The sequence below is a fragment of the Pagrus major genome, chromosome 5 (genome assembly GCF_040436345.1).
Source record: "Pagrus major chromosome 5, Pma_NU_1.0".
NCBI lineage: Eukaryota > Metazoa > Chordata > Actinopteri > Spariformes > Sparidae > Pagrus > Pagrus major.
Genome location: NC_133219.1, coordinates 23,217,620 through 23,276,069, shown reverse-complemented (window position 1 = coordinate 23,276,069; position 58,450 = coordinate 23,217,620). Strand labels below are relative to the sequence as shown.

The 58,450-nt window shown below is 42.7% G+C and overlaps 2 protein-coding genes across 2 annotated transcripts; one reads left to right on the top strand and one right to left on the bottom strand.

Annotated features, from left to right (window-relative positions):
• Window positions 1-36,502: 36,502 nt before the first annotated feature.
• Window positions 36,503-41,975, bottom strand: lipg (lipase, endothelial). Its single transcript, XM_073466188.1, has 10 exons — window positions 41,660-41,975; window positions 40,377-40,567; window positions 39,975-40,154; window positions 38,988-39,099; window positions 38,673-38,891; window positions 38,336-38,578; window positions 38,015-38,135; window positions 37,597-37,824; window positions 37,395-37,499; window positions 36,503-37,279 (listed from the first exon to the last, which is right to left on the bottom strand). Exons 1-10 carry the CDS (start codon window positions 41,748-41,750, stop codon window positions 37,267-37,269), a joined length of 1,503 nt encoding a protein of 500 aa, XP_073322289.1. The 5' UTR covers window positions 41,751-41,975; the 3' UTR covers window positions 36,503-37,266.
• A 2,952-nt stretch (window positions 41,976-44,927) lies between these two features.
• LOC140996572 (E3 ubiquitin-protein ligase KCMF1-like) lies at window positions 44,928-57,372 on the top strand. Its single transcript, XM_073467007.1, has 7 exons — window positions 44,928-45,074; window positions 47,449-47,616; window positions 49,727-49,866; window positions 51,564-51,665; window positions 53,949-54,129; window positions 55,242-55,560; window positions 55,671-57,372. The coding sequence occupies exons 1-7, from the start codon at window positions 45,059-45,061 to the stop codon at window positions 55,996-55,998; spliced, it is 1,254 nt and encodes a 417-aa protein (XP_073323108.1). The 5' UTR covers window positions 44,928-45,058; the 3' UTR covers window positions 55,999-57,372.
• Window positions 57,373-58,450: the final 1,078 nt, after the last annotated feature.

Below are 58,450 nucleotides of genomic sequence, written 5' to 3'. Positions count from 1 at the left end.
TTCGAAGTTCTCCTCGATGATCATAGATAACACATGCTGATTTCATGTATATGAGATGCCAGTTGGAACAAAACCATGATTTGATGAACACAGCAGATTTGTCACGTAAGCTTGCATGTCTAGGCGCATTATCAGTGCAGCCGTCAGACGTTTCATGACGTTATGCACTCTACTTCAGAGAAACACATCAGGATTATCCTTGTGCATTTTTAGCTAATCTTTAAACACTCAACACCTCAAGGTGAGGTCTTTAAGAAGATTGAATTTCCGGAATATCAAGAAAATAATCCTCCCTGAATAATAACGATGTGTGAGCAGCTTGTCACTGCGCCAGGTGACAAAACCAGCGCTCGATCAGAGGAGTTTGTGCACAAATAGAACTGGAAAGGCTGGTGGTACTGGTTGTCCCTTTGAAATCAGATCGGCGCTCGGGGAGAATTGCGCTTTTGTGATCCGCTGCTATTCAACAGTTAGAATTAAAAACCCTCAAAATAAAGTTCAAACATATCCTACTTCCTTTAAGTAGCAGAGTCACCGCAAAAGTTGATGTCTGATGTATTTCAGATTTCTCAAGGTTCACAAAAGACATCTCAGGCATGAAGTGGCTGGTTTCGTTGGAACCAAATATTTCACATAATTTCAGGAATCTCCGTGTTTTGTGTGTAATCTCTCTGCAGATGGCTTATCGTCCACGACTTCTGGTGACTCATTGTGGGTGTTTCACGTTAAACAGGAGCTTCCTAGTCTGTGTGTACAAATAAAGCAAAGGGAGTGCCAAAAGGATTTCCAATAGGTGACTCATATGTAAACACTACACAAAAAATACACATTTTGGATAGTTCTAAAATAGGAAAATATGTTTATATGAGGACTTTTTTGAATTGTGCAATCATTTTTGTGAAAACGATGACGATGATCCTTGATAGATTGCACATGGAAACTCTAAATTGCAGGAGGAACAGCATCACACGCGCATATTTTTGTAATTATTTGTATATATATTGGCTCGTGCCTATACAGTATCTCTGCAGTTGAGCCTGTGTTTGCTGGTGTAAATGTGTACACACTGGCCTGTTTACTTCCCCCCGCTGTGACCCAGTCCCCTGAGCCCCTAAGTGATGCGTGGCGCCGAGCCAGGACCCAAACATGCTGCTTCTGTGTTTTCTCCCCCCACTTTCCCTTCCATCCGCTGTGCTGCACAACCCCAACTCAGTCGGAGTCACAGAGGAATTCTGCCCACAGTGGGCTCGGGATCTCAGGACACAGAGCCATCTTTTCACGGGGACTTCACAAACACGCCAGGCCCAGAAAGAACCTCCCTTTGACGGAGGGGAACCATGGAAACTGGCACTGACCACAAGGCCCAGTTTCCTGGTATCTCTGTGCCCGGAATCACACCCGAGTCCCGCAGACGCCAGAGGAGCAGCGAAGACAGAGGTGTTGGCGTTCAGAGGGTGATGCGGTTTTTCAGGGGGGCCCTCTGATTGATTGGAGAGAAACAGAGCAGCCATTCTTGTCAGATGCACCGGATGAATGTTAACAAGCCTGTGAGGATGCTCAAGTGTGCATTCTTTAGAAAAAAGAAGGAGTGGAGAGGTTTGGCGAGATAAGGTAGTTGATGGGGAAACTGACTAAGCAAATAAATCAAAAGTAAGTGTGCACGTGTGTCCGCGTGAACAGGTTGAAGGGGTTCAGAGGTACCTTGCTGCAACAGATTGGTCTTTATATAGTTCAAGCTCTTTGCAGAGAGCGAGGAGTCAAGTTTCAGTGCGTCATGTCTCTTTCCAGCTCTGACTGAGTCAACAGAAGGTAAGAGCTTCCCCCCAACTTGCAGCCCTGAAAAACTCTCGATAATTCAAAACCTGACATGACTGATCACCTTACAGAGCAGTGCGTGTTAAAAAAAAACACACATGCATGCGCGGGGGTATGTTACCTAACAGCTTACTTAGCAGCTAATGCTGCATGTCATAATTACATGAAAACATCCCGTCTCCGCACATACAGTGTCTGTCACGAGTAAAGCTGATATCTTGATTTAACAGTCTTTTAAGAAGAAAAACACTCTGAACCATTATCATTATGGGATGTGATGGTCCACTTCTCATGAAACCTGTCTCATCTGTTAATTAGTGAACTTAAATATATAAATATATATAATATATTATTAGTAACATGTTCTACTATTGAAAATGCTCAAACTGCTAAGGCCAGTTAATTTTTATCCTCTGTGAGAGACATGAGTCTGAGACCTCTTTGTCAAGCACCATTCATGCAATCTATTTGAGTCCTACTGTACTTTCTAGAGGACATCCTGGGCTTTCTAGTGATACCACACTTGTGGGCAAGTGGCAAACGGAGCAGATGGACTTTCTTTTTCAAAATGGCTGCCATCGCAGCTTCCACATTTTATAGCAACAAGAGAGGAGAGTGGTCAATTGTTTTGCAGATATGATGTTTCTGTTGCTAATAATCAACTTGTTTCCTCAATGTAAGCGTCTTGACTTCAATTTAGTAAGATGTCAGAAATGTACAGTCATTTTAACCCTTTCAAAACACAACTTTTATGTAGTGTCCTTTGTAGTGGACAGCAGGACTTACTAACTCCAATTTTTAACCAGTTTCCATACTTCAGGAAACAGAGGGCTGAGCGGATTTTACTCAGAATTGTGGAAGGGGAGTCAGACTTAGAGCTGTCAGGAGATGGGGTGGAGGAGGTCCAGACAGTAGAGCAAGAAGGTGAGGTGATGAGGACTCATCAGTTTTGGAGGAGCCACCCAAGTGACGACACCCACCGTCCACTATTATGGATAAGAAGCATTGTGTAAGCTAGGCTTTTTAGTTACACACACACACAGTTAATTATCAGTTAAAAGCTTGATTTGACCCTGTTGATTTATATAATTAATAATACATTTGCTAAAAGTGCATTAAGCTATCCCTCTCCTTTTGCTACCAATCAAGCTTCAACCCTTTTGTGGAGGAGATTACTTCACAGGACAACCCTGGCCACAACCACCAAGACCGGGGGCCCTGATTACTTCAGACATTACATAGACGAGCAGGTTTTTGAAAACATCAGAACAGAGAACACAAACCAGCAGGAGGTGCTCATCTCTGGAGTAAAAACCACTCCAGAGGAGCTGAAAACCTTCTCTGGCATATCAATGTATGTCTCGTATACCCTAGGATCTGGATATAATGGGCGGCAAAGATGAGGGTCCCAGTTATAGTCAATTAAATGAGTCGAGACAGATTCTTCAAAATTAGGCAGTCCATCAAATTCATAACGATCTTGATGGTTCTGATGAGGCGATTTGTGCCAGGGAAACCACTGGACTGAAAGCATTTCTGTTTGCCAGTCCAAGTGGTCTGGTGCTGGATTTTGAAGTTTACAAGGGCTGGAACATGTTCACTGACCAGAAGCTGGGAATCAAGCTACAAAAACAAGGGAGAGATACATCCAAAATGGTTGTCAGAAAACCATCAGAGGTTGCCGTGACGAAGTGGCAGGACAATAAGGCACTTCTGATGGCCTGCTGTTGTGACTGAGTACAACATAAACATGTGTGTAGTTGATTTGTGCGACCACATGATCAGCTTATACCTGATGTCCACAGGAAAATGAATATAGTATCATTACATTACATCATTAAAATACAAGAGGCACATTTGTTTTTTCTTTCAACCACAATACTTAAATTATCTGGAAAAAATCCAAATATCAAGACCTTTTTTCTTCTGGGTCTCAGGAGGATCAAATCCACTGTGACTGCGTATAAATAGACTGACACCCTGACAGATCAGCTGTGTGTGTTACGTGTCTAAGATCACGGCTGTGCTCCTTTCTCAAACTGTAACATGCCTCGCAGCTGCATAACATTGTGTTCTACTGAGTCTTACGGAGGACACTGCTGATGTTTTAGATTACACTGGCCTATATTACACTTTACTGTAGCTGCACTTGAACCATCTTAACCTGCATTCGCGGACGGTCTCATTTCACATGTTGGGAAGTTCTTCCGACTTCAACGCGTTCGAGAGCTTTTATAGTAACGTGGAAACAACATGAACGCTTCGAAAAAGATGTGTTGTGTTGTGTCCCAGACTTGTTGCTGCACCAGTACATTCCCTGAAACCACTAAAACAGGATTAATGCTGATAAATTTCTTTCTCTAACTAATATAGGTCACTCCACATGGACAGCAACTAAATGTTACAACCTAAAACAATGTTACAAATTACATGTGAACAAAAATTGTAATTTACAAGCAAACATTAAAGGTGCTCTGTGTAGTTTTGGAGAAGAAATTCAAACTCAGAAAGGTCATGTATTTACTATACTAATAATTTGGTTATAATACAAACTCAGACATTTTAATTTGATTAATATTTTTCCATAACTGAATAAACAAGCTGTCCTCAGAGGGAAAAAGGTCCACAGAAGAGTGTTTAAAGCTTGAAAGGTGGCGACCTAGAGGGTCCTGCAAATATAAACACAGTGAATATGTATGAAATTGCGTTGTCCCCTTTTCACTTTTGTCGGCAGTGTTTCTGCATGTAGGACGTCAAAGTCGCTGCAAATTTGGCAAGTTGTGTACTGAACTTTTGGCTGACTTTCCCAGGAGGTGTTCCGACATAAAGGGCCGTTTGCAAGAGTTTTCTCATTATTATTATTACTCAGATTATTCCCACACCACACAATGCACAATATGCACAGCATATTCCTGAATTAGTAGGCTTTGTGTGCTTGGATGACATCACAGCAAATCAGAGGTGAGGTAGCATGAAAGCATTCACACAATATGCACAATGTTGGAGGACGAAGGAGTAAACGGGGACTCGGCAGCTAATTTCTGCCCTGGGCTCCTCTTGGCAGGTTAATCCAGTCCTACTCATAACAAGAAGGCTCTGGCTTTGATGTTGACATTTCCTCCAGCTGCAACAGATGTTCAGGGTTGGTGAGAGGCTCTGGAGACTCTGATGTGTTAAATCCAAATTAAAGATTGGTGATCTGTCCAGTGTGTCCCGCCTCTCCCTTAGTGCCTGCTGCGATTGGCTCCAGCCCCCTACTTTAAGTCCTTGGTTCCCAGAAACCCTCGCCAATCTTTCCAGTTGAATTTTCTTGTTTAAAAGCAAAAAAAAAAAAAAAAAAAAAAATCCAAACTGACGCTCTCACACAAAGGCTTTAACAGAAATGCTGGGTAGCAGCAGCCTGGTATGTTTTAATTCGGCACCTTTTGTTTGCTTTTCAGCTCCTTGCGTGCAGTGTCCACAGCTTAGATTCTTTCCACAGCTCGTACGAGTATCAATTACTGTGGATAAACATTCTTTTTGAATTGAGGTACGCTAATGTATTTTATAGATTTTTTACACAGAAACGTTGTATAATTCCAGCATAAATACTGGTGTTAGTTTCACCAAACTATTCCGGCTTGGCCTTCAAACTGCCTTGTACAGGATTATTTCAAACTGGACTCTTCATTTGTCCAGCGACCGGATTCCTCACAAAACCCCATGGGAACTAAAACCTCAGTGAAGTGTACAGGGTCAGCCAGCTAATGACTCCAGCACTGTTCTCTTTGATCTACATCGTCACGGAGCGATATCTGTAAAGGCTAACAATGAGAGACGGCACCGACACGTCAGACACTGAGCTCAGCCTCTGGCACGCTGACATTTAGGTGAGTGAAAGTAGCCCAGTGGAGAGAGAGGGACTCAGTCGGACTCAACATTCAACAAGCAAAATACTTGGCACTTTTATAGACCCACCCGGTGAAAACTAAAATACTGTAGTACAGCTAAACAACTTGGAAGTTACTTTAAATGATGTCTTTACATGTCATATGTATTTCTAGTATGGACCCAACCACTAAACCCAAATTTAACACAAATTAAAATGTAGCAGCCTCTGTGGTTTCACAATGAGCAGTGAGCAGAAGCAATCAGTAGGGTTCATCCACATGGAAATTTAAATGTCCATCTAAAATTTTCCGACAGCCCATGTAGTTGTTGAGGTATTCTGGTCCAAAGTGGTGGACCGTCTGACAGAGGTTCATTTGTAACTGGGGTACATGATCATGGAAACTTATGCTGCACACCTAACCTGCTCCGGAGCAGGTTATATTCGAGGTAAAACAGATCAACACATAGATCAGACCAGTCGATCTGTGTAAAAATAGCCCAATTTTAGGGTCCGTGCTGTTCATACGCCAAAGGCCAGTTTTGCATGCAGGTAACACATGCAATCCTTCTGTGGAAAACATGTGCATCCAAATATAGCCCTTCTCGACATGAGTTAATGGGAAGTATTGACACATCGTCTGCATGCGTGATTGGACTTCAAAATGTAAAGTCGTTATTTATAAACAGATTATTGACAAGATCCCATGGAGCACAGATCGTGAGATGTATCCGGGGCTGGAGTGTTCCTAGAAGTGCTTTGGCTTTTACCTTTTGTTGGTTATGTCATTTTCTTGATAGCTGCTGTAACACTAAACGTCCCCTTTGTTACAATACAAAGTACGCTGACAAAAGAGGGTGCTCATTGTTTGGTCACTACCTGCATGGACACAAAGTTAAGCTGCACAATTCTCAGTGGCCTGGATAATGAAAGGTCAGTCCTGTGGAGCTCATGTAGAAATAATCATACAGCACAGGCGGACCCTTTGATGCTACACTGGCTTTAATGCAGTCTTGTGAAGTATTGTTGACCACAAATGCTTTTGCACATGACTTGTGGCCATTAGGCTACTGCAGCACTGAATAAGGTCAGACTCCCAGTTCTTCACGGAAGGAAGGGGCTCATCCTGTTGACCGACAACCCCCTGATGCCTTAACCCCATCGTCCATCAGGCTTTGAGAGGAGCCATCACACAAAAGTATTTTGACTACATAACACACAAAGAACAGTGCTTTTTGTCTCTTCATTTAGAAGTCTGTATTCTATTATTGTATGTTCTCCCACTCCCGGGCAGTTAACCTGTAACAAGTAAGCACATAATACAATCGCTCGAACATTAAGCATTTAAGCTACATTGGGAAAAATCTGGATTGATTTGTCAGGTTGATAACCACCGTGTGTGACCCCTTTTTGTGATTGCAGTTCTCAGGTTAGATGAAGACACGTGTGTTGGACTCATACAGGTCCCGGGTCAGGTTTAAAACAAGATTTACTTGCTGAACAGGCAACATTCAAAAAATTGGCAGAGAACATGAATACGTCGAAGCCGGACAAGAACAATATGGCAGCACAATACACAATCTAGCTAAGGATTAGTGTTTGAGCCCAGTCAATGAGTGACAGGTGTGGCTCAGTGTGAGAATGAGGTGCAGGTGTGAAGGTGGGTGCGGAGATCTGGTTGAAGTTTGGAGAACAGGAGAGATAGCAGAAAGTGCCTCCGTCTCACCTGCATGAGTGCCTCACTTAACATCTGAACAGTCCAATGTTATGTGTACATTGAATGCACGAGCGCCAACTCAACACTCTTACCTCATCCGAGGATCACAAAGCCTCCTTTGCAAAACATACATGTGTTTAAAGAAAAAAATACTGGATTTTACACTTGAGGATGGAGATTAACATCCAACCCGATCCTGCATAAGAACATTGCAAAACCTTTAAAACACAGGTAACTATTTAATCCGGCACGTAAACTCATTGCAGCACATGTTCAGAAGGTTTCTCACAGCTTTGGAATTTAGGACCACATTCACACGAGGCCAAACATTGAGAATCATTGTGCATTTTCATAATCTTTCAGCCACGTCACACCTAACACTGAACACAGTGTTCCTCCTCTGCTGCTTTAAATATTTGAGTCTTTTGCAGGGAGATTGTTTAAAACTGTTATGAACAACTTTGCGGCTCACTCGCTGTTCTGTTCAGGGAGTTGGGAGAATAACATGAGCACGTACTGAGATATAACACCGTATGTGTGTGTATGTGTGTATCCACGCATGAGATTTTTTATTATCCCATCGCAGTTTCTCAAAATGTTTGTCTTGTTAGTGATATAAGGGATGTGGACTCTCAGTACAGTACAAGCAGGAACAAAGTGAGAGCACAAACTTCACAAAAGGCCCTGTGCTGAAATGTCAGAGTCTGCTGAGCTGAGGAAGTTTCACCTTCGTAGAACTCAATCTACTCTCCCCCTGATAGTTACCGTAAGTATCAACACTGGAATGAAACGATACCAAAATTTCCAAAGAGTGCATTTTTCCCATTACCTCAGTGAGCACGTCAAGGTCATTGATATCGAAACATAAACCTGCCCCATGAGCAGATACTGGTAAAATAACACTGCGTGGTTTATTATCAGAGACGCAGGGGTCACTGCAGTGTCTCATCGCATGTTGAGAAAGGTTACAAAAAGGCCAAAAGAGAATTAAACTGTCTACACTTGTCCTGTTTCCTGATGACTTCAGATCTGTCGCAACTGTGGCCACATTCATAAATAAACAGACAACTCTTTTTCCTGGTTTTCTCAGGCTTGGTTTGAGTGTTTGCGTGGTTTGTTGATGTCTTTTGGAGGTTGCGTGGTTGTTAGTGTTGTATGTTCTTGTATTTTATATGATAATATATGATAAATGTTCTAGTTTAATGCGCATATGTTTGGTTATTTTATACTTTATTCCTTGTATATCTTATTTTTACTTGTCTTATGTCTTATTTTGGGACCCACTGTAATATCTCTCTAGTGTGTTCTTGGTCTCATTCCAGTTGGATGTGGAGGCAATCTTATCCTGATCAGCTTCGATACGAAGGAGCTTCCTCCAGATATCCAAACTCCGGACCTTATTCATACAGATCAGCCCAGCCAGAGGAAACTCTTTTCAGCAGTCTCATTCTTCCGGTCACTATCCAAAGCTCATGACCATACCCGAAAGCTCTCTCTTCACCACAGTGGTCCGGTACAACACCTTCGTTCCTGATGACTGAAATGTGATATATTCATACGATTGCCTTGCTTCTACATGTTTCTCCATTAAAAGGTCCAATTTGTAAGAAAGTAGATTACTGAGTCTCATTCCCAACTCGTCAAATACTGACGCTTTGGGTTGGCTGGTCGGGCTGACCACCGACCCAAAGTACGAGATCTCTCACTTTATCTCTCTTGAACTACCTCACCTTCTGTCCTAAAGTTTCCATTTAATCAGAATTTAGAAGAAAACATTCAGACGAAAGGTAAAAGCCCCTGGCTGACAGAGTGCTGCTTAGACTTCCCAACATTTTTGGCTTGTGACCTTTTAAAACAATGGTGCAGTTACTACTTGCAATTTCTTATCACTAACTGGTCATAAGTTCACCACTTATGACCAGTTCAATCACAGTCATGTTTTCCTTTGATTTATTTTATTAGGATGTTAAGTTCAGAAGAAGTAAAACTTATCCGTCATTTACAAGAAAGGGCAACAATTGGAGGAAAGACTGTAGCGTGTTTTTCTGCCTTCCTCCTGCACTGAATCACCCCAATCCCCGGGTATAAAACCACTGACAGCTAATTCTGACCCAGACTTATTATAGTTCTGGGTTTTTCATTAGCTCTTATTTATTTTTATTGCGTTTTTATCATTTGTTTTCATTTCAGTTTAGTTTCAGTTAGTTTGCTCATTCGTGTTCGTGTTGTGTTTATGATTAAATATTTAGTGTCAAGTTTCATTTTTAGTTTTGTTTAATAATGGTGGAAATTACTCAAGGGGAAATCGACTGACTCACAGTCATGTAGACATCAGTCTCAATAAACATTTGCACCGGTGCCCCTCAGGCTAGCTGTGTGTCACCATATTGACGAGACAAAAAAGACATTTCCTGTATATTTTTTATATTATGTTAGTAGTTTTGTAAGTACACAATTATTTCCACTTCAGTTAAAGCTTGGATTTGTCAGAAATTTGATTTCTGAATCTCATTCCCAACTTGTCAGAGACGCTTTCGGACGGCGGACGACCTGACCTGCGATCCCAAAGTGTCAGTATTTGACGAGTTGGGAATGAGAATGGAATGAAAATCAAGTTTCTTACAAATTGGACCTTTAACTGAAATACAAATCAATGTTTTTTCACACCTAGCAACTCTAATAACCTTGGTCTGACCAGGTAGAGCTGAGCCTGACAAGCTGAGTCTCATTTATGCTCCCCTTATGTACAGAAATAAATACCTCCGTCCCAGACGATGTCACCAAGGCCTAAAAGTAAATGTAATATGATCTACTGTTTGACTATCTTAATAGAATAATGATGCTCCCAGGAGCATGAGCTCGTGAACACTGAGGTGATGCCCTCCAATGCTTGCTGATGTGGCCAACTGTGTTTCCTAAAGTGTGGCTTGAGTGTATCAACGCAGCCAAACTGCTCTCAGAAATCCACCACGAAGAGCTGCAGTTAATTTCATTAAATCAACGAAGCCTTCTCAAACTAATTAGCGAGTGTCCATTTTAAAAGAACTCGAAAGCGGCCCCCTTCACAGACAGAGAATGTATATTTTAAGACCAAACCCGTCAGATGAGAGATGGAAACTGAGAGCAGACACAGTGGTGGGTGGCACTGGTGTCACATGTCAGCACAGTTAAGAAAAAAGGTATATTGGGAGTACTCCTGAAGAAGCAAAGGATTGGAAAGACAATAAACCTGAGACTCCTTTTGACCTTTTTTCTTAGAAATAAAGAACTGAAACTGTAAAAGTGTCTTTCTTTTTCAAAGGTCGCATTGAAACAGACTAATTCAGTGAGCTCTCGCATCCCTTTAGTGGAAAACTCCCCGCAGGATTACACAGACAGGAAGAAGATGCCAGTCCCCGAGTCCCAAAACCAACAATACAATGCACAATGAAGGCGCTAAAAACTAAAGGGCCTGTTATGCAACTGTAATATATTTTCCATGTGAATCTGTGAATCACATTCAAAGTGGGTTTTTTTCTTCATATTTGTGTGAATTACACAGTGATATTACCTTTTAATGATAAAATTACAATACATTGTTATGTGTCACGAAATATATGTGGACTGCTTCCATATAATAATATGTAGTTTTAATAAATTACTATATATTTTTAATCATATGTCAATATATGCTTGTTCCGTAATCCTGAGGTGACCTTAACTTCAATCTTTGATAAAACATTTTTTATTGGTAGAGTCATCATGAAGTCACACTTGGTCATCAGCACATATTGCATCATTTTCATCATCGGTGTGAGGGCTCCCTCAGTGTGTTCACGCCTCAGCAGCACGTCACCTGATCCTGCTCCTCCCTGCACACCTGTCGCTCATTAAGCTTTAATGTGTATATACCAGCCTCCCTGCTCCTGTTTGCTCAGTGGCTCAGCTGTCATCACATGACATTCACGCCTCCCTAATGTTCAGTCCTGGAAGCTGTGGTCTTCTTTGACAGTCGCTCATTTGCCTGATGTATACAAATTCTGGCCCTTTTTTTGGGGGGCGTTTAATATGTTCACACTTTAATAATATCAAAATAAAGTAGGCTACACATGAAAATACCTGGACACTCACACAGATTGCTTGATGTTTGAGCTGACTGTAAAAAAATTTAATAAATGCAGAAGATAATGTGACGACTCTGGAGACATAAGTTCCACGTTCTCTATAATATTACCTTTTATTAAAACAGTAAAGAACATACATTTAAATTATACTGGCTGTTGATCAGTGCAAAAATGTAACTTTTAGGTAGAGGGGTTTAGTAGTAGGACTGAAATTGGGGTCCAAAAACATGAGCTGTGACATTCACTTGTTGAGCATAAATCATGTGGTCTACCAACCTTTACTCATACTTTGCCTCAGGCCACACTTAAACTGTTATGGTATCTCTGCCATTGCAACTATCTGTAAACTATACAGTATGTTGCATAAACATTGCAGACTGTGAGTCAGTCTGTAATGTCATTCCAGCTATTGTTTCATGATGCAGGTGTGTAATTTCATGTTGTAATATCCACTTTCTCTCAGTTGCTTTCCATATTTCAGAGATGGACTTTAAGGGTTTGAAAGCTTTCAATTAAAACTGTGGGTATCTTTTTTTATTTAAGTTTATCTGAGACTAAAATATTCTCCTGGATGTGTTAATGATCACAGATGAGGCCTTCACACAAAACACCTATGGGGAAATTAAAATCTCTCCACTCTGAAGTGATGGATGGCAGTCTTAAATATCAGAACATCAGCCATGTTTCCATAAAATGTCAAGCGAATTGTAAGCGAACTTTTGAAATTTCGCAAAAAGGAAAAAGAAAAAGTTATGTACTACTATAACGCGCGCAGCAGACAGCGGAAACAGCTGATCAGTCATGCGAGTTGAATGTTCGCTACGTCAGAGTTTATTCGGCAAATCTGATTCGCAAAAGACAAAAACCACCTCAAGCGAGCGTACAAACTTTTTTTGTAAATTTTGCCGTTTCCATAAAGAATTCTGATGCGATATTCTTCAAAACAGCTTTTGTGAGTCTGGCACAAAGACACGGTCGTGGTCCGACAGCAAAAACTTGTTATTGATTGTTGATTTTGTTTTTAAAAGGCTGAACAGTATTCTACAATTCTCTAAATTAACTAATTAACTTCTGACATGAACGTTTTCTACTAAAATCAAAGAACTCTACCACCAGACAACAATTGTTTCTGATCAATTTGAAATGTTTTCTGTCTATCCGGACTGTCAGCATTGTCTGCAAGTGCTTGACAGCCGAGGTAGCATTCTTGTCTGTGAATGTGGTTTACAGGCATAAAACCACATGATGAAGACTGAGGACAATAAAAACCAAACAGTCAGGATTTCATGGCAGCCATTTCAGCGAGTTCACAGAGGTCAACACCAAAAGCGTCTTTTCCGCACCAACAAACGTAACTTTATCTTTAATATCCAGTGTACAACAGCTCAAGAACAAAGAGCTGGAGGCTGAAAAGAGATGGCAGATGTTATTTGGTGTTGGAAAACTTCAAAAGGGATCATGAACAATACAACAACTGATGGCCAAACCCTCAAATTAACAAATAAAAGCAGGAATAAATCAACTTAAATCTAAGCAGAGATGTTTGAAAAAGAAAGAAAAAAGCCTTTCACAATGTCAGTTATGTCGTTTTAACTTTATTCAAAACATGTTGGATTCATTCGTGTTGAAATGAAAAGTATTTTTTAGGATCAGGCGCTTAAGTAGACACTTCTTGAGAATGACATGTATTGCAGTACACACATGTGGACACAAACACACACACAAACCAGCTGGAGACTTCCTGACTTCCAATTGGTGAGAAGTGGTGTGATGTGTATGAGGTGACTGGGGTGTGTGTGTGTGTGTGTGTGCGTGTAACAGGAGAGTGTGTGTGTATTTGCAGTTGCGTGTTTGGCGGGTGGTGTCAGAGGGGCTTTGTGTGGCAAATAACACGACAGACAGACAGAGTGGTGTGATATCAAGTCTATCTCTTAGACGGCTGCACACACACATACACACACACACACACACGCACACACACACACACTCACAAACGTACACTCGTTGTGATAACCCCCGGTCGGCTGGGAACCCTCGTCTGCAGCCAAACTTTTTGTCACAGAGAACAAAGGTGTTAAGCACGCCAATTTTCTTTCTGAATGATCTGATCTGATGAGCACATTCCTTTCCGCTGCCGATATTTCCTTCATTATATAATCAAGCAGAGAAAAGCTACATGTGCATGTAGCTGTTGGTAGTAAATCACATCTTATCCTCAGATACTTTTTGTTAACAGCTGTTGAGTCAGCAAATGCAGTTTGTAATGTTATATTAGGCATTTTATGTCTTTAACAATAAGCCCACTGCGGACAGACGACTTAAAACTAGAGGAGAGAAATGACACAGAGATCTCTAACAGGACCCAAACCACGGATGTTGAATCCTAAAGTCAGTGGCCTCAACCTCCAGACCACCAGGGCACCAAAACAAAAGTAAGTTTGGATGTGTTGGACCAGGGCTGTTGGATATATGAGTGAAAACACACGTGGCGGTGTCCTGGTATGCAATCAGTCATACCATGTTCAAATACCAAACCCAAAACTCTGTTTTAATTAGTTTGTGATGACTTTTTTTTGTCATAAAAACATAAACTTTTCATTTTTTACCAGTTTTAATCTTTGATATAAAAATTACAGCACAATATTGTAACTATCCTGCATATAATGCTGCGTTCCACTGCAAGTCAGAAGTCTGAATTTCCGATCGGTATGTCCAACTTCCAATCTAAAAGTGTTTCAGCGCATTTCGGAAAAACTTTAACGTGTGTGAACTTCACAAGCAGCTACAGCAGCTGATTTAACAGTTAAGGGCACTTAAAAAAAAGACAGGATGAGTCGGCCACATACTCTCAAAGACTTCTATTGAGCACAGATCTACTGATTGAAAGTAAAAATGACAATTACAAATTGTGTTTTTTTGTTTCACAAACACTATATGAAGTAATAATTGATGAAGAGGTAAAAAGTCATTTTTCACTATGTGCGCTGCCGTACTGCTGTGATGTCATTACTGTGTGTTTATGTCGGCAAACTCAGGCTGCGTGGATCTTGCCCGAGTACAATGGAACGCACCATAAGCATACTGAATATATCTGCACACTGCGTAATGTGACCTTCTTGTCTTGAAGGAGACAAGACCCAAGTATGTAAAAAACAAACAAACAGGAAACACTGAACATGAATAAATGAACAGCAAAACATGACTTAAGAAACATGATGAGCTGTGTCACTGAGGTCACGGTTAGATCCATTTCACCAGTGACAGTTAAGTAAGGTAATGAATGTGCCATGCCGCATAAGTGCTGTTACCATGGTTACCTGCACATAAGTATGGGCTATGTATACTTAACAGATTTAGAAATGTGGTTCACTGTTCACGGGTTGGCCGCAACTTTGTTTGAGGTGTCCTACTGTGGGATTTGAACTCATTCCTGTCAACCAATGAGAAACAAGTATGATTACAGTAGATTGACCTCGTCACCACTGCAGCTTAAGGCCCCGACACACCAGGGCTGCGGCCAATTGTCTGGCACTGTCAGGACAGTCAGTGAGCGTCCCACACCATCTGCGGCAGCGCGTCGGTGAGAGAACTCACTGTTATTGGCTGTTCAGGTAAGCGGACCAGTGGCGGAAAAGGGAAACGGGACCAGAACATACAAGCTAGCTGGCCGTCAGCTGTAGTCTTTGCGGCGTGTTCAGGTGCAGCTTTCTGGCCGAGATGAAGGAGACCTGAAATGACACGACAGTCAACCTTTTCTCTGAGTTGTATGGGAGGTGAATCTTGGCCAAGGTAAAACTCCGGGACAGTTGGGCAGAGGACACATCTTCAGTAGTGTGCCCTTGCATCACTGGGTGTTTAAGTCTTTTACTATACACCCTCCGTAATGGGGGATGATCAGCCCTCCGCTTGTGTCCTGTGCTCAACCGCCTCCGAAATTCACCCTTAAGTGGTACTTTGGGCCCAGCACAGGTCGTTCAGCTTGAGCCAAATCCAGTGGCTGCCTCTGAGACTGCTCTGATGGTCTTCCGCAGGGCCTGACCGTGGCTTCCTAGATCCACCTGATGGTAGAGGATGCCACAAATCCTCTGCATCCCACTTCAACTGGATAGACTTTGGTGTTCCAGCCACGCTGCTTCGCTTCTGCTACTAGTTCTGCATAGTGCAGCCTCTTACGCTCATAGGCCACCCAGGAACTGTGAGCTCTATGAGGTAAGCAGCCTTTAGTGAAGGGTACCAGAGTACCAAGTCTGGCCTGAGGTTGGTGGAGGCGATCTCTGGTGGGAAAATTAGTTTCTGTCTGCAAGAGTATTCTTACGAGGTAAGCATCCCTGACCATGAGTTTATGTGGGGTTTTGCACAGGTATAATGTGACAAAAGAGCCAAAGATTTTAATTATTTCACTCGCTATATTCACCACACATAAGCTCAATATGAAAAACATTAATTATCTGGCAAGCCCTTAAACATGAAGATGTTTTTACCACATTGCCTTCAGCCTTGTCCCTGACTTCCCTTAGATCCGGGATTTCCCATAATTTTTGTCTCTCTCATGTGTTGTTTATATTACGTCTCCCCAGGAAGAGTGGAGGAAGTTGTGCAGGAAGAGGATGTCTGAGCCGCTCTGACCTGACTGGATAGAAGGACCAGGAAGTGCCCTTTTGTCTTTCTGAACAATCCAGCAGCATTCGAAATGACAAGTCATCCCTTCAGGCAGAAACCAGACAGGTTTTGTTTGTCATGTAATTATTGTGAAATGCCTCTCCTGCTCATTATAGCACTGAGGCGAGTGGCTCAAAGTGCAAAGAGTGTGAATTAGGTCTGTTCTCTGCATGTTTGGATCCTACTGTTGACCTGGTTGCACATTATTGTGCATGAAGCAACAGGCAGCAATACCAAACCTTATTTAGCACTGTTATGCGCTCTAATTACATTTAAATGAACTCAGGGAACTTTCTATAGTCATATGTAATTTTCCATGTGACTTGTTGTGTCTAGTGAGGGCGGGTTGGAATATTTCTAAAGGTTTTGAAAACTTAACTTGCTTTTTTTCCAAAATAAACGGGTCAAAATTCTGCCGATGAAAATAAAAACTGAAGTCACCAAATGTGCAAATATCAGCAACTTCCTGCAGACTGTCCGTTGGTTGAGTTAAGCCTCGGGTAACTTCTATCACCTACATGTTTTTCTGTGATTTCATAAAAAGCAATGGTGAAAAGCGCATTGATAATCTCTATTCAGATGATCGCAGGGCCGGCCCGAGGCATAAGCGAACTAAGCGGCTGCTCGAGAAAAAAAATTCGAACTTTTTCTTTTTTTACACATTAAATAAATTAAACAAGTCCCATCCCAAAAATGCACCAGAATACAGGAAATCACATCAACCAAATTCAGAATTTCCTGGGACAGGACCCCCAGACCCCCCTTCCCCCATTTGCACCCACTTTCATACAAATAAGGTAGGGGGGGTCCTTATGTATTTGTGCCCAGGGGGACAGTAGTTCATAATCCGTCACTGTATTAATACAATTTATAATGTAACATTATAGTGTGACATTTGTGTCAGTAATTGTCAAGCACAGGTGACTCCCCAAAAGGCTTGGGCCGGCACTGGATGATCGGTTATGCTTTCCAGCCCGGTCGCCAGAAAAAAATGTTGGCATTTCATGTTTCTGCAGACCACAAGAAGGTGTTTCAATATTTGTAAGTGCGAAACCACTGGATGTTTAAAACATGCTGTTGGGATTATTTTTAACAAGACGTTGGGGGATTTCCAGCAGTTTTGTGTCGACACAACCAGGTTAACCAAAAACGATTTTTTTCTAAATCTAACCAAGTGGTTACCAAAGTTTCTAACCAGACCACAAGGACAGCGTGTCACAATGTAAAATTGCAAGATAAAGAGATGTGAAGTTTCAACATATCCACAGTTTGCAGAAACGTACAACATTTATCCTAGCGGTTGGGTTGTGCTTTTTTCATTTTTCTCGTCAGTCTTGAGTCATTTATAGCTTTATATCAAAAGGAACTTCAAGGTTTCATAAGCTATACAAGTACCCCTCAGGTGATTTCTAAATGCTAATTCAGAAGTCGTTATGTTCTTTACTTTTTTGTTAAGTTTTATACTCAAAATAAAGGATGAGAAATAACAATACCAAACTAGACTTACACACAGGCATACTGGAGTCCAGTCATCAGATGCAACATTGAAATGAAGCGTACCCACTTGGGGCACTAGGACAAGGCTTTCACTGAATTAATATGTATTTGATTGTATGCTTTGACAGGCTGAGACGCTCTCCTGCAGTGAACACTACCTTCTGCTCCAGTGTTGGATCACAAGGGCGCTGGAGTTAAAGTCTGCGCCAGAACTACTCAGTTAGACATTTTGCACCTGCACGTGTCACCTAGTTTTTTCTTGTTCACTTAATTACTTTTCACTGTTGAGAAGGAAACTTTTAACCAGCAGCAACAACAGAAAAAAACACAGTTAATGAAATCTCTCAAGTCGCCAGAATAAAATCTGGTATTGTACATTAATGTAAACCATGTTTCCTTTGTGTCATATCAACATTCACGTGTCATATCAACATTCACGTGTCATATCAACATTCACGTGTCATATCACTGACTTGGGATGACTTTCAAGCAGGGGATGGCTGCGGTGTAACAGGGGAGTGAGACAGCTGCCAAAGCCAGAGACGCAGTTTCAACATTTGTAAGAGTGAAACCACTGGGTAGTTTTGATTTGACGTTGGGACATTTTGACGCCATGGCGACAGAACCAGGTAAAAGCCAAAACATGATCTTTTCCTAACCCTAACAAAGTGGTGTTTGTGGAACCAGACCATAATCACAGCGTTGTCACAACCTAAAATTGAAAACTGCAACTGTGGTCTGAGATGGACATGTTTCATTTCTGGACGAAAAAGCAGTAAACATTAATTACATAATCATCCAAATGCTTCAAAGTTCGAAGAGCTTTTTCTGTGTGGAGGTTTTATGTCCTTGACTGGGATCAGATTTGGAAAGTTTTTCTCACAGATTTGCCTAAAAGCTGACTTTGAGGAGAGTTCAAAATCAATTATCCTAAAATATATATCAGTATCAAATAATAGTGAAGACATTTCTTTACTGTCCTATTTCTAACCTAGTCTGAGCTCCACCAAGCTGTGAGACCCACCTCTACAGCTTCCTTATATTCATATTCATCGACTCTGCGGGTCAGTGCCATGTTCCATAACACTCACAGTATGAATTAAACACACAAACAGTTTGTGCTTTGTTATGTTTGTGCTGTGAATGGTATGAAGTGTTTGTTGGTTTGTGGGCATCATTCATTCAGCGGTGGACATCTGTGGGCTCATGTGTTCTCCAGCTGTCCTGTCACAGCCCTGCAGCACAGTCTTCAGTTAACCAACATCAAACGCTCCCTCCCCCTCCTCTCATCTTCACATCCTCCACATGGGTGTGTTTGGTGCGTGAGTCACTACTGTAGGTATGCAAAGGTGTTACGCTGCAGGACGGTATCAACCTGCCACACTCTGTGTAAAGGTGCATCCCTTTAAACAACATGACTCTGTCTTGTTGGTTTCATCGCTCCGTGAGCTCAACTAGAAAATAAGAAGTCATTTCCAAAAGCAGAAATTTTACATCACAATGTACATCACAGACTGAAATCATCAGCTAAAAATTACAAAGAAACCAAATCATCTGGTTTGCCGAATTCCCCTAAATATCCCAAATTGTGGGGTCAACCTCTTCCGATGAAATTCTGTTTACGAGTCAACAGAATAAACACTTTGGTAAACTCTTTCAGTTGTGAAATGAAACAGCAATGGATGAGATCCTGTCCTCTGGCAAGTAAATCAATCTTTTCTCTGTGTGTGTTGGCAACATCCAAACTGCACTAAGAACTCTGAGCCAAGCATGTTGTATCAGACTCAGTTTACAAGCATCCTGTCTTCATGCAGTGAAGAGACGGGAGGATCTGGACTGGCTGGCCTCTTCTGTTTTAAAGACACAGTCGCTCTCAAAAGTTATTGCATCGTCAGTGTTGACAAGCAGTATTCTTTCAGGGTGTCCAGACTTCCTAACCGATATGATATTTCCTGTAATGTCGAAGTATAGGTTTTTACATATCAGGTCGAGTTTCTCACTCAGATATAATATTTTTTATTTTACTTGGATGTTTAGGGTTGGTTAACCCAAATTACACCAACACAAAAAATATTTTAAAAAATTGAAAATTGAAAAAAGTTCACAATACAATTGAGCATGCTGAGTGAATCAGAGTTTTTATTGGGACTGTTTCTTTGGTAGAAAATAGTTATAAAGACAAGACAATGCATGGGAACTCTTATTTTGAAAAGTTGCTGAATTTCTAAAATGCCTTTATTTTAATGTTGTGAGCATCACAAGGAAATGCCATTCACCTCTATTGTATTAGAGTGGAGACAGAAATCTTAGACATGAATATCTTCTGTCTTTCATTCTGCCATGTGCTCAATGACTTTACTTATTTGTTTTCAATTTACTTCAATGCGCCCGGCCTACGACTCCGACATGCTAAACTACTAACAGCCCATGTTAAGTATGTCTTAGTGTCTTTGAACATCATTTGTGATGAGAAAACAAAACATTTCCACCCCAAATAGTTTGCTCACTGGCCATAGTTCATGAGCATCTCTCCTGTGTGGCTGCAGATCAGTTGAAATCACACTGGATGCCATGAGAGTTAGCACGACTTGGTTAGCATTCAGCCCCAGAGTACTTAGGAGGGTGTTACTGAGGGAGGAAAGAAATTAGCTGTGTTGCTTTTGTGTTGCACTGGCCTCCCTTTCCATCCCCCCTTCTCTAGTTCAAGTACAGTTAGCTCTGTAGATCTCCGGGCGGGACATTTTTGTCAAAGTTTATGGCCTGCTAGGCTGTTATCCTGCATTGCTCTGTGCACAAGAGCATAGCTTGAAAAAAATGTGACTGTTAAAATAGGGTTTCGACTTCCTAGCATCTTGGCTTGATGATTCGAATCATCGATGTTTAGGAGGCAGCCCTGATGGAGACCAAAACAGAGCTAAAAGGACGAATATGGGCTTTCCAAGAAATAGGACTTTACAGGAATGCAAATATGTTGCCAATGTTGCTCCGTTAGCAACATTAGCAACATTACCAGATGTATAAATAGGTCGCTATTATCAGTAAACGATTTGAGGGGGGATGATGGGGATCAGTCCCGTTAGCAAAATGAGCAAAGCATACCCCCACTAGCCTGCCTGACTCATTAATCCTGAGACTGAGGTGTGTGCTGGTTGCAATCTTTAGCCGCGACCATGGCTCTGACCCAAAAAAGGCCCAAAGCACTCACCTACTGACTATCATTTTTTTCCGCATATAATTAACTACAACTGACCCAATTCATTTTGATCAGTCGCAGGACTGGAAATCAAGTGAACAAAATATAAAACAAAAATTACAAGCAATGACTGAAGTCATTCTTTAGGTGATAAAGACATATTATGAGTTTTCCTCTTGAAAATACCAAGAGTATCCGTCATTTTGGGATCAAAAGTAGATTTGGTGGGGAAATAACTCATCACAGCCACTTTCCCACCGAGTGCTGGCGCTGGATTTGACACAAAGTCCCTTTGTTTGGCCAAGTGCCGCAAATTCAATGGCGAACATTCAAAGCGAGCGCAGGGTCACGGTTCAGGGATTAGGGTCAGTTTAAAGGTTTGATGGAGGAGAGCGAGGAAGGGGTCAGGGTTAAGGTTTGAACTGGCATGGGGGGACGGCCCCACCACACAGGAAAGAAATGTGTACATGCCTACAAATGAATTTGGTTTGAATGCTGATTTTATGGTCCCTAGTGATGTTTTCCAAGGGATTACTTTCCTTGCCATAGCTGATTAGGCTGACACACCGCCTGTCACATTTGAATGCCTGAATGGTGCGACTGAGAAGGAAGTTATTTGTTAAACCTCGCTAATGTGATGCAGCGAACTTTAAATATTTTTGAATCAGGTCTTTGAGTTTCGATTTTAAAATATTTGTAAATAAATATGGTTTTGTATCATAAATACGAGCCCTGATTTTTTTTTTGTTTGATCAAAACCTTTCCTTGATTTTCTGACAATTAATAGAACAAATCTGGGATCGTTCCTGGATCTTTAGTGAAAACGTTACACAGCTGTTGTAACACAGTGACTGAAGGAACAGGAATGCACAGATCGATGTTTCCACATGCTCTAATGCTGCTTATTTGAAAGGCATGTTCTTGTTGTGAATGCAGCGTTTCAGCCACGCCAACACATGCAGACACGTAGGGAAATCTCAATGTCATTGAACTGGAGTAACCCTGTTTTAAGGTGAGGCCATACCTCTCAGCCAATCACAATGGGAACTAGAATCAGGCACCCTTCCCTGAGCCAATCAACACGTTTGTGCGTTTTTCTCCCCCCGCTCTCTCTTTTCTCTCTCTTCCCCGTCTCCTTTTCATCCTTTCTGAAATACTATTTCATGAGTAACAGCCCACCCCCAGAGGCGGAAATGGTTTACCATTTGTTGGTGTGTGCCAGTCAGTCACTTTTTGTTTCTCCTAAAGCTCTTGTCCTTGTATCTCTTCAGCTTGTCTGCCACTCCATTGTGTGCTACTCATTCATTCACAAAATACACAATACCGGGGGAAATCCCTCAACCTCCGAGGCCATTTCGCTCATGACTATGTCTGTGTTTGCACTGAACAGGAGTGTCTCCCGTATATTGATCCTTTGCTCTTTGGAGAGGTTGTACTCATGTCAGGAACCTTGTGTCAGTGCGAGCGTGTACTCAAGTATGTGCACAGATGTCAGTACAGTGTAATTCGAGGTTGGAGAACTGTCATATGCCTTCAGGAGTTGCATAATCTATGTCAAGCCAAGTGCACAGCTGTTTCTGTTTCTTACTCAACTCAGATTCCCACAGAATACCATAACATACAGTGAAGCTCATGTGGTCCGTTCCCATACATCAGGTGGATGGGAAGGTGGAGAGGCGAGCTCGTCTCCATAACAAGTCCTTGTTTGATTTGGAGCAAATCTTTGGAGGGGAGTAACATAAACCTGCTTTCGGAGGATCTGTTTTTAATCTGACACGGAGGTAAAAAAAAAATTGGCGATGGGAAAGAAAAAACGGTGACAGCACTACAAGTCAAGTCCATTTTCCTTTACAACATCTTACATCCGTAGACCTCCAATTCAGGTGGAAGAACTCCAGAGAAAACTCTTTAATGGGGAGAGAAAGGGGAGGGACCCCTCTTCCAGGATTAACGACATGTTGTGAATACAGAGTAGACAGAGATAATAGTAGAACCACAGTATGGGCAAACAAAATGAAAAGATTAAGAAACACAACGACAACACAACATACAAGTGAAATTGTAATGGCCAGAACTAGTTCACCACATGCATGAGAAAATAATATAAGCCTTATTACTAAAACTGCTCTCTGATTTATTGTAGTTTGATATGACACAGCTCCCTGTCAAAATGAAACTCCCTTGTCGTTGCACAATTTGTAAATCTGGGAGTGGAAATAAAATTCTCTTTCATGCAAAAAAAAAAAGAAAAAAAAAGAGAGAGACTTGAATCTGTCGGGTACTGATGCTGTGGACACTGAAAAGGGTCTTGGACAGCAGAAAAGGCTGTAAACACACACATTGTGGTCAGATGATATTAAAGCTGAAATAAACAGCTGTTCAACCCCCCCCCCCCCCCCAGCATTTCCCTGTGGTATTCCTGTTGGTGTCGCTGTCGCCAGCAGCCAGACTACTGTCCAAAGCAAAAAACAACAACTGCATGACCAACTGTATAAACCCCACTCCTAGTGCTATGAAAAGGCAGAGTAAAACACCCAGTTGTTTCAATAACTGTAACTTACTGATCTAGTCGAAAGAAGCTCAGCCGGTGACGGGGAACACATATCAGTGGGAAAACGGACTTTGACACAACACTGGCGCTCGAGTGACTGTCCGTCTGTTACCTCCCTCTTCACCTTCTTTGCCTCCTCCATCAGCGGGGTTCAGTTTCTTTTGCAGTGCAGAGTGTCCACAGTTTTTCCAGTTCTTCCACTGTTACGTGGGGATAGTGACCTGGGAAAACAAGGTCTCGCAACGCAGACTTTGTGGCGTAATGGGACCTTCATTTTTTTGGCCTTTTCGTGGCCTGGTGGACCAAATATTATAGTGAAAGTAAGTTTTAGAGGGAGCCGATCTATATGGGGATGATGTCCTTCTACAGAAGTAAATGCTGATTGCACAGTGTCATACTGTGCAATCAGCATTTCCTTCAGAGTGATAAGTAGAAGCAAAAAAGTTGTTAATAGTCAGCTTAAGTAAAGATTATGGTATGGCTAATGCTAGCCCCCAGGAACAGAGCAAAGACTTGTTCAGCAGTAAGCACCTTCCATTGGAGTACCCTCTTGTAACCTCGTATCGATTTCTCCTCGATACATCCCTTAGGCTAATCTGTCAGCAAACAGATGCCTATTTGCACATGTGGGACACACTATGCAACAATAGCATTAGCTTAACTTAACGTGTTTCCACCAGTTCCAGAAGGAAATACCTTTAAGTGCTCCACTGTGTTCGCCAGCTAGTGGCTAACTTTGTCTCCTGCTTGGTGCTGAGCAGGTAGAGCGGGTTTATAAGAGCTTAGTTTCCTGCTGGGGCTGGAAATGAGATTGCTGAGAGTAATGAGGCCAAAACAATGGGCTGAAAGATGCTAAAATGCTCTGTATATCTGAGGGAACTCATCAGTTTGAAATATTGACTTCTCACGCTTACAACATCAATACTTCTCACCCGGTTTGTCTGTTCTTCCGCAAGGGTGTGCCTCAGGTTTGAACTGATGATTCATTTCTAACATAAGCAAATAAAGCCACAATATAGGGTGGGACGTCTTTGCATATCGACAGCAGATTAACAGAAGGCTCTGCACTGACAGACAGAAAACTCTGCAGTAAGAGGTTTAAAGTTGGTTGCTACATGGTGATTATTTTAGAGACGGGGAGCATTTACCCTAAATTAAATTAAATTTAAATGACGTGATGAATATATTACTTCATAACCCGCGGCACTGTAATATAGCCCACAGGCTATTAATAAAAAACATGGTCTGCTGCAAAGTTAGAATTAGGCATTGGTCTCCAGGCTGCTGCAACGCAATAGTGGCTCCAGCTTAATTTCTTCTCCTGTTTCTGATTCAAACTACTGGAACGACCCGTCCAGAAAGACACAGACACATCTGCTTTACTTCCCATTGTCTTCTCTTTGTTATGTGCTTTTAATCTTAGAAATTCAATGCACATGCACTTTGTGGATCAAAGAAAATCACTGTCCTTTCTCAAGTCACTGCTGTCCTCTAAATGATTAGTTCTCTTTCATTTGACTCGCTGTGGAAGACGGTGTCCTTTTCTTTGACAGTTCGACCATTGATTATCAGCCATTAATCGATCTTGTAAGATTCTTTTTTAAGCTTAAACAGAAAACTGTTCAAGCTGATCCAGCACATATAAACAGCCTTATATCACTTCCTGTGTGATAGGAAGACGTTTTTAACATTAGCTAGTCACTCATATCAGTTTTAACTCTCGCTGGCTGCCAGCATGCTTACATTAGCTGTAGGCGCTATGGGGAACTTGGCTTTCACATGTTTCGCATGTTTGGCATTGATTTAGCGAGAATCGGTACTCTGTAGCACCAAGGTCATTTGGTCTGTAACCCTAAAAGTACCGAGTTTGGTGTCCAACCCTCCGACTGAGACCGCTCTCTGGAGTCTGGTGAAACAAAGCTGGGGGTAGTGGGTTTTCCATCTCTGCGACCAGGACAACAGTAGCTCCAGTGTCCAGTGAGTTTCTCACAGTGGTTCATATCGGTTTAGCACCAAAAAATCAACACTGGATGCTGCTACCGACAAGCCTTGTCACACCTGGACCACTAGTTTAATTGAAAAGACTCATCCAGAACCAGCCAGCCAAACCAGGGAAGGAAGTAATAATATGACTACTGAAGAGCAAACTGTTCAACCTAACAACTGCTCTTCCCAGCAAACTTTCCAAGGAAATTATTAGGAAGTTGTAGGTTTGTGAAATGAACTGTTAAGTGATTATTCTAAATTGCCACATTTAAAGGATTGAAGCGTGTGGATGCCCTCTCTGCACCGACTGTCTCTGTCTCCTCCCTGCAGTCTTCCCAAAGAAATGAATGTGTCTTTGGAACATAAAGTTGGTATTAAAGGATTAACAGCAAATCCTCATTCCAGACCAGCGTAGCTCTGATGAAAAGTGAAGTTCCCTTTGAGGTGGGATCTGTCTGCAGCTGCACTGAGTTTTGATCTGCTGTACAATCTTCAAATCATATGAATCAAACCATGTGACTTCAAAGCTAAATACCTTCATATACGCTTCACGGATTTGATCACAAGCGTCTCTGACCCGAATCGCTGCCAGAAAAAACCAATGTCAGCCCGCAGGCTATGGTCTCATAAGGCTTTAGTGAGTATTTAAACGTTAACGTGTCCTTGTTTACAGAGCAAGCCAAGAAGCACACGCAGATTAGACAAAATTAGAAGAAATAGTAAGTGTTTTGATTGCTGCCTTCGTCATAAAGCTGCTTATTGCGTTATGCAGACAACATTGGTGTTGTAATCATGAGAGCAGCAGACTGTTCAGGTACAAAAGAGCATTTTAAAAGGTGACTGGCCTTAAGTTACCCACGGTTGACGTGCATAAAACTCATGGTATCAGTAATATTGTGATTTGAGAGTGAAAACCAACAGTTAGTGGGCTGATTGTGCTGATATGTACACCTACAGGAGCAAGCCAGGTCAAGGCTGCCTCAGCTCTTGCTAAATCCAAATAAAAGTAAAATAAAAAAATTGAGCTAAAATTCTGTTGAAACACAGTCAAAATATTTTAAACTCATTTACCTGAACCATAAACACAATTGCACCCTAACTGTCTGCTGACCTGCTTTCTCATGCCCAGACTGTTAATGTATAAGCTGATTGAACTGGAGAAATAAAGCCAAATCAACGTGCCAGCTCAGAAAAACTCACCCTGTATGTATTCTTTTGTAACATGTGAGAATTACATAAATCCCATTCTCAGCAGATTATAGGTTTTTTTTCAGCTAGAAGGGCATTTCTTTGCATTCCTCACTCTCGTCTGGCTTGTTCTCACGAGAAAGTCTCAGCCTACACTTCTGAAAAGAAGCGGCAAAAAAGCTCCGACCGGCATCTGAGACTTTGTATTGTCCTGTTAACAGTGATGTTCTCTGTGGTGCTGTGGGAGAGATCCAGGATATGTAATGCTGAGTGAGGAGAAGGACGCATGGCAATAGCCATGTTTCCCTCAATGTATTTTTGAATGTTTTGATACGTTGCGTCAGAAATGATTGAAATAAAAGGGAACATTTTTTAAAAAACAACTCTCTCTGTTTCACAAAAAAGGAGCCTCTAACTACTGATCAGTTTCTGCTGTGTGTCTTTCCATTACCTGCAGTGGTTATTCAGCATGTTTTAGTCATGTAACATCTACAGTTGCACCATAGGGAACTCATTGTTCTGGGAACAGTTCATGTTGTCATGCTGCATATTTACCTATTTATTTTGGGTTGGACGTGCTGTGACTCAGTGTGAAACTACGCTGAAGTTTTGTTGTAGTGAGTAACCTGAATGAGAGAAGGAACTCTCCTGCTACACCTTACACCTGCTCATCCTCGCCCTCTGACCCTGAGTCTGGCAGCTGAAAAGGCTTCAAAACTGTAAATCTGTTTGCTGAACTGCAGTAACACTTTACTCCCGGTGAGTCACTGAATTCTTAGTGTTTACATTATCACCCACTGTTGACTCTCGACAGTGAATCAGCTCACTGTCAGGTATTTTCAGGTGACTTTAAACAATCTATGTGTACTTTATGCTCACTGCCGACACTGAGCAAGCTATTAAACCATTAAACCTCTTGAAACCTTTTTATCCCTTGTACCTGTGTCCCATGTTTTGATTGGCTATGGTTTTCGAAAGTCAAATCACTGCAGGACAGGTGCTTTTGGCATGCTTCCCTAAAATCTGACTTTGATCCAATGGCTGTGAGGAGAAAGCAAGAAGGTGTGTGTGTCTGCTGTATGTCAATCAAAATACACAAACGTGGGTAAAAGTACATGCACACCTGTCTCTGTCTCTGTCTCTGTCTTCGCTTCACACGCTACGCCCATCAGGATGTAGGTGGAGTATGATAAACACAGCAGCTGAGATAACCAGCATATGTTACGAGGTAAGGGGCAGAATAGAAATGTTTGTTTTTTAAATTAAGTGGACATTATATAAAAATTTTAGACTCACATGTCCTGCATTGTCCCACACAAACATACTATTTGTCCCACATGTGGTTCGTTGGGATCTGGTCACCCTACATTAAGCTGAAACTGTTACTTTAGCATCGCTTAAAGATTGTAAGCTGGGGGAAACAGCTGGTCTTGCTCTCACAAAAGAAAAAAAAAAAAATTTACTTGTCCAAGGCTCAGTAATTAACACTTTGTGTCTCATTTCTTTAATCTGTGCACATATGTGACAGTATCACTAGTTTTATGGAGAGTTTCATGTTATAAAACTTGACGCATCCGATGGTTTGTTACACAGACTCATCTGGGAAGTCACCCAGGAACTGTTTGGAAAAGGGCGGGCACTTTCAAAGAAAACTTCTATATATCGACAGAATACCTCTATCTATCACAGGCTAACTTCATCCAATCAGATCCACAGTATGGAGAGCGCTACTAGCGAAGCCAGTTGGTAAATCAAACTCTTCCTGAAGCCGGTCGTAAGAAGAACCAAAACATCTTCTCCATCGAGAATAACTCTGGGTGCTATACGTCCTGGCAAACAACAAGTGTAGAGCACTGTTGCACGTTTGTGATACATCAAATCAAGACACAGTTCCCACACAGTTAAATGGTTTCAGATGGAAGTGCTGAAATTTTATGTACCGCGGTTTCTGTTTATAGTTAGTGTTTTCCCACAGCATATCCCATCATCCTACGTGTGAACGCTGTCAAAGGTCCCGTTTAAAGGATCATTCTGTCATTACCATTTGACATTTCTAAGCAAAAGTCGTGGCAAATATGTGACATTCAGTTACAGCCGATAACTGTCAACTTTAATTGAGGAAATTCCATGACAGAGAACTGGTGCTGATTCAAGCTAACAGCTGACTGGGTCAACTGGGTTTACCGGATGGCCAGCTCCTCCACCATTGGCTCACCAGTGTCTCCAGTTATGCTTCTGTCTGCACTGCATGATAGGGGGTGTGGTCATGATTGGATACGGTATGATACAGCAACTCCCGGAGACCCTGAGGACAGCAGCGAGTGGGCAGATCAGCCAGGCAGAGGTCCAGCTGCGTAGGAGCTGTATGTCAGGAACACAACCTGTGGCCCGACCGGGTCATTCTCCCCCTACGTGATTTATGGCCAATCAGAGGCAGTAAATGAGTATACTCATTTCCTTGAGAAAGTCATCCTCATCAGCATAGTTTCAAAGAACCATTCCAGTTCATCTTGATTGAATTACTCATTGTTCATTGTGCCAAAACTTTAAAAATGAGTCAGCTACAAATGTCGTCAGAGATCTCTCTGAAATTAAACTGAAATCCAATCTACTTTCACTTGTTGAGGAAACACAGAGTAAAGACTTCTTGACTCTGTTGGTTAACAAGTTCATTCTTGTTATTTATGAAGTTTTTATGAAGTTTTTATTAATTTTATATGTCAGTCGTAGTCTTCAATATTCTAGTCTGTTGTAAAAAAGTACCAAAAAGTCATACTTAGTTAAAGTAAAAGTAAAGATAATCAAATACCAGCAGTGGGCTATGACACCAAGAAGCTCCAGATAGGCTGCGTGGTGGAGGATGATAAAGTGTAAAGCAGCAGAAAATGGAAATACTCGAGTAAAGTACAAGTACCTCAAAATTGCACAGTACTTGAGTAAATTTCCTTTGTTACATTGCATCACTGATTGTTGGTATAAGCCTGGCATCGGGCCTGCTCTCATCCCTTCGTCTTTCTGTGTGTTACCGTTTTCAAAATCCCTGTTGCTATGGAAACAACTACAACCTCCGTGCTAGCAACTACATAGCGTCGGGAGGAACTAGTTTTGCACATAGAGAGGAAAACCTTACAAAAGCAAAGGTGTCAGCTGCCAGCTTGTTTCGGTTCATACCCTCAGCGACCAGATTGGATTCGGGTAACTTGCCATTTTCAGCTTGTAGGTTGCTACCACGGAGATTGTTGTTGTCGTTTCCCGTAGAGACGGGGGTTTTAAAACCGTTAACATGCAGATAGCTGAGGGGATTGCAGATATAGCTGGCTTATACTGACAGTCTACATCTGGTGAGTCAGACTATGCCAGTTGTTTTTGGCCCTTTGACAAGCGACTGCTCGTTTACAGAAAATCACGAACTTATAGACAAAAATAGCAAGACAAGACTTCACCCACAAGCAAACTGTCATATGAAAGGTCGTGACATTTACGCTTCTGCTTGGTCTGCAGGCATAATGAGAGATACTGTGCAAAAACCACGTGTCAACATTTCTGCTTGTGTTTTTGAAAGGCCAGTAGAGATGACTGTACTTTAATTAGTGATATCCCAGAATTAAACATTCAACATCAACACAGAGCCAAAGCACATCTGGGCTAGTCATAACAGCAATATCACACACATGGCCCCCAGAAATCTTATCTTAAAGATAAGATTAGCTTTTATTCTGGTAAATGCATCTTTAATTAGAACCTTATAATCCAAACATACGCACCAGACCCAAAACTGTAGATAACAGAACAGAACATTGATATCAATTTGTTTTTATGACCTCGGTCACCTTAATTGTACCAAAAGGTACAGCACATTTCACCTCAGACCTCTCATTGTGAACTTGACCTCGGGAATTCCTCCTTGGAAGTCATAAAAGATGACTTCATGACTTAAACAACAGCTGACGCACCGCTGAGGCAGTCACAACATTGTGTATCACAACACTGATCCCACACACCGAGTACAAGCAAACAAATGTGACACCAGGGACGTCGTGTCAAGTGTTGACGTGTGCACCAATAGGAGCTAAGGGGGCCAGTGGAAAAATTGCCTGCCCTCGCACGCCAAACAACACTCACATTTACAGTACAGAGACCAGGTGACAGTGTAATTATAACTGCCTGTATACAAACATGGTGAGCCCTGTCAAAACATAAACATAGACTTCAAAGCACGAGATGATCCCTGATTGGACGTTCATTCTGGCTGGCGGATTTATGATCGTCTCTCTATAAAACTCGACGTGACCTGTGCACCTTCTCCTCGGCAACAACACTGTTCTCTTGCATGCGAGCACTGTTCCTGCTCCTCTTACGTCACAACATCCCCAACATATGCAACAAGGGGCCGTGTCCAAGGGCACGGCAGTAAATAACACAGGGAGGTATTTTGGAAACTATGTAGAACAGGTTGCTTCACTTTCAAAGTTTACAATAGCTGTTGATTGTGGATCATCTGCAGGCTGGTTTCGCATTGAAATGCAGATGATTGTTAGCTAACACACGCAAGACGTAAACACCCAGAAAATAACTCTGTAGTGTATTTTTTAAACAGCCAGCACAAGTTGGCGATGATAATATGGTTGACAGCTTCACATTAAAAGTTTGAAATCAGGTGAACACTCTCCATCAATGTTGACCGCGTTTGAGCACCAAGCATCAATGACGTAAACGCAGAGTCCACCTCTCCTTGTCACTGCCGGGGTCCTGCGCTCTGACTGCAGTGATCCGGTAAAAAAGTGGGCGCAGCAGTCTCGGATTTTCCTGCTGCTGTCCCATTTTGTCGATTTCACTTCCCTGCGATTGGACAGTAGCCAGGAGCAGCCTTAAATCCAAGCTGGATTAGCACGGTTTGAACCCTGGCTATCTTCCTTCTCTTGGGGTGGTCCGGGTGGTCAGGTTGGATGGTTGAAAGATGCAGAGGTCAGTGATTGTCTCAAAGTCTGCTGCTATTAATTCAAAACCTGAACTTTCTTCTCCAATGCTGGTGAATTTATTTCTGTCACAGGGAAAACCAATTTCAGCAATACAGTGATAACCTACAGTACTTTATCATAACGCTGATCTTCTGAAGATGCCCATGGTGAGCTTACATCCTCACGGAGACATTCATCTCCTTATCTATCAGCCTACTTAATTGTTAATGTTGTCAAGACAAAAATATTTGATTGGCACTCAAAGCACAGACTGATATCAAACCAAACAGATGATGCAGTGAGTTTGGCTTCTTTACTGTCACGAGAGAAACAAAACTTTGGTGTTGTCAGGGAAAAAGCAAAGAATATCAAATGCCTGGTTTATCCAGTTCAACCTCTCCACTGCTCCAACCTTTTATTATCACAACATGTCTTCAACAAAAACACGATTCTCAGATCAAATATCCAGTGGATTATTTGTTCAAATAATCCTATGTAAGAACATATTCCCTGAAAACAAAAGTCGGGTCCACCTCGTCTCTCTCTCCTCTCGCATTCCTAGGAAATTTGGAGGACGTCTTACTTGGAAACAGAGAGAGTCCATGTGACCTCAACACTTTCAACTCTGGCCAGACTCTGACTGGCATGCCACAGTCGTTCAGATGGCATCACACTGAGTACAGTACATGCAGCGGGTGTTTGGAGGTCAACAGCCGGCTCTGCTCAAAGTGTTTCCACTGTGGCCGCTGTCATGAAACGTTGCAAGGACATCCCTCAAGTGGTTCCTCTCTGACTTACAATCGGTGCGTGCATAGACTGCCGGGGATCATGTGAGGTGGCCTCCCCCACCCGCTCTTTGCTGCTGACCGCAGGGCATGGGCCGATGTGGAGCTTGAGCCAACATCCCAACATGTGGTGATGTGTGCACCAACACCCTTTAATCTGCGAGGCACGTGGCACCGTGGTAACCAGCAACACAGAACTGCTCGTGGCGTGCTGTGCCAAACGATCTGGAAGCAATGACAGAGACGCTGCATGAAGGACCTTGAAACCAAAACATTTAGATCTGCAAACTTATACAAGTGTATTTTTCCGTCTCCACAGGACATGCACAATTTGTCGAATTTGCAAACGCTAGTAAAGTCTGTCTTTCATGAGCTCGTTCGATCATGTGACTCGACTTCAGAGGTAGTAACAGCAGTGCCTCTTCTCAGCAGTGCTGAAGATTATCAAAGAGATGACACCCCAAAGCAACAGTTCTCCTTCCCCTTTCACTGAAAATGAACCTACAGTCAGATTAGTTTGTGGGTTTCAGTTTACACTTTTTGTGTGTGAGCGGAGTTTCCCTTCAATTTTCCTTTTTATCAGGATGAATCATGTAGCAACGGTTATTCAGTGCTGTTAAGATGATTTTCGCTTACAGTGTAATCCTACTAATACAAATCTGACCAGTATTAGTGGTAAATTTTAAATTGTGTTAGAAATATAAAGAAACATCCAGAAACTTGGAGTCAGTTTTCATCATCTGACTGTAGTCTTTGTAATGAAGTGACTGTCAATTAAATTGGGAGCAATAGTGGGTTTTAAACCTTTTGTTCACATTTTGATCTTGGATTGTGCCTTTAAACAAAAATATCCAGCACACTGCAAAAACTCAAAATCCCAATAAAAATATATTTAAGTAAATAAGTCATTTCTTTGGAATTTCTAGTTAAAAACACATAATTGCTCTAATTATAACACACAATCACCTAGAAAGATGCATATCAGTGAGATAAATGGGACTTTTTTTTCCTTCTTATTACCAGCAAGTCATTCATTGTTGCAGTCTTTCCATTGCAGAGCCACTTCTGAGAAGCAGGTTCCCTGAATGTTCTGGACAACTGCCCATTAAAGCCCGGGACCCTCTAACATGTGGAATGTGGTTTGATGTACAAAGACCTGCGCTGGGTTTTACACAGCAGAGCTTCCTAGAACCAGAAAGCACTCCCACCTCTTGGAGCAGGCCTTTGTTCTATAGTACATTAGGTTTTGATCCCATTAATACCTCGTACGACAGTAAACTGACTTTTGTACACTTCTGGTAGGTGGATTTTGTTACCTCGGAGGCTAGCTGTTTCCCCCTATTTCCAGTCTTTATGCTAAGCTAAGCTAGCCACTCTCAGCAGAAAAGCAAATAAGTGTGTTTACAAAAATGTTGACTTGGGGGAATAATTGACAAGTGCTGCTCTTTGCTAGCTGTACTTAATTTACTCATGGCCGCTTATAGCCGTGGAGCCAGTTGCCCTAAAGTTTGCCTGAGCCACACAGATCGCAGGGGGAGTCAACATGGGCAACAGGCGTTAGTTCAACTGGATTTGGAGGCCTGAGAGTGAACACAGATGGACATCAAACTGGGATCGAACAGACATGGCAGTCGGACAACAGCAGCGGGTGAAAATGCTGTGTAGAGTCAGAGGATTTTCACATCTTACTCTGTGAATTGAGGATTTATTATGAACAAACCGGAAGAGATTGTGGGAAGACAAACCGAGAATCTTTCGTTGAGTTTTATTTCATTTATGTCCAGTTTGAATGAAGAGAGAAACTTGAAATCAGAAGCTGTATGGTTGTATTTTTCTCTTTTGTAAGGAAAATAGAAATAGGAGTACTCATTGTTTATGCTAACAGCTGGCATATATCTGCAAACTGAAACAACAAGGGCTATCGGACTATCGCCTCTTGCCTCTAAGTGGTATTACGAGATAGGACGGGCCGGGGCTAGCAGGTTAGCAAGCTAACTTAAGTAGACATCTCTGCAGCCCAATACATAGACATGTTTGACATAATGTCAACACTGTTGTTTTTTCCAAATGTGGATGTTTTAAACTAAAATTCTGGCCATATATTGGAAATTGCTCCTTTATCAGTCATCTGAAGTAGTGGTTCTCAAACTTTTTCCCGCATGAACCTGTAAAAGGTGACACACCTTACCCTACATTTTTTATCAATCATTAGCAATAATGGCGGAAACAACTTATACAAAGAATGGAGGAAGTTATCAGACAACAAACAAAAATGAGTCACATTACGGAGGGGATCAAAGTCACCAACGGCAAAGACTGTACTTAAATAGAAACAAAGATCTTCCCCCATAAATGATAACCTCCTGTTATCACTTGACCTAAGTTTCACATTGAAGACACGTGATAAGCGAACTCTTATAGCAAAATGAATTAAGATTTTCTTGCAAAAAGCTTTCAAAACACTCTGCTAGTATCGCAGTATCAACACACTTGGCATTCTTGTTGGGTTATCCAGTAATGTGTGTTCTGGCTAATGCAGGACACACCGTTATAATTTATTTTATAGTTCCACTTATAGACTTAAAAGAGGCTTAACTGGCCTGACAGTGACTAAATAGGTCGTGGTTTATTATATGTGGGAGGCAGATGGCATCAAGAGAGTTAAGATGACTCCATGACTGTGAAACTGAAGTGAGTCACCTAACCAACACTGGGTGGTATGTTGGTTACTTGAGGGGGCACGAGAGCTCCATGTTCTCAGCAACAGACAGGCTCGTTGGGGTTACTGCAGGTTTTCTGTCTTTGTGAAAAATGGGTCACTGCTGCAATGACAGCAGAACAGAATTTAGAAGATAATTACAACCAGGAAACCCACGGGTGAAATCAAAACGTAAAACGCACGAGTCTTTTACGCTTACGAGATCCTCCAGCTGCAGTCACCAACAACCACCTGATGTAACGTGTAGCATTCTTTGACAACACCCGTCACATCACAAACCTTCCAGGTATTTCTCTGAGGAACAGTAGCGGATGTTGTGCTACAAAATATTTGTCTGGGCTTGCCGCGATCCAGATTTTCTGGCATGACGTGTAAGTGGAACATGAACGGGACAAAAAAGCTCAGTGGGGTGCTGCCACTTCACTGCTTCAAGCACCAACAAATGCAAATGAGTCATTACAGCTCAGGAATGCCGGCTGGAATTCATGATTTATTACAAACTCACAATCCAGCCAGTGTGGCACAGGGTTTGAACTTTATGTTGAAAGATAGGATTACTGGTGAACAATGTGAAAACTCAGTGCTTGCTTAGTAGATTTCTAGTTAAGCCAAAAAGTGTTGTAACTCTGTATTTATCCGTAAGCTCTCCAGTCTAGAGGGAGGAATACTGAGGTTGGATAAATGAGCTACTGTTCAGTGAGAGCTGACATATATATTAGATTTTCAAGTTGGCACAATCAGTGTTTACAAGTTACCGTCCTAAAAGAAAGCAGCTATTTTAATTGTTTTTATTCTTGTAAATCTCTAAAGGGGCTCTGTGCCGGTCATTAGTTTATGTTAACGGGCTCCATTTCTAAAGGTTAGCTCTCTGTTAGCGGAGCGGAGAGAGGCAAAGAAATCCAGCAGCATCAATAAACTTAAATCATCCAGAGGCTTGTATAGGCAACAGAGAGATGGGGAAGGCCAACTAAAAAAGTGATTAATACATGTTAAACGCTACAAATTGTTATAAAAGAGCCTCTTTAAAGAGGTTAGCATGTAATAAAAGCTTCCTTGTTTCTTTGTATTGTGCAGACTGTGAGCATAACACCCACATGTTTATGTTTTCTGTTACAAACCCCAGTAAGCTTGATTGATGCTCAGGTATCTGCTCACAAAGGCAATTTGTATTCGCTGCTTACACGCAGGTCACGAGTGACCCTCACTTCGCAAATTGGAGCCCTACGGGGCCCTCGAATGCTCATGTATGGGCATTTGTTAAATGAGTGAGATGTAAAAAAAAAAAAAGATCTCATGCTGCAAATTACAGCCTGCATGTCGCCCATTTAAAAAAGGAAGCTAGCACCCCACGATCACCAGTAAACGTGACAGTTCACAGGCGTCAGAGAACCTCAAGTTCCTTTTTCTTACTGAGGTAAATCCCCATCAAGAAGAGTTGTGACACTTAAAATGACAGGCAACAGTTTCTACAAATAACAGGTGAATTTATTTTTCCAAAAAGTTATTTACATTATGTACATAAAACACCCCCCCAAAAATAAGCCACATACAGTAACAGTAACACTCTGCACAAAAACCCTCAGAAAAGATCGTGTGCAATGAGATCAGGCGTTTCCTTCACTGGTTCAGTGTATCAGTAATCTCTCAGCAGAAAGGCACACTTGTTCACAAACACCCACACACATGACCACACACACGACCACACACACACACTTACACACAACATTCACACACACAAATACTGCATCTAGGAGAAATGCATTCAACATATGCTTCATCACGGGATGTGATCTGATAAATAACGTTGGTCTTGCAGTGCTTCCATTTTTTTTTTTCATAAATAAAAAAATATTAAAAAATTTACAGTACAGCGACTACAATTGCTGGTGTATGTCCACTGGCACAGATCTGTGTTCTAAGTCACTAGTCCACACAAAGGAACGTTCTGTAACTCCTCTGGCAATCTCAACACAGTTGGGACAGCGCCGCGCCGCCAGCCTGCGCGTCATCTTCCAGCTGTCTTGTAGGCTGGACCCCCAGAGTCCTCGTTTCCAGAAACCAATGGAAACCTTGCTGTTGCAGTTGAGTCCAGTCAAGCCCCCTCGCACCGTGCGCTGATCAATCCTCCTACGAAAAGTGCTCAAATAAAGAGAAGGCGGTGCTTCTCGCTGATCCATGTTGGGTCCCCCATGGTGATGGTGCATTGGTTGTTGGAAGTGCTGAGTTGTTACATGGGCAGCCTGCCAATCAAAAACAAGTTTCATTTAATAAGAATGACACACAGCTTCTTCTTAGTTTTCAGTTCAATTCAAATCTCATTTCATGCAAGATATCCAACATTGTAACGTTTCCTACCTTTTTCTTGGTTTCACTTCCCAGCCATCACGACATTTCACAAAAGTTACCGATTCCCCTGGTGAAATCTCGGTTTTTCCAGGTTCTTGGGCACAGAATGTAAACCTGCAACAAAACAAAAAAGGAGAAATCTCTGTAAATCTTTGTCAAGGGAAATAAATCCTAGACGGTGCGGTGTCTATTCACTGCTGCTCCTACTTACTTCTTCTGCGTTTCTCCAGCTTTCACACGAATCCGCCGGACTTCCAGCACAGGTTTGGGAGGCTTGGTGTTCCAGGACCAGAACGTCTTCTTGATGTTCTTCCAGACCGAGTTCCAGGATTCAGAATCGCCTTCCCAGCTCAGACGGATCTTCAGCAGATCACCGATTTCATCCTCAGTGAACACCAAGAAGGTGTTGGTCAGGTTCAGACCGATAGTTCCGTCATGGCTGGACAAAGAACGATAAACAAAGAACGTTGAACTCAAAGTTACTGAAGTTCCTCCTCCAGTCTGAGTACAACTCAGACGTATGTGCCTTGCATTTTAAAAAGTCCAGTTTCCATATTTATATGACAGCAGTCTGTGCACTTCTCAACATCACAGGCAGTTTTGCAGAAGTATTTAGAGTTTGTACTTACACATCGACAAATATGTTCGTCGTGTCGTTATTGGCTCCGTACAGCTTGACGTGGAAGGTGGGATCTGCGTGGTCTGCCTGTTTCCTGTTGAACACGTGCATCTTCATCTGGTAGTGGTAGCCTTAAAGGAAAAATACAACAGAGTTAATGTTTGATCCCCCATTGGATTGTGTACAGTAGTAGTTTACTCTGGCAACTGTGGGATCATAAAAGATGCAGATATGGAGGTTTGAGATAAGAAACTAATTGGTTTTACTATGACCATGGTAGTAAAAGATAGCTGACTGCAATGCATTTCCGGACAATGCCCTTATAACTCACCTCCGAAGGGAGTGTCAGCACGTGTCTTCAGATACATTTTACTGTTGCGCCTCTTGCGCATCTTCCTGGCGTTGTAGCCGATGTTGTTGCAGCGATTTTTGCGGCAGCTGAGGCAGATGCCCTTCTTGAAGCGATCGGGCCCGGTGCACTGGAAGGCAAAGCTCATGTGGTCCTTGTTCATCAGGGAGTCCACAAACAAGTGCACGGCACGCTCATGCTCGCACTTCATCACCTCCATAAAATCTGGAGAAAAATAAAAGGAGGGTATGCTGTCAGACAACAGACAAAAGGCTAGGTATCTTGTTGTTGGAGCTATAGTCAGTGCTTAAGGACTTACTTCCAGCCACTGCCAGCACGTCACCCAGTGCACAACCGGGCTGCACGTCACCACCGTTGGGGTAGATGTCAATGTCCCCAATTGGCTGCTGGATGCCAATACTGACACCCAAAGCCTCTCGAGTGTACGTGTGCAGAACATCCACAAAGTCGGCGTCATCTGCAGAGAGGCGCTTCTGATCCTCCACACCCTCAAACATCGGCCCTGCAGGGTCCAGACCTATCAGGAATGAAAGATGAGACAGTGTCAGTAAAATGAAGCAGCACCATCTTTAAAAAAGGAGGGCTATTCCCGATTCAAGTTGCCATAACTTACCGGTGATTCTGCCGATGGTCCCGCGTACAAACGTTCCTGCGTAGCCGGCGACGTGAGCGCCTAAGCTGTAGCCAATCAGGTGCACTTTCTCCAGAGGAAGCTGCTGCTCGTCCTGTTAACAGAAAAAAAGTTCACATCAGCAGCTGCCACCAGGAACGCTAACACGCACACACACACACAGAACAAATTCTGGATTCCAGCCAGCGATGATCCGTCGTGCCTGCAGCTGAGCCGAGCTCAGTTAACCGGGACAGGATCTACAGATAGTCCCTTCCATGCAACAGCGCCTCCACCATCTGTCTCAGTTTGTCTCCATGAAATAGTCTTTGTCTATGTTTACAACTACGTGGCAGGCTGCCTGGAGCGCTCCTCACTTGCCATTTGTGCACTGGTCCAATTTTGTGACAGTCCTGCTGAATGGCGATTGTTGCCTTTGCCTCAGTACAAAACGGATCATGATCCTTATTAAAATTCTCTGAAGAGCATTGATCTGAAGAAGATCCTGAGCTGTGATGACAACATACCAGAGAGAAATTGAGCGAGTGCCTCAGGGTGACGTGGGGAGTTCATAAAAACGTCCAACAAAATGGATATTAGGCATACCATCTCGCTTCGTCTAATATGTTTTCGACAGTTCTGTCATGCTCGCAAAAGTCTGCGATCTCTTAAATCACTCTAATGGAAAGACAGAGGGGCGGCAGGTTTTATGGATGAGCAGGTTCTCAGCTGCTCTGCCAAGAAAGCTCAGATCTCTCTCTCACACACACACACACACACAGAAAGATCACATGATAATTAATGAGACAGTCTCCCTTCATGTACATACCAAAGACACCTCGGATTTATTAGACCAAACTACGTCACGGCTGAGTGGCAACATGTGCACGAGGGTATTGCGGTTGAGTGCCATTGCAGGAAATACCAACCGAAGGGGGCCTTTTGCATGATTGGATCATAAATTCACAAGTTTTTTTAAATTTTTTTTACCTGAAGCCAGTTGAGCATGGCGGCAATATCCAGGCCGACGTTGTGGGTGTGGTTGACCGCATCCGGGTACAGCTGCTGGGCCATCGCTATCCAATCGACGACCACCACGTTGGCGTCCGTTTCACGCCGCATCACCGCAGCGACCAGCTTGTGCATCCAGCTTTCGAACATCCCACTCATCTGCGAGAAAGACAACAGGAATCATTCATTCGGACGCCTTTAACCTGGTGACCTCTCGCTGCACAATCTCTCACATTCACATGATAAATTCCACCAATCAAAAGCAGACTGCAACACAGACTTCACTGTGTGAGAGGTGAGGGTTGTCAAGAGTGACCCAGACAGAGAGAGAGCAGGCCTGCCACTAGATATGGGGGGGTTACAATATTTCAAGTCATGTACCGTCCAGCCGTGGATGATGAAGATGGTCTTGGCTGTGGCGTTGAAGCCACACTCCTGTAGACACTCCTTCTTGCCGGCCTGCAGGTAGCAGCCCTCATGCTCCAGATCTAAACTCTTCCTCATGTTGTACTTGACGGCGCCCTCGAGAGCCCTGCTGTCAGTTGACAGCTCATCCAGCTCGCTGTCCTCACCTGAAGGAAAGAAAAATTTGGAAATGCTTACTTCTAAATAAAAAGGAAACACGTAAGAATCTTACTAATGATGAGTCAATTTCAAAAACACACCATCCAGCCAATCAGCCTCTCACACCGGCAGGGAGCGGCTGAGTGAGCCAATCAACGCGCTTTTGCAGCCAACATCTGCTGCTACAATAAAGCCGGCCGGCTGCAAGTTGCACATACACGCAGGCGCAGAGCCAAAATGTCACCACCACCACCTCCACCCTTCTTCTTCTTCTTCTTCTGTTTCAACCTCTCTTTCACACAGTTGCAGCCAGAGCTTGTATAATTATATCTGACTGTAACACACTGTGCTCTCAGCCTGGAGGCTAAAACTGTAACACTGACGCAATAAGGGACGAGGATGCTGACAGTTTATCCACAGATTAAAGGAAAAAAAAACACAATATGGAAATGTTTGGTTATTTTAAGACTGCACAGCTTATTTTAAAGACATGTATTCGCCCTCTCTCTTCTTCTTGATGAAGGGGGTTGCATGAGTTTAATACCAGACTTGGTTAATGCCTCCGCGCAGGGGCACAGACGTCAGATCTGAATTTAAATCATGAACCCAACACCCCTTGGTAATGGGCCACACAGACCAAAATGACTTCAGCTGGGTAGTAAAAAACCTCTGGTGAGCCCGGTCTGCGGTAAAACGCGGATTCAGCGGAACATCTCTCCAAATAGTTGACACAGACGTGGCGTTGCGCGTCTCCAGACCAGACTCCTGCTGCTCTCCCAGAAAAGGACACGTCGCAGTCTTGTAAAAAAGAAAAGAAAATCCATCCCCGTTTTTCTGGCTCACCCTGCCCGCCACACTTGCTCTCATTTGTAATTTCGCCCTAAACAGCCTTAAAAATGCAGATTAATTAACGCAGATCGGTGTGAGGTAAAAAAATCGACTTATTGGGATTTTCCATTCAACATCTTCCCCAAAAGCGCGTGTGTGCCCTACTTTCCAGACGCGGTGTTGAAGAGTCTGACACTTTCCCTGCCTGTGAGGCTGGGAAACACATAAATGATAGAAATGAATGAACAATAGACACAAAGCCCGTTTCTTACCTTTAAGAACAGCGTTTTCCCCAAGAGCGGACGAGAAGAGCGCAGCGGCACACTGTAGGAAAATCCACAGCAAAAGGGCTTTATGATTCATTTCTCAGTCACAGACGAGTGTGGTTGGAATTAAAACCTTCCTGGAATATATATAAAAATATCTTTTTTGTTTTGTTTTTGGGATTGCTGCCGGTGGCGCGGAGGCTCGGCAGAGTTTAGATCCAGTGGTGACAAAGAGCAGCAGAGCCGGTGGTGCGTTTTCTTTGGGTGCGCGTCTTTCAAACGCAGCGCTCAAAGCAGATGTATAAACTAGCGTCAAGCGTGTGATTAGAGTTTTAAATAGTTTCCCCTTTTCAGTCATCTGATCATCGGCTGATCTATCGTGGATCTTATTGGTCAAGCCCCCGTTTCTTTACGTTGAGAAGGGCGTGGCGACGGGCTGAATGAAGTCGTAGTAGGCTTCTCACGTTGCGCGTGTTTTAACCCTTGTGGGGTGTGTGCGAGTCTGACGCAAGCAGTAACACATATCCAGCAGCTCGGTGGCTGGTATGAAGGTCATCCGGCTCGCACCTTTGTCGCATAACCGGATTCAAACAAATAAATAAATAAACAAACGGATCGTGAGCCTTTGGAAATGAGGAGGCGCTTTAAAACCCTTAAAAAAAGTGTAAAAATGAATTTCCCACTGGCTTTTATCATACGTGGGAAAGCCTCAGCCCCCCCTGCGCGTCTATGGGAACATTTAAAAGGCTCCGACCCGTGTGTGTGTGTGTGTGTGTGTGTGTGTGTGTGTGTGTGTGTGTGTGTGTGTGTGTGTGTGTGTGTGTGAGGGGGGTGGCATGGCGAGGCTCCCCCACTGAAAGCACCGTCCCCTCCGCCTGGCGCGCTGCCAAACTATCAGCTTAGCTCACGACCGGTTTTCAATTGATGAGGCTAAAGAAAGGGCGCACTCACGCAAGGATCCCCGCTACAATAACACCACTGTGTTGTGTACATACACACCAGCGCCTCGCTATATGCCGGTAGGAAGTGTCACCTGCCACCCCCAGCAGCAGCAGCAGCAGCAGCAGCTCCTGGTACCTGCATCCACTCAGAGCTTTTTACGCATCTGTGGAAACAAAGTCAGGCTGCTGGGTCCAATGTGCAGTGGGTCAGTGGGTTCAGTGGCTCAAGAGGTCAATAAGCCATGAAGATATTTAACTGTTGAGTGATTGTGGGTCTGTTTATGCCTCTTATCCTGGTCTCTATGAGGTAATCCTCAGGTTGGAGTTAAAAATAGTGATCCTGCTTTGAGTTTAGATCTTATTTTTCACTTTATTATCTATCTGTCTATCTATCTGACAAATGAGTATGACCTGGATGGGGCATTTTCCTCACTACCAAAAGCATTAACATTAAAATAAAAAGTATTTTTCAAAGGAGGAGAGTGAGGATGTGTGTGTTATAGGAGAATCAAGAATAACTCGTCCTATTTTTACCCTCATATATTAATAGCCGGTCTGTTCGGATGTGAGAAGGTAGCAGAAGGTGCTTGAGAGTCTCCATCTCCAAAGGGCACTACAGTTCAAATGATGAGGTGATGCAGTGACGCGGTGAGTGTAAAATTCATCCTGCTCACTCACTCATACTCAAACCTTTCCTCTTTCGTGGACATGAGTGATCTCTGGAGGGCGGTAGTCATCACTGCATCACAGGATGTGGTGTGTACTTTAAAAGAAACTGGATGATAAAGATCTTCCAGGTGATGACGCTGTGCCAGTACCACTGCCTCCCTACCACTGAAATGTTGTGTTTTGCAAGGATTCAGTCCATCTTTTTATTTCTGATCTTTATTTGAACATCGTAGTGACAAAATGTCAGCAGTTCTTCAGAAAAAGGAGTAAAACTCTTCCCAGAATCGGTCTGTTGGACAGACCCAACGTCAGACATTAGCAGTTATATTTACTTCAAAGTTACAGCTGCTTCTCACGCAGGGGTGTTGTTATTATTTCCATCCGCACACCACAGCCAGCTGCTCAGTCTGAGCGCCGGTTTGATTCTGCAACATGCTGACCTGCCCTGATTTCTGCCCTACAAGGTCTGGCCAACAATGAGGCAATGTGAAATCCTTAAAATAATCAAGTTGACCTACTGGGCTGCAGAAGCAGGGTCATTTAAACATCTTTATCTCGTGTGACTCGACTCATTCCTGCAGTCATTGTCAAAAAAACACCTCAGGAACGAGCCATGAAGTCAGAACAAAGGCTGCAATCGCTGAGTTTCCCTTCAAATCCAACAACTTTTGGAGAATTTGACTTTTTTGTGTTTACCCTTCATCATGTTTCTCCCTCGTCTGCTTCATGGGTTCAGCAGCACCTGTCATTGTGTCATAACAAGGAAGCTCCCTGCATGTAAGCAGCTTTCAGAGATGCCCTTAATGCTATCTGTCTCAACTCTACTCTTATATTTATTTGTTTAATATTGTTTTTAATGTAGGTGAGAAGTATTAAGAAGTTTGCCAAAGGTACACCAGGTGTTGGCCCTTGAACTCAAGGTACGTAGGTCTAATTTATAGTATCACATGACCCACATCCAGGTGTGATTGTCTTATAAAGATCAATAAACTATGTTTTTATGGCCTGTCTTACTCCAATCTATCTCATTTCAATCACCTCTGTCTTCTGATCCGTCCCGCGTATATAAATCAGAATTAACAGTAAGCCTGTTTAAAGGACAAGTTCCCAAAAATGAAAATTCAGTCATCATCTACTTATTGTGAAGTTTTTATAGTCCAGTAAACTTTTCTGGAGTTTCACAGCAAAACGGCGTTGCAGCATTGTCCTAAACAACTGAAGTAGTAGGGGACTTGTTTTAAAAAAATTGAAAAATCAGCTGAAAGAAAAGAGAAAATACAGAAGAGATCCTCCAGAAAATACTCTGTGGACTACAAAACTTCACCTGGCTGTCCATCAAGCATGAGGCTGAGTCAGTAATGACTGAATTTTCATTTTTTAAGGTGAACTTATCCTTTAATAGGAGAGGATAACTTAGTCTTTGAGCCCCATCAGGTGACGGGGAACACATCTAAGAGGACAGAAAGACAGAAAAATATTTAAAAAATAAATAAATGAATGTTTTTTGGGGGCTCTTGAAGCCTTTAAGGTCCCTGGAGGATCAGTGCACCTCAGCCACCCACCTGCTGACAGCACCCTCAAAACTGAGGCAGCAGCGCCCCCGTGTGGACGGAGGAGCGGCGCACCGGACAGTGACACAGCAGGAGGCGGAGGGAGGCAGCGATCCAGACCGGATCCTTCATGAGGGAAGAGGCCAGGGACAGCCAGCCAACCCCGGCTTCTCTTCTCTTCACTGATATTATTCTGTATTGCAAGCCAGGGAGCCCGAGCAGGGGGCTGCGTTAGTGTTCATAGGATGTCCCGTCATGAAGGTAAGGACACACTCCGGCACAGGAGGCGTGAGCGAGTCGGGATTTGCGATAAAAGCGTTGACAGAGCACCGCTAGCTAACGGTTAGCTAGCCGAGAATTTCTTGTTTTGCAGCCCATCCTCGCTAACGCTGTGCTAGTGCAGCAAGGTTGCAGTGTAATTTCGTGGGGGACGCATTATGGCGGCCACAAAATGTTCACCTAACCCGACGGACCTCGCAGTTGACGTGTACGTGTCCGAAAATGTGCAACAGTCAGCGCCAGCAGACCAAAACAACGCTGACATATAAAACGGAAGACGCTAGTTTATGTTAGCTAAGTGTGCCAGCTAGCTCGCAAGCTAACTGGTAATAGGTTATGTAGGTTAACGTTGACGAGCCGTGGGGCAAGGGGGGAGTGCCGAGAATAGGAAACACAAGGGAGCAGCGGACCCCAGATGGCGTTGCCGGGTCGAGTCTTGTCAAATTGTGAATGTTAGCTAGTTTTAGCCCCCCTTCCTGGTACAAAGCTGGCCTGTATATTCCAGTTTCGCAAGCTAACGTTTAGCAAAAAAAAACCCCAACATTCACCTCGTCCTTGTGCTCAACCTTGTTGGGCTTGAAGTTCGTCGTTAGTGTCGACCAGACGTCTGTTAACACCGTCAATACACGTTTCAGCTCACCAACCAGTAAAAAGTGAAGTTGGGTGAAGTGTACAACAGCTGTCCAGCTTGTCAGCTAAGAGTTAAGCTAACGTTAGCCGGGTTGTTCGCTAAACGATTAGCCAGCAGCAGCGAAGGTGAGTCAGGCCCGAGCGGCCTTTACTTCCCTTGCCTGTGTTGTTGTTGTCAACTGTAACTGTCAGCGGCCATCAAGTTATTTACGTCTTGAGATGTAACTTGTTGTCGTCGTTACTGCCATTATCGCCTCTGTAACAGCCAGTCGTCAGCCTCTTGCACAGCAGGATCCGCTTTGGCACTGAGCTTTTCCAGTGTGCTAGCTATGAATGGAGACAAGAGGGAGTTTAAACAGCCTGCTGTCATACAATACACCGAGACTGCACGACTGTCCCAGTCAATCAAGAACTGGCCTGACATGAACACATGTGAACCCTATGTGACACATCAGGTTAACAGATATATATATATACATGAGGGTAGTTTTATGAATGAGTGTATGGAGTCTGTAAATCTGTTGCTCACCCCTGGATAAGAGGACTGGACACCGTAAACAAAGCTGTGATATATGATGCCAAGCAGCAGACACTTTTAATGTTCAGTTTTGGCTGGACTGCATCAGAGAAGTGTTGTTTCTACTCAAAGGCTTTTTCTTTTAAGTGTATTTGTTGTGTCACAATCCAACAGCATCAATGAGACGGCACAGACGTCTGACCCACGTCCCTGCACCACCATGACGAAAGCAAACATACAACTAAACCACCAAGATACATAACGTACAGCAATCCAGTACGGCCCATCTATTCAAACCGATTTAATGATCAACCATTCAATATCACCGCTGTGGAGTAAAACCATCCATCCATATCATCGTTGTTAAGATACACCTACATTTTGAAATTCTCATAGCACATCCGTGTCACCGTTTCTGTCCAAGCGTACCTCCCTCTAACATTCAAAGTGAGAGCAAACGTCTGCTAGCTGCTACTTCATGCAATGTAAACTGCCAGAAACTGAAGCTATAATGGTGACTAGCATAAAACAAATAGTTTTATCTCCCCGTCAGTTAATATTGATACTTTTGTTAGAGGTTCTTGTTGTTAGGCCGTGTTTCACGTGTGTCAATCTAAAGTAAACCTTTCTGCATTTTACTAGCTACAATTATCTATGTGTTGTTGTTTCTTTAATGGCCAAAAGCAGAAAAGAAAAGGGATGACAGCATCTTCTGTAACTGACTGTGTTAAATGGACAGATGACATCATCTCACATCAATCGCAGGCCCCTGATAAAATCCAGTTAACTTTGATACCTGCAGATATCAAATCGTTGAGTGAAGAGTCGATATGATATTGTATCGTGATGAAGCTGGTGATTTGCAGCCCGTACAATGCAGTACGCTGTCACATCAGCACAAAAACAGTTAAAACTTCACATGAACGCAGTATTTATTCATCTTACCAGATTCTTGCATTATCATTTTTTAGCTGTTCGTATTCTGTCGACCACATTTTAGGACCTTTCATTCAGGAGTAATTTGGGATGTGGAGCATCCAGCTGAAAATAGAAAAATGTCAGGCATTTGCACAATTTGTTCCCCCTTTAGCATGACCTCCAACCAGACTCCATATTCCTCCGATTGAAACGCCACCTTTCATCACCGCTTATCTCTTAATATTTTGGTATTAACATCCTCTCTATAACGTCTTATCTTTCTCCCCTCAGGCGTCAGCTGTGATGCATGTTTAAAAGGCAACTTCAGAGGTCGACGGTACAAATGTTTAATTTGCTACGACTACGACCTGTGCGCATCATGCTATGAGAGCGGCGCAACCACGACCAGACACACCACAGAGCATCCCATGCAGTGTATATTAACCCGAGTCGACTTTGGTAAGTACAAATCCATATTCACATCTGGCTAATTATGAGCAGAGTGTCTGTCTGGCATGTGAACTTGAACCACCACGCTTGTCTGTCAGTCAGTGTTATGATAGTTGTTGCTGTCATTTTCGATGTTTAGTAACACTTTACATCAATAGACAGACGTTTTATAATTAATTGACAACCATGCTAGAAAATACAGATGTTTAACACAATATGTGAACGTTTACTACAGTTCATTTGTAAGATTACAAACCAGAAACACAGTATCTTTAAACTGTTTCTCATGGTGGTTTATCGCCTGAATGTCAGTGCATTAAGATATCGAAAAGTAAGATTTAATCTGCATCTAATGACGCCCTCATTAGATGCAGATTAAATGGTGGGTGTGTGTGTTTATTAACAACCACTGCTCACAGCCACCAGTCACATTTAATAAAGCACTAACAACGCTATGGCACGTCATATTAAGAATAAATCTCCAGTAGTGTCAGTAAAATTGTTGCAGCGCATGTTTTCTTTTCCTGGCGCTGGCCTTTGTTCTCCGCTGCTGATGGTTTAGCAGTGCCTGATTTTATCCAGACAGCCGGAGGAGTTTTTGGGAATTTGATTTATCAAAACAAAAATAAAACATTTTGTAGCGGCAGCGATGGGGATAGAGATATTCCAGTCTTAATCAGACTATATGTACTGTGGATTCAGTTAAAATGAATTGTTTTTAAAGTTGTTACAGTCGCTGGGTATAATCTAATCTCTTCTAGTAAAATTCTGGTTTTGATTTAATGGACCGTTTCACTGGATTTTGGATGACTGCTTTTATAACTAATTGCTGCTTTGAAATATGTTGCATTCAGCCTTTCACACATTGGAAACGCTGTTTTACGATGTGTGAAAAAATAACAAACTGTTGCAGTAAACACAGCAGAAGGTGCAAGCTCACAAAGAAGGCCTCTTTTTTTGTTGTTGTTGTTGTTACATTTTCAGTGTGCCTGAACCGAACCAAGTGTTTCATGGTGAATCTCAGTTTTTAGCTCATTAACACAGTGTATTTGTCAGTATCAGGACTTTGAAGAGGGACCGTAGGCTCGGGCGGCTCGCATAGCTGTCAGTCGCTCCCCTAACTGGATTTGATGGACCAGAAGAGTTGACCTCATTGTCGACATTATTTATTTCAACTTTATTCTCCATAATTTGACCATTTTCTTGAAGTGCATAATGAAAAAATACATCCTCTCATTTTTTTCCCTCACCCCTGGCCCTAATACTCTTCCGTGATTACCAGACGTGTGACTCAAGTCATTTTGGTCCAAGTCTCAATTAAGACCCAAGTCATTTTTTCTTGAGTCTTCACAGCACTCTTGCATGTTGCAGCTCACTGTTTTGGGTTTGCGGCTTGCAAACGTTACACTTCTGGTTAAGTCTCACAGCTGTCATCAACCAGTTCTTCACGTTCCCAGCACCAAATGCTATCCAGACAAAGGTAGCGACTTTCTGGTGAACATAATATAACCTTTACAAGATAAGTGACCAGATATTTCTCTCAGACGTTGGTGAAAACCAAAACAGAGCTTCATCAGGTGCGCACAAACACTACTTCAAATACATTCTGATGCTGCTCTGTATCTGCTGAATGTATATATAAGCTAAATGTTTGCTAACACGTTCACTGTGACAGCTTTGGCAAAAATATCACGTAATGCAGGTTTAAGTAAAGCTGTCAGGAAAGCTAAATGCTACACGGTCGTTAAAAGACTCGCTATGTCCTCACATGACACAGGTGGTGTCATGTGAGTCAACCGATTCCTGTAATGTGGCAAAAGAAAAAGACGTTCACTGGCAGGTGTCTCCTATCATCTAAACCTGTCTGAATATTAACCTGTTGAAATGAATCTAGTCAAAATGGGCTTCAATCTGACTTTGTGTGGTTTCATTCTGATAAAATACACCTTATTAACGCTTTATCATTGTCAAACTCCCTTCACCAGTATCCTCCGCTCTCGACTTTGAGATTTTATACATCAGTTTTGGAGAAAAACTGCAACAACAGCACTTGTAATGGACTTGCAGTTAAAACAAGTCAAAACACTGACACTGAACGTCCCTCTCGATCTCCCTGCAGACCTGTACTACGGTGGAGAAGCATTCTCAGTGGAGCAGCCTCAGGCCTTCACATGTCCCTACTGTGGCAGGATGGGCTACACAGAGATCTCCCTGCAGGAGCACGTGGCTGCAGAGCACACAGAGACCTCCACAGAAGTGGTAAGTTGGCGCTGAAGTGTCACAAACAGTCACGTATGAAACCTTGACTAGATGTTTGCACGGACCTGAACGCCCGGAAACATTAACATTTGTGTTGATTCTTCCTCGCGTGCCTCAGAATTTGTTCTCAGTCTCTCACGTTCGAGATTACTTTAGGTTTTGAAAGTGTGCCGTCCTATCTTTAGGTCTTTGTCAGAGTCTTGCTTCGCAATGTCATGTGAACTGCAAGTGATGTCAGGTAGACTGTGCAGCTCCATTTATAGACGCTCACTGTTTCACTTCTGACAGCGAGAAAACACTTGTGTGAGCTGCTGAGAAGTCTTTGATTTCCATTCATTTTTATTTCATTAATTGAAATCAACTAGCATATTCTGCAAACTTGCTTGAGAGAGGTCCAAAGCATTATAATGAAGTGTGTCTGAGGAGCATATTTGAATAGTGTTTTTGTTTAGTTAAGGTGTATTAATTCACCACAGGTTGAAAACTTCACATTAGCTGACCTGAAGCTGTGTAGGAAAGGTGTTGACTGTTCATGAGTGAATGACTGGGTAGCCAAATAATGTCTAAAGGCTGATTTATGGTAGGGCGCTCGACACTTTTGAGAAGTGTTGCTCAACAGAAATAAATGCTGAAGGCAAAGGTTTTCAAGTCGGCATGCACAGCCTGTGGTTACCATGACTAAGTTGCATTGTGGCTAATTAGGCGGCAGCTTCTGAAGAGCAAGATTATGATCATTTCTTGTTGAACTGTCCATAACGGTCCAACAGTTTTATAGTATAATGCTCATTCAGTAGACTGCTTGACAAAATCTGGCGCCTACATGCCTAGATGCAAACAAAAGGCTTATACTACTTTTTCATATATGCAGTAGTACTCGCCAAGACCTGTAAACACACGTAAATGTGTAGAATTGGTGGAGTTACCCTGCTGTGTATTTGTTTTTAACTTTATAACCACGTCTACTCTCATCATCTCTCTGTGAGCTGCAGATTGCCCTCACTCATTACAGTGGGCTGGGAAATAAAAACAATGAATCAATTAATACAAGCAAACAATTCAAATTTATTCCGGTGCTGTCAGTTCGGCCGGCCTGTCGGCTCAGTAAACAGACGGCCTCCCTGGTGCACTTCTGTGGACGGACACGCTGAATCCGGTTTGAAGTCATTAAAAGTGTTGAGCGTCCGACCATAAATCAGTCCACTGCTGTGGACAGGCAGCAAGCGTCATGTGAAAAACATTATGAAGTTCATGATCACAAATATTGTTTCCATTTGTCACGTTATGCGAGCCTTCAGAGTCGACATTGAGTCATTGTGCTTTGATGGAAAAAAGGGATGTTTGGGAAGTCCTTCACCAACCAGGTTTGACTAAGTCAACGCTGGAAGTTAGCTCGGCTAATTTTGATTGTCATCCGCTTTAAATACAGGAGCTGAACAAAATCGCATGATTCTTACAGCTCATATGTGATGCTGTTTGCCAGCAGACTATCCAATTGTTGATTAACTCATAGAAGAGTTTTGACACACAGAGCTGGAGCTTTCCTGAGGTTGCATCGCTCTGTGTTCAAACATGGCATTTGTACAGTAGATATTTTCCAATCTCCGTGTTTGTTCAGGACGACCCAGCACCAACCAGTGAATGTTGTGCAGTGAAGTGTGCTGATATTAACATGTCCGCTCTCTCTTCCTGTCCTCTAGATCTGCCCCATATGTGCAGCGCTGCCAGGTGGCGACCCGAATCATGTGACAGATGACTTTGCTGCTCATCTCACACTTGAACACAGAGCACCCAGAGACTTGATATCCTTCTCAAGTAGTAGTCCAGTCTGCTGACATGACCACAACCTGGCTGCAATATTGACTGTTTGTATTTCAGTCTGTTGTACGAAGCGAAAAAGATATTTTAAGGTTTCTAGGTGCAAATTCTTCAGACTTTTATGCTCATGGATGTGCAAAAAAAGCAATGCTGTCTGCGTCGTCCAGATTGTTTTGTTATTTTCAAGATTAGTGCACCAGGGAGGCGTCTGTTTACTGAAACTGACATTTGTTGACATTTTGCTAATCACATTTAAGCTTCCTGTGGTAGTTTTCGAAATCATCACGGTGGCTGAATATAAATGAGGGGAAATATCAAAATATGTGCAATAATGATGCCATTGCTGTAATACAAATTCTTATCAAAAATGACGGCAGTCTACTGAAATACAATGAACTTTGCTGGGAATTAATTATCCTAAGCATCAAGCCCTGGCCTCATGTTATCTTACATTAAAATATTTCCAATGAGTTTAATTAGTGATGTATAACGATTTTTTATTTAGGAAGAAAGAGAACACTGGTATCAGATTGGTACTTGGTATTTCAGTCAGTGTCTGGAGAGAAAAAGCTGAATCGGTGCAGCTCTAATGATTTGCATTGTTTTTTATCAGCTGTTCAACTGGCATGTCACATGCAGTGCGCTGACCCACATTTCTGCCAACTGCAGAAGGCAGTAACTATTCGGGACACAGAAAATAGTAATAGAATAGAAGTGAAGGCGGCAAACATGGTAAACAATGCAGACGAATAGTCATTATACAGTGTTTTGTTAGAGAGAAACATATTCACACAAGATTCAGTTTTAATCAGACTAATTGGGGAAAATGGCAACTCAAGCAGACAGTTTTCTTAAAAAAAAGGCTTAACTTATCTGTTAAGCTCTCATTAAGTTCTCACTACGGATTTCAACCCCGATTTTCCAACAAAAAGCTCTGAATCATAGGCAAATCGGGGCTCACTCACATGTGTGAACTGTTCAAAGATGCGATCCGGGAGCTCGCTGACACCCGCTGGATATCTAGCAGGCTGGCTGAGTCGCCGAGGGGTCAGGGAGCCATGAACGAGATACAGCCAATGAGAGCAGACTTTCCTTTCTCCCTCTCTCTTCTGCTGTCACCCGCAGTAGCTTTCTGAACCCAGTATTATCATGCATCTATGTATATGTAGCAGGCACAATAATGACCTATATTCTCTCAATCAGAAAATATATGCATCAGAGTACAGACGCACAAGCTGTTCGGTATTTGTCACCCTGTCGTCCTTGTTGAACAGTAGCAGCCGGCAATAATCCTAATCCATTCTCTCACTCGTATTCCTTTCTCTTAATTCCTTGTTTTTTCGCCTCTGATCAATGCACAAAGAACTTGAACGGCGTGATTCCTGTGTCACATCTCCCTGTGTGATCTTGTAATGTGTGACCCGCTGTCGCTGATCAGTAGTGTAGAGTGCAAACCATAACAACTGCAATACTCCCGATTGCAAGACAGAAATTTGTGTTGTCTGAACACGTAAGCCATCCGATGACTTAAAAAGTCTTGTAGCGTGGCCACCGTGTTGCCTGATTACTATGAAATCTCAATCAAACTTGAGGCCATGTTGAATTTACCCACATAAATACAAATTGTTCAGCAGAGGAGCACTTTTCATGAATTTCTAAGGTAGGGAACATTAAATTCAGTTGTTTATCAAACTATGTGCAGGGTTTGAATGGTAGTATCTGCTTTAACCTGTCAGGAATCAGCTGAAATACTGAGCTGCACTCTGGGATAGACTCAAAGCACTGACGACTGCGGTTTGTCTATTTATAGAATACTTTGAATGAGTGTGGCGGAGAAAACAAAAGATGCAAAAATTTGTTTAAATGAAACAGACTGAACAAGTGCATCCTAAGTGCATCCTAAGTGCCAGGAAATAGGCCCATAGCTTTTGTTTGTAGGCAGAGCCTTGTGCATCATGGTACATGGTGACATGAGAGCACCATGCAAATATGTTGCAGATTGCTAGCTGCTACAGAGGACCTGAGTGCAGTGAGCACTTAGAAATGGTGGTGATCAGCAGAGACTCATTTTTGATTTTGGCTCATCTTTTAGATAGTTTACAGGGAAAACAAATACAAACCACCTTAGGTTTTGGACTGTTGGTTGGATAAAACAGTCAGATTGAGGAATAGCTTTGGCTCTAGAAGCTATCGAGTGTAATCCACAGAGGTGATGTTAGCAATGAAAATCATTTGTTGCACCGTTGTTCCTTAACGTCGAGCTTCACGATGAGTCCAGTGGGGTGCGGCACGTGAGGAGGATGTTCCACCCTGGGCGTGGGCTCGGGGGTCCTCGAGCCCGCAGGTCTAACATGCACTTCACCAGCAGCACCACAGGGGGGCTCTCCACCAGTCAGAGCTCTTCACAGAGCTCCAACTACAGCAGAGAGGCCATGGACCCCATAGCAGGTCAGTCACACCACACACACTGACATGGAGGAGGAGTCGTGGTTTACACTGTGAACCAGTGCTGACATGTATGATAGAAACAGTACAGGCTCTCTCTGGGCCACAGAACAAGAAGCTGATGTAGGTCAGACAAAAAAACAACAACTCTATTCTTGTTATTAGTACAGTCAGGCTGAAAACAATTACCTTCTTGTTGTGGTTAAACTCAGTATCACTCAGCTGCACCTGCAGGAGGTCTGACACACAAAACACTGTGTTCTGAACTAAATCAGGCATAAACAGATGCATTTAATAGGTGTCATGAATAAATCGTTTCTCTCTCAGACACACACACACACAAATTACCTGCAGTAGCATAGATATTATACATGCCTAGTCTTTGTTTGTGTCCATTTGAAGATGGTCTGTATAGTAAAGTAATGTGTGGGCAGAGTTGTTGCTGTGGCAATTCCTTGTTTATCCTGTTCCCAATTTTAATCCGGTTCAGTGCTTGGCATTCGCCATGTCAGCTCCAGCTGTGCCATAATGAGGGTCCCTGTTCTGACTGCCCACAAACAGGGCAACAGTCTCCTCTCTAATGACCCGACTGGTCGAGTTGTAGCCTAAAAACCTCACTGCTGAGGGTCTAGAGTGTCTTTCTGAGATACAATGCCATACTTGTGATTGTGGAGCCGAGGCTGCACAGGGGTCTACTAGATTGCTGTTGTGGTTGCAGCTCTGTGACAGATGAGCTAATGAGTGCTAGTTTTTGGAATAAACCGTGTGACCAAACTTATTTCCTTGTTATTTATTGTGAGCTGCAGCTATTAATCGATTAGTTGTCAACTCTTGAATTAATGTTTGAGTTTGAGTATCTGAAGAAAAAAAAAAGTAGGCATTCAGTGATTCCAGCTTCTTAAATGTGAATATTTTCTGGTTTCGTTACTCCTGCCATTTTATTGACCAAATCAGGAAAATAATCAATAGATTAAACGACAATGTAAATAATCACAAGTTACTGCCCTACATTTAATGTTGTATATTGTCTGTTAGGCTGGTCTAATTACATTTACCGTCTCCGTGCTCCTTGTTGTTGATCTTAAGCCTTTTTCTTTTACATTCTCATCCTCCAGAGCTGCTGTCCCAGTTGTCGGGGGTGCGGCGTTCAGCGGGTGGTCAGCTCAGCTCGGGCCCCTCAGCCTCGCAGCTCCAACAGCTTCAGATGCAACTTCAACTGGAGCGTCAGCAGGCCCAGGCGGCGCGTCAGCAGTTGGAGACAGCCCGAAACGCCACCCGGGGCGGCGGCCGAACCAATGCAATCCTAAATACCAATTCAGCCGCCGCAAACCCCAACCCCAGCGCCAACCACAATACCAACCCCAGTCCCAACCCGGGTCCTCCTGAGTCCAACACGCAGCATAATGCACATAGCTCCCAGTTTCTACTCAGCAGGTGGAGCTAATGCTCTTATTTTTGGATCTACTTTAAACTGTCCTGTTTTATCTCCATCTGCCTTTCTCTCCTTATGAACTCTTACATGATCCTCTACCTCTCCCCCGCAGGCTGAGCGAACCGCGGCTGTCTGAGGCGGAGCGGCAGGCGTGCGAGGCCCAGTGGGCCGACAGGAGCCTGTTTGTGACGGAGCTGCTGCTGTCGACGCTGCTTCCCGACGAGGACGCCTCGGCCTCCTCCTCCGAGGACGAGGACGACTGTCATGGCTCATTGCGGAATTTCGCTGACTTCGAGGCCATGGGCTGTGTTGAGGTCATGACCTTGGACGTGGCACTGGAGAACCTCAACCTCAAGGAGACGACCCCGGCTACCAAGACGACGAAAACGACGACTAAAACGGCGCCAACGAAGAAAGAGCCCCCCGCGCCGCCCCTTTGATGACATGGCCACTCCCTCCCCTCAAACCACCATTGTAACTGGCTGACTGCTGAGTCGGTCCAACTGCCAATGGATGACAAAAAAGACTGCAGTTCTTTTTGGCTTTGTTTTATTTTTTTTTTCTCAGTGATTGTCATTTCAGCTCTGTCGCTCCCCACTCGACCCCATGTTTATTACGTTGTGTACATTGAATAAAAGTAGTGAGACGAGAGAATGTGAAAGCAAGCAAGCGTGGTGGGTGCGTGAGAGAAAGAAAAATAACTATATAAATATATTATAGAAAAATCTATATGAAAGTTGATAATCAAATCCACATAACCCGTGTTTCCTCTAGCAGATGAGCAAAGCGTAGTTAGCCGTTTAAGAGACAAACACGTCACACACTCACCCAGGGAGAGGAAGCAGACAGAAACCTCTCCGATAAAAACGCTGCTGTGTATTTATAGTTATTAATTAAAGTGCTTGGATGGTTTACCACAACTTAAGCATGAGCTTAAATCACCATGTGCCCATTTTTAACTGCACAGTCACTAGACGGGGAGGTCTTTCTCTTTTCGTTCAGACACCTGAGTAACTGTAAATTAATGGTGCTGAGTGCCACGTCACAGGCATTTCTGCACCACACACACACACACACACAAACAGACTGATGGCTGCATTTGGTTACATTCATGTCCAGTCTCAACCCCCTCCCCTTTGTGTGACATCACCTGTTTTGGGTCATGTGACCTTGCTTTATATCGACTGTGGGCACTTTGGTTTTGAATTGCATATCCAGTGTCCATTTGTGTACACTACAGATGCTCGACATACACAACTCGGAGGCAACAGAGATGACAGCATCTCTTCAGCGTGACCATTTTCAGGCCTTTTCTAACACGGAAGAAACACAACAACAACACATACGGTTGTTCATTTTTTTGTTTGTTTGTTTGTTTTTTTTCTCTCTCTCTTTTACAGAAGACCAGATGCTTCTTTCTCAAGCTTCCCGTGATCTGAAATTAATCTTCTCTCCATTACTCATGAATGCAAAGATTATTTATAATGTGACTTGAAGGAGAGAATCCTGTATTGCTCTTTCCATTAATTTCTCTCAGTCAAAAAGATCTTTGTATGCCTCCACTGCTACCTGAAGAAATGCAATGTATGTTTTTGGCTCGGCGAACAAGCCAAATCACAGGGTAATCATTTAAGTTTGGAGGACAATAAAAAATGTTTTGGATGGAAATGAACTAACCCAATCCTGCTCTCTGGTTTGTTGTTTTTACTTTTGTTTTTTTTTTGTTTTTTTTCTCAGTTGCTAACTTCTTGGTGAGCATGTACAGATATGGTAAAAAAATAAACACCTATCTTACAGGTCAAGTTCAATCTCAATTAGTCTTGTCATCTCCTGATCCATGTCCTCATTCACAGCAGCATCAGATAAACAGCTGGGTCGACTTCCAACTGTGATGTTTAAGTGAAGGATAACGACGTGCTGTGGAAACTTGTTGCAGAGAGGCTGTCCAGGAAATACAGTCCAGTCCAGTCATTCATGCAAATCAGATCTTCAGTCACATTCACAAAATGCCTAAATGGAGCAAAAATAGCCACATCGTTCTCATCCAAACAGTGAATTCTGTCTGTTATATTTGGAAACGGACCATGTAGGGCCCAAAAATCTCAGACCTCAAAGTGAAAACATCCATGACATGTCTGGAATAACAAAACCTCTTCTGGTTTCTGAGCACGGAAGTTATTCTCGATGTCTGGGGACAGTGTAAAAAAATAAACCAAAGATCAAAGGTCCACTTACTTGCTTTTTAGGGCTTACAAACTCCAGTCATCTTCCTTTGATGGTGTTTTCCCCTCATCTCTGGTCTCATTTCATCTCTTATTCAGCCTCTCAATATTTTGATTGGGCAATATTTTATTGACAATATGGAAACAAACTACATTCATGTAAGAAGGAGAACTAATAATATTCAGACAGGGAACATGTGTTGCAAAGATCCAGATGCAAAGCAAAAACCACATCATCGTCCTCATGTTTTTCAGTGAAAATGAAATGCAAAAAATCATTCCCACGAAAACTGTGACTCATATCTCAATTGTAATATCTGTCAAAATAATCTCTAATGATTTGTTTGCACATTGTTCAGCCCGAAGCGCAACCAGAAAACCAAAACACATTAATTTTATCCTTTCGGGTGCTGTCGCAGGAGAAAAAGGCAGTTTAATTTCAGCTGGACACCCTGAAATCTCAGGGATTCTCAAAAATCAAACGTAATACTACACATTAAGAATTAAAATGTAAACCAGAAAAAAAAACCTGCTGTATTAATTCATTTGAAGGACAACATACAAGCTTTTCATTCATTTCCATCTTAAAGTTGAGGCTGTTTCTAAAGGTCACTATAAACTTCATGCTGGGGTTAAGTGGACTTCCAATCCTAATCCCTGATGAGACTGC

Bases quoted from the DNA above. Each gene is read 5' to 3' on its own strand.
- LOC140996572 (XM_073467007.1), top strand. The intron at 49,867-51,563 runs GTAAGTTGGCGC...CCTGTCCTCTAG, and splicing joins CAGAGACCTCCACAGAAGTG to ATCTGCCCCATATGTGCAGC. The intron at 51,666-53,948 runs ATATCCTTCTCA...GTCGAGCTTCAC, and splicing joins ACAGAGCACCCAGAGACTTG to GATGAGTCCAGTGGGGTGCG.
- lipg (XM_073466188.1), bottom strand. From the start codon at position 41,750: ATGAATCATAAAGCCCTTTTGCTGTGGATTTTCCTACAGTGTGCCGCT. The intron at 38,892-38,987 runs GTAAGTTATGGC...CATTCCTGATAG, and splicing joins GACCATCGGCAGAATCACCG to GTCTGGACCCTGCAGGGCCG. The intron at 37,500-37,596 runs GTAAGTAGGAGC...GTTTTGTTGCAG, and splicing joins GCTGGAGAAACGCAGAAGAA to GTTTACATTCTGTGCCCAAG.